The sequence below is a fragment of the Salmo salar genome, chromosome 24, assembly GCF_965601325.2.
Source record: "Salmo salar chromosome 24, fSalSal1, whole genome shotgun sequence".
Taxonomy (NCBI): Eukaryota; Metazoa; Chordata; class Actinopteri; order Salmoniformes; family Salmonidae; genus Salmo; species Salmo salar.
In genome coordinates, this window is record NC_138314.1 from 18,418,156 (window position 1) to 18,490,244 (window position 72,089).

General features: G+C 43.0%; 1 protein-coding gene across 3 annotated transcripts; it reads left to right on the forward strand.

Annotated features, from left to right (window-relative positions):
- Positions 1–1,660: 1,660 nt before the first annotated feature.
- Positions 1,661–53,590, forward strand: LOC106584973 (AP-1 complex subunit beta-1). Of its 3 annotated transcripts, none has more exons than XM_045707192.2 (23): positions 1,661–1,814; positions 3,687–3,747; positions 4,121–4,226; positions 4,441–4,576; positions 4,734–4,979; positions 5,963–6,153; positions 6,323–6,544; positions 7,021–7,141; positions 7,313–7,408; positions 9,264–9,379; positions 11,012–11,177; positions 13,735–13,833; positions 16,084–16,343; positions 16,881–17,091; positions 17,244–17,261; positions 19,250–19,279; positions 19,381–19,518; positions 21,614–21,759; positions 21,865–21,994; positions 41,315–41,399; positions 41,907–41,993; positions 44,563–44,717; positions 51,679–53,590. In XM_045707192.2, the coding sequence occupies exons 2-23, from the start codon at positions 3,711–3,713 to the stop codon at positions 51,751–51,753; spliced, it is 2,871 nt and encodes a 956-aa protein (XP_045563148.1). In that variant the 5' UTR covers positions 1,661–1,814; positions 3,687–3,710; the 3' UTR covers positions 51,754–53,590. The 3 variants fall into 3 exon arrangements, with proteins under 3 accessions (XP_045563148.1, XP_014026134.1, XP_014026135.1); XM_014170659.3 differs by lacking the exon at positions 1,661–1,814 and adding an exon at positions 1,843–2,084; XM_014170660.3 differs by lacking the exons at positions 1,661–1,814; positions 17,244–17,261 and adding an exon at positions 1,843–2,084.
- The last annotated feature ends 18,499 nt before the right edge of the window (positions 53,591–72,089 follow it).

Consider the following 72,089-nt stretch of genomic DNA (forward strand, 5'->3'; position numbering starts at 1 on the left):
GAGCGTCACTAGCTAGATGAAGCTAGCTGGCTGATTATAACGTTAGCTTTGGGTAACAGGGTTAAGTAGCTGGCTAGCTATTTATTTTCATGAATTGAAGTTCAATTGGCTACCTATCTAATACTTACTCACAATGATTCCTAAATCATTGCTAAGAATAATGAAAATGACTGCAGTTTCTACTGGTCATTGTTTTCAGTCTGGTTGTATTGGTGCTAGCTAACTTAACCCAGAAGTTGCCGTCGAACAAATAATGCTTTATTACCAACGCGGTAATGTAAATACATCGTTCATGGCCGGTGTCTGCTTGTTTGCAGACTTTTTTGTACATCTTTGAAGGTGCTGTTGATAGTAGTGGTGGCGCTTGGCTTGCTGACGTGTCAAATTATTTTGGACGTTGAAAATGCTTATTTCCTGGACGTTGAAAATATATATTTTTTCTTCCAGAAGATGAAAATACATATTTTATTGTCATTGATTCTATGGCCAAAATTCAACTGCACATGCATTGTCAATGAAGTAAGCATTATATCAAAATCATGTTTTTTTTTATCCATTTAATATAGGAACGCAATATGGTAATGGTACCAATTGAAGATTGCTACAGAAAATGTACAATCGCTCCCATCTGTCAAGTGCACTTATGTAAGCTTTTCCCAAAGCTTTTAAACTGGCAGCGAAGATGTTCAAAGTAGTCCAGCCTATAAAATAAACCAACACCACTTCAACTTCAATAACATTCTCAGTAACGGTTACAGAAATGTTTTTTGTTCTTGTTATGACTGTGATATGTTGTTTATACAGTGCATTCGGAAAGTATTCAGACCCCTTGACATGTTCCACATTTTATTACGTTACAGCCTTATTTTAAAATTGATTAAGAAAACATTTCATTTAATCAATCTATACACAATACCCCACCCATAATGACAGAGCAAAAACTGTTTAGAAATTTTTGCAAATGTATTACAAATAAAAAACAGAAATACCTTATTTACATATGTATTCAGAGGCTTTGCTATGGGCCTTCGAAATTGAGCTCAGGTGCATCCAATTTCCATTGACCATTTGTTCAGTGTATATCATGTGAAAATAGTGATCTGATATCCTAGTTAATTGAATAAATATATTATTCTCACCAAATGAGTCATGTTCATATAGATGGGTTGGTAGTTCGGCTACAAAACCAATGCATGCCCAACTATGGGGTTGTTATGGGTGTAAGATGGCACGTTGGCTTAAAATATAGTTTACATGTTGTCAACGATTTATCTCCAATGTTTATTGAAAACATGAATACATGTGCACAATGAGCACTTGTCTCTCAAATACATTGTTACAGCTCATGGTTAGCTAGCTAGTGAATTTTAGCCATATTAGAATAGACATGACATCAATCAAAACAAGACATGGTATCGTGTTGGAGTGGCAGGTAGCCTAGTGGTTAGAGCGTTGGCCCAGTAACCAGAAGGTTGCTAGATTGAATCCCTGAGCTGACAAGATAAAAATCTGTTCTTCCCCTGAACAAGGCAGTTAACCCACTGTTCCTAGGTGTCATTCTAAATAAGCATTGACTTGCCTAGTTAAAAAAGAACAAGATGAAACAAGCCACCTACGATTCCCCACATGATAGCTTATTGTAATTGTTGCTAGCTGTCTGGTCATCCAGAATCCCCAAAACACACGGACTTTTGCCCCATTGAAGCGTAATAACCTTATTACGGAAGTCGGAAGTAGAAAAACAACATATGATGGCGATTTTCAAGTGGGAGGGAACGAACGAAGCCAGGACAAATTAAAAACACTTCGCCACGGTAAGCTGTCTGTCGATTTTATGTTCCGTTTTACTCTGTGTCGTGTCTAATTTTAACTTCAGTAGGTACGTTAATTCTGTGGAGTTGGATTTGAAAATAGGTCGATAGATTAAGAGCTTAACTATCCCGGCAAATGCTTCCTTAAGCCCCTACATTAGAAGGTCATTTCTTTAGCCAGACTGCAGAGCATCAGCTAGCTAGCAAATTGTACAGTCGTTGAGCAGCAGGTTCATTCAGCAAACAAACATGGAGTGGGCTAATCAATTATGCGTGAGTGATCAATCCAAGTTAGAAAGATAACTATGTTTAAAATCTAATTTGTGCCATTCCATTTGTCTTGATACAAGTTAGCTTTTGAGGTGAATGAGAGCAGAGCCGAGGTAATGCTAACCATTCTGGCTAGCTAGCTAAATGTTGGCTAATGTTAGTTAGTAATCACAATGAGGAAGTGTGAAAATGTGTAACTAGTTAGTTATGATGATGATCAAATGTTGCCAGGGATTTTAACATTGCCTTATCCACATAAGTAGCTAATTTACAGGGTATTTCAATATGTTGTTATGGCCCCAGGTTAATTAAACTAGCATCTGTTGTAGCTAAGCAGCTAGCGTGCCATCTAGCTAACACTATTAGCAACCTAGCTAGTTAACAGTTAGGTAATAACAATCGGTCAAACGCTTGATTTTGACAGCTGTCGAATGGCTCCTGTTCGCTGTCAGATGCCACGCATTGTTTGTCAGTTTCAGCTCCTTTACTAAACCTTTGAAAACTAGTTGTTAAGAAATAGTGATTAATTTACAGCAACTTGTATCTTTGGTGAATAATTGACTTAATGCTAACGTTAGATGCAAAGACAGTCTGTGTTGAGGCAACATTTGCATTATGACAGCTGGCTGTTGACTGCCAGTTATTGCCATAACACAGCAATTAGGCCTAACTGTGAGCATACTCAGTTCATATATTTGTTTCCGAAGGGCCACAGATCTGGTGGTCATGATACAGTACTAATACAGTTCCTACACATTTGAATGTAGGTAACACATTTTATTCATGCACCTCAAACTATAACATTTTAGCTAACAATGCCTGTTGAGAGGCCCATCCAGACGGCCGCTCAACAGGCATTGTGCTCTCTGCATTATCACTGTGGGAGCAGGGTGTGATAACATGGTGGTAGTAGTGGCATTTTTAACATTTTTATTGTTCATGCAGTCAAACTTTACATTGACGTCTATAGAGCTACCTTGTGCAGAAAAAAAAGTATTAATACTGGGCGTTAATGATGATGGATGAAATGGTCAATGGAGTCAACACACTGACTGCTACAGCACCATTCATATTGCATCAACATGTGAGACACATTGCCAATACTCATCATATTGTTCTAAAGTTGGGGGGGTTCAGTGAAATAAGAGACAAATGCTTTTGTTTTCACAGCGTTGTTACTTTCAAAGCTTGCTACTTTCAGTGTTGCTTTTTAGTATAGAGTAGTGTTTTTGTGGGAAGACCTTTCGCATAAAGGATCAAGTGGAATTCAACAACAGGAAATGGATAGTGCTGTGCGCTGCAGGACAGCAGACTGAGATTCTGTAGACCCCAGAGGACACTACCAGTCAGGCTGGCTGATTGAGTATGTGCTGTTTTTTTAGTCAACCAATGTGTTTTTACACCTTGTCCATTGAGTTATCTCATAGAAAAACATCACAGCCAAGTGTCCAAGTGATGGAAGAAAGAACGTCCTCCTATTTTGCCTACACTTGCACTTTTACAGTTTCCTGTCTCCTTTGTGGATCCCTCTCCTTTTTAGAAAAAAAAATACTTCAGTGCTTGTTTTTCTCTTGTTCATTTTCTTTCTCTCTCGTTCCCTTGCAGGAGAACCGACAATTTGGATCCAAGATGACGGACTCCAAGTATTTCACCACTACAAAGAAAGGTCTTATTACTTTCCAAAGTGAATTTCAATTTGGCCTATTTATTGTTAACCTTTATTCAGAGCTCAGCTTTAGGCTACTCTTGTCATGAATCATGACTTGTTTTTAGGCACTAATCCAAATGTTGTGTAATCAGTCAGGGAGACCTAGAAAATATTATTGAAAAAAATGGCTCCCAACCACAAACTGTTTAAACAGTTTTATGTCAACCGGATCTCTATAATAATAAATGTGTTCATGTCGTGACTGGTTATATGCAGGGCACCCTACAGTGACTGGTTATATACACCAGTCTTGATCTGCCGCATTATGCATGACTACTCCACGTACACACACTTCTGCTATCTGTTTTGTTCTGTTTTCATGTGTGCGCAGGAGAGATCTTTGAGCTGAAAGCAGAGCTGAACAGTGATAAGAAGGAGAAGAAGAAGGAGGCTGTGAAGAAGGTCATTGCCTCCATGACCGTTGGGAAAGATGTCAGGTGAATCCTGTTAAACTGTCAGAAACTCATGGTGAAAAGATGCACTATAACATTGTCCATTGTCACCCTCAGATGGCACCGTGTCATCTCTGAACATGTGAGAATGCGGTCAATAGTTATGGCCCATTCTGACTCTGCTCCCACATAGAGATCCTATAATTCACTAGTAGCTGATTTCATAGACCCTCATGATCTATGGCTCCCCCTCCCCCAGTGCCCTGTTTCCAGATGTGGTGAACTGCATGCAGACTGACAACCTGGAGCTGAAGAAGCTAGTCTACCTGTACCTGATGAACTATGCCAAGAGCCAGCCCGACATGGCCATCATGGCTGTCAATACCTTCGTCAAGGTAAAGCACAAAACCAGGGCAGGTCTGACAAACATTACTGACCTATTGCTCTAAAAGGTCTGTTAAAGGTCTGTCTGTTAAGTTAGAGGACTGGTAGCGACATCTCAATACTCCTCAGTGTGTGTAAACTAACATAGAGGCTCTCCTCCCCCTTCAGGACTGTGAGGACCCTAACCCCCTGATCCGGGCCCTGGCTGTGCGCACTATGGGCTGCATCCGTGTGGACAAGATCACTGAGTACCTGTGTGAGCCTCTGAGGAAGTGTCTGAAGGACGAGGACCCCTACGTGAGGAAGACTGCAGCTGTGTGTGTGGCCAAACTCCATGACATCAACGCCCAGCTGGTGGAGGACCAGGGCTTCCTGGACACCCTCAAGGACCTTATCTCTGACTCCAACCCTATGGTGAGGCTCCCATGGCAGGGTGACCAGCCTGCTAGACTACCTGACCTGGGGTTACACTACTGGCTCTAGGGCTAAAGTCCTACTTTTCAAGAATGAGAGGTTACATTAAGTCATTCAGCATACGCTCTTATTCAGAACGACTTTCAGTAGCACTTAAAACACGGTTCATTTCGGTTCACAATTAACATTGTGAAGTTAGAGGGGACCATAAAAATTAAAGGAGTGTCTGTATAACTGCCCCTTTGTAGTAGAAAATGGTAAGCATTGCATATATTCATGCCACATATTCGAGTGAAATACAGATTGGTTACAAATGTAACACGGTGGACATGCAAAAAAGGGGTCGAGCGATAGTACACAGCGTTCGGCCAATCTGCTGTCCGCCAGCTCAAACTGGACCGACGTTAGTCTGGTGTCTCTCAAGCAAGTCTTTGATCTCCCCAATCCACCGCTGCTGTTCCTTGTTGAGAGTTGCCCGCAAGCTCTCTCAGCACTTTCTGTGGCAGGCCTCACAGGCAAGAAGGACCTCACCCTCTTCTGGTCTTCGCCCCACCAGGGCAAGGATTGTAATGAATTATGAGCTCCGTAAACAGCGTCTGGTCAATCCGCAGCTGCTTCCTGAGTTGCACGCCAGTTCTCTGGAATCAGCAGCTCAGAACTTTGAGGCCGGTCTTGGGGGCAGGAAGGACATTGCCCTCTTCTGCTGATCTTTGTCCTCACTGGTGCAAGGACAGAAGCCTGGGGTGCATACAAGAGGGGCCTAGTGTGGATCACAGGGGCCTGGGGTAGATCACCAGAGACTGCGCTGGAAGGATTCTGTAATGCTCTCTGTGACGTAAACAATGGTCAGATGTGGGGAAAGTGTCATGGCCGCCATTCGCTGTTTGGCAATGAATGACTTCTGTTATCTCATTGCAGCCCACTAGGGTATGTGCTCTTGCAGTCTAACTTGCCCACTTTCTGGCCCTCTCCTTCTCTTTCAGGTGGTTGCGAATGCTGTGGCAGCCCTGTCTGAGATTGCAGAGTCCCACCCCAACAGCAACCTGCTGGACCTGAACCCCCAGTCCATCAACAAGCTGCTGACGGCCCTCAACGAGTGCACCGAGTGGGGTCAGATCTTCATTCTGGACTGCCTGGCCAACTACACCCCTCGCGACGACCGCGAGTCCCAGAGGTCAGAAAGCACAGGATGCCTCCTAGTTTATTGCTTTATCTCACACACTGATTCTCCCTGTCTGTGTCCATGTCCATCTGCTGTATATGAAGTACATTTCCCCACTCTCTCCTCCCCTCTATCTGTCCTCGTCTCATCTCTGTCCTCCCCTCCCTCTCTCATTCTGTAGTATCTGTGAGCGGGTGACCCCCCGTCTGTCCCATGCCAACTCTGCGGTGGTGCTGTCGGCGGTCAAGGTGCTGATGAAGTTCATGGAGATGCTTCCTAAGGACCTGGACTACTATGGCACCCTGCTGAAGAAGCTGGCCCCGCCCCTGGTCACCCTGCTGTCTGCAGAGCCTGAGCTGCAGTACGTGGCCCTGAGGAACATCAACCTCATCGTACAGAAACGGTAGGAGGGACAGCGGGACTACCAACAGAAATGAGTGTCGCAGCTTAATATTCAGTGTGTGTGCTGTCCTAATAGCGCTTTCGTCCCTATATCAGGGCTCTCCAACCCTGTTCCTGGAGAGCTACCCTCCTGTAGGTTTTCACTCCAACCTCAGTTGTAACTAACCTGATTCTGCTTATCAACCAGCTATTAGAATCAGGTGTGCTAAATAAGGGTTGGAGTGAACCTACAGGACGGTAGCTCTCCAGGAACAGGGTTAGAGAACCCTGCCCTATATAGTGCACATATTTTGACCTGGGCCCTGGTCCAAAGTAGTGCACTATATATGGAATAGGGTGCCATTTGGGACGCTACCAGTGATTCCTCTGCACATTAAATGGTTTGGATGTGTTGGCTGTATTCTGCGAATTCCACCGTTATTGAAATGACAAATAAATGTTCTATTGATGGCAATCATACCTTTTTTCTCTGTGCAGCCCAGAGATTCTGAAGCATGAGATGAAGGTGTTCTTTGTGAAGTACAACGACCCCATCTACGTCAAGCTGGAGAAACTGGACATAATGATCCGCCTGGCATCTCAAGCTAACATCGCCCAGGTGACACACACACACACACACACACTACTGTTACAGTTAGAACCTTTAGAAGCCATGATTTTTTTGTGTAAAATAAGTAATAATTTGGGAAGTAACATGGACAAGCAGTAATGTGATTCCTAGACAAGATGAAAGCCAGTATCAGTGTCCCCATGCTGGTGTTTATTTTAGGTGCTGGCGGAGCTGAAGGAGTATGCCACTGAGGTGGATGTGGACTTTGTGCGGAAGGCAGTCCGAGCCATCGGCCGCTGTGCCATCAAAGTGGAGGTGAGAGAGGGAAAGGAGATGTAGCTGTACAGTCATGGCCAAAAGTTTTGAGAATTTCACAAATATTAATTTTGACAAAGTCTGCTGCCTCAGTTTGTATGATGGCAATTTGCATATACTCCAGAATGTTATGAAGAGTGATCAGATGAATTGCAATTAATTGCAAAGTCCCTCTTTGCCATGCAAATGAACTGAATCCCCCCCAAAAACATTTCCACTGCTTTTCAGCCTTGCCACAAAAGGACCAGCTGACAGCATGTCAGTGATTCTCTCGTTAACACAGGTGTGAGTGTTGACGAGGACAAGGCTGGAGATCACTCTGTCATGCTGATTGAGTTCGAATAAGCTTCAAAAGAAGCGTGGTGCTTGAAATCATTGTTCTTCCTCTGTCAAACATGGTTACCTGCAAGGAAACACATGCCGTCATTATTGCTTTGCACAAAAAAGGCTTCACAGGCAAGGATATTGCTGCCAGCAAGATTGCACCTAAATCAACCATTTATTGGGTCATCAAGAACTTCAAGGAGAGCGGTTCAATTGTTGTGAAGAAGGCTTAAGGGCGCCCAAGAAAGTCCAGCAAGCGCCAGGACCGTCTCCTAAAGTTGATTCAGCTGCGGGATCGGGGCACCACCAGTACAGCGCTTGCTCAGGAATGGCAGCAGGCAGGTGTGAGTGCATCTGCACGCACAGTGAGGCGAAGACTTTTGGAGGATGGCCTGGTGTCAACAAGGGCAGCTGAGAAGCCACTTCTCTCCAGGAAAAACATCAGGGACAGACTGATATTCTGCAAAAGGTACAGGGATTGGACTGCTGAGGACTGGGGTAAAGTCATTTTCTCTGATGAATCCCCTTTCCGATTGTTTGGAGCATCCGGAAAAAAGCTTGTCCGGAGAAGACAAGGTGAGCGCTACCATCAGTCCTGTGTCATGCCAACAGTAAAGCATCCTGAGACCATTCATGTGTGGGGTTGCTTCTCAGCCAAGGGAGTGGGCTCACTCACAATTTTGCCTAAGAACACAGCCATGAATTAAGAATGGTACCAACACATCCTCCGAGAGCAACTTCTCCCAACCATCCAGGAACAGTTTGGTGACAAACAATGCCTTTTCCAGCATGATGGAGCACCTTGCCATAAGGCAAAAGTGATAACTAAGTGGCTAGGAACAAAACATTGATATTTTGGGTCCATGGCCAGGAAACTCCCCAGACCTTAATCCCATTGAGAACTTGTGGTCAATCCTCAAGAGGCGGGTGGACAAACAAAAACCCACAAATTCTGACAAACTCCAAGCATAGATTATGTAATAATGGGCTGCCATCAGTCAGGATGTGGCCCAGAAGTTAATTGACAGCATGCCAGGGCGGATTGCAGAGGTATTGAAAAAGGGTCAACACTGCAAATATTGACTCTGCATCAACTTCATGTAATTGTCAATAAAAGCCTTTGACACTTATGAAATGCTTGTAATTATACTTCAGTATTCCATAGTAACATCTGACAAAAATATCTAAAGACACTGAAGCAGCCATCTTTGTGGAAATGAATATTTGTGTCATTCTCAAATCTTTTGGCCACGACTGTACCCAGGTCATATACATAGTGTTTTAAAGTCCTATACAGCAAACCCTCACGTTAACTGTACTGTTTTACTGCTAGCCTAATGAATGTGTGTCGTGAGTCTACTGTGCAGCATGTGCAGTATATATGTCTGTGAAATGTTGGGGCTTTTTCATGCTTGTGATGACCAAGCCAGGTGACTGTCACCATAAATATTGAAAGCCTGAATAATGCTGATTTGGTAGGGTCTCTCTGGCCTGCTCTGTGTTTGGCTGACAGCATCTGTCTGTCTGTCAGCAATCAGCGGAGCGCTGTGTGAGCACCCTGCTGGACCTCATCCAGACCAAGGTCAACTATGTGGTGCAGGAGGCCATCGTGGTCATCAAGGACATCTTCCGCAAGTACCCCAACAAGTAGGTCACCTGTTGATGGTTCTGTCAGGTCCAGGCCTGGTTATTACAGTGTTGCATCCCAAATGGCACCTAATTCACTATATAGTATGCTACTTTTGACCCGGGCCCATAGGGCTCGCAATCCTTATAACCCAGTTAGTGTTTGGTTTTCCTACGAATGGATCCTCAAATCGTTTCACAATTATAAGGCGAAATGAATGACTTTGATGGAAGAGGCACTGCGTAAATCACAACTGAGTTAATCAGTGAAGGAGCCTAACCAGGAAGCACTTACAGATGTAAGTAGGGTAGTGTTATTTTTCTGTGTGCAAGATGTTTACTGGGAAACCATTCCAATCATCAAGATAGATAGGCTGTTGAGATCTCGACAGGCAATCTCATTAGTGTTTAAGGCAACCAGAAGTATAGCGATGGACTAAACCAGCCATGGACAATTTTGAGGGAGATTGATATTCAATGAGTCATACAGAGGTTGTGTTACACCTCAGCAGAGATTGCCATGCTTCTTAAAATGCTCTATGGTCTCTCCTGTTGTCACTTAAGACAAGCATAGCGTACTAGTGCTAGCAAATGCATTTATACTCGCACATATCCGCACCCACACACACTGGAGCCCTGTCTGTTCCGGCTCACTGCCGCCCAGATTACATCTTGGCCTGAGAGGTAGGGAGAAGCTCATTACTCTGACAGTGGGTTTTCTGCTCGGCTTTCGACGTGAAAGGCATGAAAATGAGCTTTTGTGCCGAGTGAAGACTCCTCTAACCTCTCTCACTCATAGATCTGCAAGGTGTCAGTCCGCAGTGCGTGGCGCTGAATCCCTGCCCCTGACAACGCCCAGGCCCCAGTCAGAGGCGGCGAGAGCCTGACCTCTACTCTATCAAGGCTCAGTAGGCTGGATCCATATGCCACATAGACAGACAGAAACCTCCTACCCACTTGAAACGCAGTCCATGTCGCCCTGCACCTACTTAACTTACTGGACTGCTGTTTACTGAACATGACCTCACAACCACGAGTCACTCATTGAACCTGCATTACTCTGTAATTAAGTCTGTTAGCTGTTGCTGTATATTCCTACATTTTATTTATGCCAGGAAATGGATGATTGTGTACTGTTTAACTCTTTTCTTGGTCTTTTTAGGTGTTGGGTGGTGACATGTATTGTGAAAGACATGTTGTTCCATCTTTCTTAGTTTTCAGCAAAAAGTGATGCAGAAAGTAACAGTTTATCCAGCATGAAGTTTAGTAATTGTGCTCGCAAGAAAGCCCACAAAATATTTTATTATGTGCAGTCATGTAAATACAGGGGCACAGAGTAAAACCCCCAAAAAGTCCTATAATTTAGTGAAGTGAAGGTTCAGAGGCTGTGAAATGTTTCTTTGTCTATGCAACAGCATGAACAGATTCTATTGCCTTGCCCTTGGCTCGCATTACTGCTCCAGCACATCCTGTTCAGATGCTCTGTTGGCATTTATGCTAATACCATTCTCAAGGAATGCTGCAGAGTCGATAACAGTTGATAAATATATTAAAACGAGAAAAAATATACAAAATGACTGCAAACCGATTTTTCTGTGTGTGGACAATGACTTTGTATTGAGTCATTAGTTCCTAACCATGGTCTGTTCCCAGGTATGAGAGTGTGATCGCCACGCTGTGTGAGAACCTGGACTCCCTGGATGAGCCGGAGGCGCGGGCAGCCATGATCTGGATCGTAGGAGAGTATGCTGAGAGGATCGACAACGCTGACGAACTGCTGGAGAGCTTCCTGGAGGGCTTCCACGACGAGAGCACCCAGGTCTGACTCACTCACACATGGGTCCCGTCCCAAATGGCACCTTATTCCCTATATAGTGCACTATTAGCCCTGGTCCAAAGTAGTGCACTACATAGGAAATAGGGTGTCATTTGGGACGCTGACAATATGCCGTTTACTGCTCACTCTAAACAGGCTTCAATGGAACCATTCTGTGCATACTGGGAGATATTGGGGGTGGGGGGGGACTGCATTTAGTAGCCTATAGCAAGAGAGAGTAGGCCTATACTTGACTGGCTGCTGTAGACTCACAGGATAACTGCTGTTTTAGCTCTCAAGAGGCAACAACAGCAGCTCTATGAAGATGCTGACTGGTTGGTTATGGCACGCTTAAAGGCACTGCTTGTGAAAGAGCATTGATTTACTTTAAGAATAAATAGGAAAAACTGTAGACTCGTGGAGAGACATTTTAAGTACCTAGTCTTTGTTTCCTATAAACGTCATCTTCTAACCAGTCTCTCGATGATAATAATGGAAAAACATGACATTTTAATGGGAACACTTCAGTAGAAATTGAAGTCTGTAGTGTTTCATCCTTGAAGCGGTTGGTATTATATCCTCTGTGGATCCATGTATACAGAGTAGTCTAGAGTATTCTGCGGATGTTTTGTTTCGGGATTAGCTCTGCTTGTTTGGAAACCACAGGCTAAGCCATAGATTAATTAATTCTGCTCCATTTCAGTAGTAAAGATTTAGACATAGTATTGCTGCATTGGAGAGAGATTTTTGTTAAGGCTATTGAGTTGTAATTTTTTCAGTATAAAACACTACATGCCGAACTCTTTGTAGAGTACGTGTTTAGTTGGAAGTGTTGTGCAAATGTTGTTTAGCACATACTGCTTTTTTGTACGGGGGTGTATGGTATGTATGTATGTATGTATGTATGTATGTATACTCAGCAAAAAAAGAAACGTCCTCTCACTGTCAACTGCGTTTATTTTCAGCAAACTTAACATGCGTAAATATTTGAATAAAAATAAGATTCAACAACTGAGACATAAACTGAACAAGTTCCACAGACATGTGACTAACAGAAATTGAATAATGTGTCCCTTAACAAATCAAAAGTAACAGTCAGTATCTGGTGTGGCTACCAGCTGCATTAAGTACTGCTGTGCATCTCCTCTCCTCCTCCTCCTCCTCCATAATTTTAGTCAATTGGAGGTGTACTTGTGGATGTATTTTAAGGCCTACCTTCAAACTCGGTGCCTCTTTGCTTGACATCATGGTTAAATCAAAAGAAATCAGCCAAGACCTCAGAAAATAAAATGTAGACCTCCACAAGTCTGGTTCATCCTTGGGAGAAATTTCCAAACGCCTGAACGTACCACGTTCATCTGTACAAACAATAGTACGCAGGTATAAACACCATGGGACCACGCAGCCGTCACACCGCTCAGGAAGCTCTGTCTCCTAGAGATCAATGTACTTTGGTGCGAGAAATGCAAATCAATCCCAGAACAACAGCAAAGGACCTTGTGAAGATGCTGGAGGAAACGGGTACAAAAGTATCTCTATCCACAGTAAAACGAGTCCTATATCGACATAACCTGAATGGCCGCTCACCAAGGAAGAAGCCACTGCTCCAAAACCACCATAAAAAAGCCAGACTACGGTTTGCAACTGTACATGGGACAAATATTGTACGTTTTGGAGAAATGTCCTCTGGTCTGATAAAATAGAAGTGTTTGGCCATAATGACCATCGTTATGTTTTGGAGGAAAAGGGAGAGGCTTGCAAGCCAAAGAACACCATCCCAACCGTGAAGAACGGGTGTGGCAGCATCATGTTATGTGGGGTGCTTTGCTGCAGGAGGGACTGGTGCACTTCACAAAATAAATGGTGTCATGAGGAAGGAAAATTCTGTGGATATATTGAAGCAACATCTCAAGACATCAGTCAGGAAGTTAAAGCTTGGTCGCAAATGGGTCTTCCAAATGGACAATGACCCCAAACATACTTCCAAAATTGTGGCAGAATCGCTTAAGGACTAAAAATTTAAAGGTATTGGAATGGCCATCACAAAGCCCTGACCTCAGTCCTATAGAAAATTTGTTGGCAGAACTGTAAAAGCGTGTGCGAGCAAGGAGGCCTACAAACCTGACTCAGTTACACCTGCTCTGTCAGGAGGAATGGGCCAAAATTCACCCAACTTATTGTGGGAAGTGTGTGGAAGGCTACCCAAAACGTTTGACCCAAGTTAAACAATGTAAAGGCAATGCTACCAAATACTAATTGAGTGTATGTAAACTTCTGACCGACCTGGGAATGTGTTGAAAGAAATAAATCCTGAAATAAATCTTTCTCTCTACTATAATTCTGACATTTCACATTCTTAAAATGAAGTGGTGATCCTAACTGACCTAAGACAGGGAATTTTTACTAGGATTAAATGTCAGGAATTGTGGAACTGCGTTTTTAAATGTATTTGGCTAAGGTGTATGTAAACTTCTGACTTCAACTGTAGCTATAAGCTGAGTTGGTGTGAGTAGTATGTATGAGTGAGTTATAGCTGGTCTCGTCTGCTCTGGCTTCCCAGGTGCAACTGCAGCTGCTGACAGCCATAGTGAAGCTGTTCCTGAAGAAACCCACTGAGACCCAGGAGCTGGTGCAGCAGGTGCTGAGCCTGGCCACACAGGTGAGTGTCCCGGGGTGTGTGTACACACACACGGTCAACAGCAGGGATCTAATCAGCCACAGTCTCACACCAACACTTCTTATGCCAGGGCCTTCAGGCCGTGTCAGTTGTTACTCAAATTGCCCAATAGAAGAACAGAAACCAGAATGTCTTGACTTTGAATTCCCAAAAGTAAATTGGAAAGATGGGAGATGTATAGTCCTGTCTTTCAACAACTAGGCATCCCTTTTCTCCAGAAAGTCTGGAACACCTTCAAGTGTTATCCTAAATATGCCAATCAGTCAAGCAACACACCAGGAAAAAGGGAAGGTCAAACATAAGGACATAATGATTGATTGTGTTCTGCTCAAATGCTGATGGGAACAACCCAGTTTAAAAGATGGGAACAACCCAGTTTAACCTCTCTAGGGGGTGTGGGACGCTACCATCCCACCTGGCCAACATCCAGTGAAATTGCAGATCGCCAAATTTAAAAACAGAAATACTCATTATAAAAATTAATTAAACATACAAGTGTTATACATCGGTTTAAAGATTAACTTCTTGTTAATCCATCCGCTGTGTCAGATTTCAAAAAGACTTTACGGCGAAAGCAAACCATTCGATTATCTGAGAACAGCGCCCAGCAGACAAATCATTACAAACAGTAACCAGCCAAGTAGAGGAGTAACAAAAGTCAGAAATAGCGATAAAATGTATCACTTACCTTTGCTCTTCATATGGTTTCACTCCCAAGACCCAAGATTCATTTGTTGGTGCGTTTTGTTCAGTAATCTATTGGAACAAAGCGCGGTCACAGCAGGCAGACCAAAGATCAAAAAAGTACCATAAAAGTTCGTAGAAACATGTCAAACGATGTTTATAATCAATCCTCAGGTTGTTTTTGTCATAAATAATCGATCATATTTCAACCGGACAATAGCTTCGTCAATAGAAAAGGAAAAACAAGAGAGGCACGCTTCCGGTCACGCGCAGGACTCATGTCTGGAAATTTCCACTGTCCTCTCATTGAAAGTGGTGTTTCTCCCTAATTTTTCAGAGTAAAAGCCTGAAACAATGCCTAAAGACTGGCCACATGTAGTGGAAGCCATAGGGATCGTGAACTGGGTCTTAAGTCTTTTGTATGTCGGATAGGCTTTCAATGGAAAAACAGCTATTTCAAAATAATAGCACTTCCTGGATGGATTTTCCTCAGGTTTTCACCTGCCATATCAGTTTTGTTATACTCACAGATATTATTTTAACAGTTTTGGAAACTTTAGAGTGTTTTCTATCCAAATCTACCAATTATATGCATATCCTAGCTTCTGGGCCTGAGTAGCAGGCAGTTTACTTTGGGCACGCTTTTCATCCAAAATTCCAAATGCTGCCCCCTACCCTAGTGAGGTTAAAAGATGGGAACAACCCAGTTTAAAACTGGGCTGTGATCTTGGTGGGGTAGTCTAAATGCTTGTAGCTCTTTTATTGGTCTAATTACTATGGGATGTCCTTGACTAACCTGACAACAAGGGCACAATTTTATTTACTGTTCTTCCTGAGGCTGTCACTAACGTCCTTCACTCCATAAATAACTAGCTTGCTGGGAAGCTATTGAAATGGCTGCTTTTATTCGTGATTCTCCCCCTCCCACAAATGGAATGACGCATTCACGTGTGGCGTCTGCCTGACGATGGGGCCTAGATATTCCAGCACTGCTGAAGCAACATGAAAAGTGGGATACTCATTGAAATGTGTCAAGTTGACAGCCAGTGTGAAGACGTCACCATAAACGCTACCCTACTATTTCTGATGAGACAGTGTGTCCTTGAGTTTGAGTGTTGCATTAGATGAAAATCTTTTTTTGTGTTGGGTGTTATTAGTGTGTTTTTATGAGTAGTTAATCTCACTCCTCAGACTGTGGGAGTTGTCATTAACTTTGGAGGTTAGTGCCAGGGGAGTTTCAACACTGCCAGGAAGCTGCCAGGACCAAAAATATATTCCCGACGTTCTAGTTTTTATGTCCTTGTACCGCGTGTCTTACTTCTAAGCCTTGCTGATGCTGTTCAAATCTTCCCTTGGATTTTCTTATTATTGACTGAGTAGATTATTCTAGCTATACCCCGCAGGGAATCGAACCTAACATACTCTTAGATTATTTGCTTAGTACCTGACATGACATAAGTGAGAAGAACAGCCAGAGAGCGGAGTCTGTGAAGCTGTTACTATTTATTATGCACCACATCAGTCATCCTGTCTATCTGTTGTCTGCAGGACTCTGACAACCCGGACCTGCGAGACCGTGGCTACATCTACTGGCGTCTGCTCTCCACTGACCCTGTGGCTGCCAAGGAGGTGGTGCTGGCCGAGAAGCCTCTGATCTCGGAGGAGACGGACCTGATTGAGCCCACCCTGCTGGAGGAGCTCATCTGCCACATCGGCACGCTGGCGTCCGTCTACCACAAGCCTCCCAGCGCCTTCGTGGAGGGCAGCCGCGGTGTGATGCACAAAAGGCTCCCCGCCCGCACTGGATCGTGAGTCTCTCTCACACACTCTTTTAGGGCCCGCTTGAGTTTCCCTGACTAAACACCTTATTTGCACCCGAGTAATTCCTCTAAATAGTGTTATTTACCCCTAAAGTAAACCCAGTCTTTACTTTGTGTAAAGCATACCTTACTTTATACTGGCTTAAGCCACGTTCGATGAGTCAGAGAAGTCCAAAAGATCTCACATGAGGCTGTGTTCCCAGCAGACATGAAGTACAGCACAGGGCTGATCTTAAATTCAATCTTAATGCCGTTTAATTGTTATTTTCATTGCATTTAAGATGAGCCAATGGTGTTCCCTTAAATAACCTTAGGACCAATTTTAAGCAGGGTTGGTTTATTGAAATAAGAGTTCCAGATAATTTAGCTTGGCTGAGACTAGGCTTTTACATTTTTAGCTCAAAACATTGCGTTTAGGAATTCAAACCAGCTTAAACAAGTGAAGTTCTTAAATACCCCCTTTTATTGTGGCGAATGTTTGCAGTTGTCTCTAACTCCCTCTGTCCTGGTCTCTCCATCCCCCAGAGGAGAGGGTACGGAGAGCCCAGACGTGGGCAATGCTGCTGGGGGCTCTGCCGCTGAAGCTGCCCCCTCTATCATCCCCTCCCAGGGAGACCTCCTGGGGGACCTTCTCAACCTGGACCTGGCACCCCCCACCACCACTGGCCCCCCACCCCCCACCTCCGGCATGCAGATGGGGGGCATGGATCTCCTTGGTGGAGGTCTGGACAGCCTGGTAGGTACCTCACTGTAGACCGCTGTGCTGCTACCCCTGGGCAGCCAGTGAACATAGTCATTTAACATTTTTTTTGCTTCTCTTTCTTTTTGACTGAGTGTTTTCCTCTTCTTTTTTTTTCTTCTTTTTTTATTTTTATGCCACACCTGCAGATGGATGAGTCTGAACCGGTAACTAAAGTACATGGAGGGAGAGGACATAGCTATAGTCACACCTCACATTACATCATCATTAGTTAGATGTAGTAGCTAGGCTTGGGCGGTATCCAGACTTTTATATTGTCATACTGTCCTTCTCTCATACCTGGATTTACGGTAATACCGGCATAGCACACAAGGGAGCGCTAAAAACGCAAGGAAAGACCATTGGGTCTCTATTACAGAATGCTAACAAAATTTGCACAAACTAATAGTGAAATCACATAGACGTTGTTAGCTAAATGCTACTGAGCGAAAACAAACAAACTAATTGCAAATTCAGCACAAAATGATACACGCATAGCTAGTAGCTACAGAACGTCATTTTCGGTGAGTGGACATTTACATTTGCAAAATTGTGATGAATGTTTTTCTGAAGGAAGAGCAGCATGTATACACGGAGCAGATGGGAGAAGAATGGCAGGGGGGGGGGAACGATCGTAGGAAGCACTGGGAATAAATGGCAGCTGTACAGAACTCATCCAGAGTACTTTGACTTCTGGCAGAAAGCCCTCATAAGATATCTGATGGCAAACATTTAGTAGTGAATTGCATACAAGTGTAACGTCATCACTTCATGTGCGCTGCACAACAGAGACTCGCTGATAGCTATAAAATGCTATGTACTCCCCAGCTCGCTTTCTCCCGTTGTGCTGTTTACAAACACATGACTGGCTCAAATGTTCTGGGGAACTACGGTAAGTTTCATCATTTAAAATAATGTGACGGGAGAAATGAAGAATGCAATTTCTTATGGTATTGCACAAGTTGACTGCAGGTAATCGCATAAAACGTAGCTGCAAATATATACATTTATTGGAAAAACGACAAATACATTATTTTTGTATTTATTTATTGGAAAAACCATCCTGTGGTTTTTCCAAATACCCTGCTATACTGCCCAAGCCTAGTAGTAGGGCATTATCATTGCTGTATCTACAAGTGTGTGTGTGTATATATACACTGTGTGCTGTATTCACCTCTTCAATATTCTTTCTCTGTGCTTGATGCATCCTGATTGTTCCATGTCAATGAATTCATCTAACTTGACAACCCTACTGTATTCATCCTGCCATCAGCCACACGTTCCCCCGCGGACGGACCCTCCACAGTCTCCGTCACCTCAGCCCCCGTCGCCAGTGTACACCCACACTGACTACACCTACACTGACTACAGTCACACTGACAGCCCCCCTGACCACAGCTCTACTGAGCACAGCCCCCCTGCTGAGGTTGGTTGAGGGGCATCAGTAGAGGCTCCTGAACAGACTAGACTGGAGTCCCCCTATGGTACCCTGTGCTGTACTGTGACCTCTCACCACCTCTAGCTGCAGTGTCACTGTCTGTTGTAGATCAGAGATGTTTCCTATCGTCTCAATATGTTTCTTTAATTGCTTTTTAAGTTTATTTTAGGCCTCTGAGACCTTTTGTAGGTCTTGTTGTTGTGTTTGTTGTTCCAAAAGCCCTTACCTACTGTAGCTAGCTGTATTTGTTATGATTTTAACACGCTACTCTAGATGTTTAGGCCCTATTCATTTCTGGTTTCCATTCACACTGATCTCTTCATCATTTTAAAATTTTTTGAGTGTGATGTATTTCATTACTGAATTCTCTTTGTAACCAACTGACTGACCACTGTGCTGGCAAACAGTTGGCATTTACAGTTTCAGAAGTATCTGAATGAAAACCTGAACACATTATGTTCGTCCTGCGCTCTTCGACCTCCGTATGACCCTCCAGTAGCTCTCATCATAGATATAGAACACTGTTCTGTATGCTCTCATCTCACCTTCCCCAGTCTAAACCATGCTTTTCATGTGTCATGTTTATCTTAGCATCCCCTCATCACACACCCACCTCCCTCCCTCAGTCTTCCTCTAGCATCTCCCGCAACCTGCTGGAAATAAGGTGTAACATTCTAATAATGTATAAACTGAACTCCTCTCTCTCTCTTCCCTCAGCTTGGAGGAGATATTGGTGGGAGTCCTGCGGTAAGCCTGCTTGCCTGGTTGTTTAAACATTAATTTAAAAAAAGTATATTTAGGTGCAGTTTTTTGATGTTCAGCTCTTTAACATGGTCTTTCATCCAAAGATGGGGTCTGGTTTTGGCGCGGCTCCCGCTGTGATGCCAGCCTCTCTAAACGCTCCTGTGGGAGGCGGCCTTGGAGACCTCTTTGACTTTGGAGGGGGGGTTGGCATGCCGATGGGAGCATACATTCCGCCCAAGACAGTGAGTGTCTATAGATGATGGTAGTACTCTTAATATGATAGTATTGATACTATTTTGTTACGTTACAGCCTTATTCTAAAATGGATTAAATAAAGAAATGTCCTCATCAATCTACCCACAGTACTCCATAATGGCAAAGTGAAAACAGGTTTTATAAATTGTATTAAAAATGTAAGTATTCAGACCCTTTTGCTATGATACTTGAAATTGAGCTCAGGGGCATCCTGTTTCCATTGATCATCCTTGATGTTTCTACAACTTGATTGGAATCCACCTGTGGTAAATTCAATTTATTGGACATGATTTGGAAAGGCACACACCTGTCTGTATAAGGGCTCACAGTTGATAATGCATGTCAGAATAATTGTCCGTAGAGCTCAGAGACAGGATTGTGTCGAGGCACAGATCTGGGAAAGGGTACCAAAAATGTCAGTATTGAAGGTCCCCAAGAAGACAGTGGCCTCCTTCATTCTTAAATGGAAGAAGTTTGGAACCACCAAGATTCTACCTAGAGCTGGCTGCCTGGGCAAACAGAGCAATCGGGGGAGAAGGGACTTGGTAAGGAAGGTGACCAAGAACCCAATGGTCACTCTGACAGATCTGCAGCACTCCACCAATTAGGCCTTTTATGGTAGAGTGGCCAGACGGAAGCCACTCTTCAGTAAAAGGTATGCGACAGCCTGCTTGAAGTTTGCCAAAAGGCACCTAAAGGACTCTGACCATGAGAAACAAGATTCTCTGGTCTGATGAAACCAAGATTGAACTATTTGGCCTGAATGCCAAGTGTCGCATCTGGAGGAAACCTGGCTCCATCCCTGCGATGAAGCATGGTGGTGGCAGCATCATGCTGTGGGGATGTTTTTCAGCAGCGGGGACTGGGAGACGAGTCAGGATCGAGGGAAAGATGAACAGAGTAAAGTACAGCGAGATCCTTGATGAAAACCTGCTCAGGACCTCAGACTGGGGTGAAGGTTCACTTTCCAACAGGACAACAACCCTAAGCACACAGCTAAGACAACGCAGGAGTGGCTTCGGGACAAGTCTCTGAATGTCCTTGAGTGTCCCAGCCAGAGCCTGGACATGAAACCGATTGAACATCTCTGGAGAGACCTGAAAATAGCTGTGCAGCGACGCTCCCCATCCAACCTGACAGAGCTTGAGAGGATCTGCAGAGAGGAATGGGGCGAAACTCCCCAAATACAGGTGTGCCAAGCTTGTAGTGTCATATCCAAGAAGACTCAAGGCTGTAATCGTTGTCTAAGATGCTTCAACAAAGTACTCAGTAAAGAGTCTGAATACTTATGTAAATGTAATATTTCATTTTTTTTTTTATATATACATTTACAAAAATGCCTAAACAGTTTTTGCTTTGTTATTGTGTGTAGATTGAGCAGAAAAAACAATTGAATGCATTTTAGAATAAAGCTGTAACATAACAATGTGGAAAAAGTCAAGGGGTCTGAATACTTTCCAAATGCACTGTAACTACTAGGCCTATATGTTCCTAGATGATCATGCTGAAGACACTCCTCCTCGCTCTCCACAACCTGGTACCCACCTACCTCTCTGATGTTCTCCCAGTCTATGCCCCCTTCCGCTCCTCCTCTGGTGGTCTCCTTGTCACCGGCCCCCCATTCCGCATCTCCAACATGGATGCCCGAGCATTCAGTTGCTCGGCACCCAGGCTCTGGAATGCTCTCCCCCCCCCATACATACAACATGCAGATAGCCATCTCATTAAAAAACCTTCTGAAAACACACCTCTCTAAGGATGCCTATGGTCTATGATTGACTCTGTCCTACCCCCCTTAGGTGCTCTCCCAGTATCCCTATGTGTGTCCCCCCCCCAACATAAACCTTACCCTAAACCATGTTTTGATCCTCTACCCAACCCTTCCCTCTTTTTACCTGTCCTGTTTCGTGTTGTCCTTTTGATTTTAAATTGCACTTTGATGCTCTTGATTTTCTGATGTATGGATTCTACTGTTAATGTGAGATTTCTTTGAATGCCCTGAAAGGTGTCCGCCAAATAAATTGAATTATTTTTTATTACAAGCTGTGGAGACGTTTCTCTTATGGTATCTTCTATCCTCAGGTGTGGCTCCCAGCCATGAAGGCTAAAGGTCTGGAGATCTCTGGGACCTTCGCCCGGCGTGCTGGAGTCATCCAGATGGAGCTGGTCCTCACCAACAAGGCCATGAGCGTCATGACTGACTTCGCCATCCAATTCAACAGGAACAGGTGAGAGGAACATCCGTCACAGTCTATATGACTGTCATAAGGAAACCATCTCTGCTGTGAATGTGATTTTAATTTTTTTCTGACTTGGGACTCTTTTCTCTCTAGTTTTGGACTGGCCCCTGCCGGCCCACTCCAGGTCCTCACCCCTCTCGGCCCAAACCAGACCATTGAAGTCAGCCTCCCCCTCAGCACTGTTGGGCCAGTCATGAAGATGGACCCTCTCAACAACCTGCAGGTAACTTTCCCACAACGTTAGTTGTACAGGATGTTTCAGGAGACTAGGCTGCTTCAGACTAGGGTTGAATAGTGGGAACCGGGTTATCGAGATATCCAGCCCAAACCTACTCCCTTTTCCCAGGATAAATAACTGCAAGAAACTGGTATATTTATAATAAATAATTTATTTGAACAGCATGATGTGAAATGGCACTGTTAAATTATATGTGATGTCTAAATCTGGCTTCTCAACGGCCTACTCTCTGCTATCTGCATGACCAATCATCGACGCTCATGGTGGGGACACTGCTTCTCACTACGGAGTGTAGTTCACAATGTGTTTATCATCTCATCATGGTAACTTTTTGTCTTGTGAAAGGAAAGACTACATTTGCTGCAGCTACAGTAATATAATGACAATACATGTCTAATTTACGCTTCTCCATCTTGCTTTCACCTTATTCTTTCATTGTAGAGTTTTAAAACAGCCTGTCACTCAAATATCGTTTCCGCAGTCTCTCTCTCTCTCGATCAATTCCATTCAAATTGCATCCAAAATAGATCGGCCTAATCCTGGTCAAGATTGAGATGCACTGAGTGTACAAAACATCCTGCTCTTTCCATGACTAAAGCCCTATTCACACGGGACTAGTATTACTGTAGAATGTAGGTGATGTAATTACTACCCCAGCATGTCTGTTTTTCCGGTGGACGATTCGGATGGGATTAGCTTTACCCAACTGCCCCGTAATAATTGTTTTCCTCATTCAAAATGGATAATTATGACGGAAGCCTGGCGGCTTTTCTAGTTGGGAAGATGTTTTAAATATCTAGGGATGGCCAAATATTGGCCTTCAGTTCGAAGAAAGTCAAAATGGTAAGACATATCAATAACAACCATGAACTGTAACCTATGCACAAATTGAATTAACTGACATATTTGGTGAAAGAGGAATAGGCACTTGAAAAGTTGATATGTGACAAAACCGATCCATTTGTAGACTACATGCATAGCACTTTGGTTTTAGGCATTCATTTGTTCCCATGTTCTTACCCAAACTGGGTGCAGCACCTGTTAAACTCAGTAATATCCTTCAATATACAGGGATGAAGATTCGCATGGGATAAGTGTTATCAGAGGACGTGAGAGTTTGCCCGAAAAACTGTAGGTTTTTAAGGATGGGATAATAACCTTCCTGCCAAGTAAAAATGACTTACATGGCAGATTCGGACGGGACTAAAATTATGGATGTGGTGATTTGTGCTCGTGCACATAATTACATTACCTGAGCTCCCCCAGTAAAACCTATCCCGTCCGAATAGACTGACCAGGTGAATCCAGATGAAAGCTATGATCTCTTATTGATGTCACTTGTTAAATCCACTTCAAATCAGTGTAGATCGGTTAAAGAAGGATTTTTAAGCCTTGAGACATGGGTTGTGTATGTGTGACATTCAGAGGGTGAATGGGCAAGACAAAATATTTAAGTGCCTTTGAACGGGGTATGGCAGTAGGTGCCAGATGAACCAGTGTGAGTGTGTAAAGAACTGCAACGCTGCTGGGTTTTTCCACACTCAACAGTTACCCTTGTGTATCAAGAATGGTCTACCACCCAAAGGGCATCCAGCCAACTTGACATAACTGTGGGAAGCATTGGAGTCAACATGGGCCATCATCCCTGTGGAACACTTGTAGAGGCCATGCCCTGATGAATTGAGGCTGTTCTGAGGGAAAAAGGGGGTACAACTTAATATTAGGAAGGTGTTACTAATGTTTTGTACTATGTATGTATGTATGTATGTATGTGTTGTCCTAGCCTACCTCTTTCAGGTAATACATTCAATGCAGTATTAGCCTTATATTTAGCTAATGAATGATGGGTTATGCATAAGCTTCTAAATGATAGCCTCTGTCTCTTGCACAATACGCACCTCTGCTCTGTTGCCGTGTCTACTTAAAAAAATGCTACTTAGCTCTTAGAGTCCCAGGAAAAGCTAGACTAGAATAGCTTGCTGGATATTTTTTCTTTTAGCATTTCTATACTAATGGACTGTTCGAAGAGAAATTCAAGCTCTTGTTTGCTGAATGTTAAATACAGCAGCCATTAGAACTTTAAAGAGAACACGCAATGGCAGTTATTTACTCAGAATAGAGCTGTCCCCGACAAAACAAAATCTTGGTCGACCAAGAGTCATCTGTTCTTTCGATTGGTCGACGTTTTTAAACATGTATTTTTCCATATAGACACATCCTATGTGTTTTAATCAAATCAACTATATGCACTGAGCTTGTCTGATGCTTTAAGTGAACTGTTTGTTGAAATAATTAAGACGCACAAATGACTAGAGGGAGTCCAGCCACAATTGATTTGATTGTGCTTGTCCTGGCTCAGACTTGCTGTGTTAAAAAAAACAGCTAACAACTGTGTGATTAGCACACGTTGTCTCTCCTCCCTACTGCAGCGACCACCACAGAACATCAACAGTGTGATTTTTGGTATTTTATTAGGATCCCCATTAGCTGTTGCAAAAGTCAAAATCTCATATGCCGATAACAATGCATCACGAAATGGCACATTTTCTGTAAATTCAATGAATAAATAGTTTATATAAAATGACCATGAAAAGGCCTATTTCTTATTACATTTTGAATTCTACTCAACAAATAAAAGGTACTTCCTCATATTTGATTATTTCTCCTTTTATTTAGAACCTTTGTGAAAATGTTCAATTAAGCATGTAACAACATATTAATATCTCTAAAAAGGATAATAGAAAACACTTCAACTATAGTTGAAAACAAAATAAATATAGGCCTAAAATATATTTTTGGGGGCTTGCCTGTTTTGCATGTTATTTTGGCATTAATACGTGTCACATATCAGTTTGCATTTGGTACCTTGGGTCGAGTGTTGGCACCAACTCACGAAACCCCTGTTTCTCGACTGTGTAAATTGGGGCCACGTCTTTGCAGATATAAGTTGTAACGGCAGCTGTTATCTCCTTCCATCTTCGTGATTCTTTGCCATATGGTGTGCCGCGGGCAAAAGCCTCTTGCAACGTCTGAGTCAGGGTTTGTTTTGAGCACTTGACTGTACTTTTTTGGGTCTCATCCGTAGACTCTCTCCGTACTGTTTCACATGATTCTTGCGTAGGTGGTAAAAGAGGTTAGTGGTGTTTGAGCCTGTTGTCGGGACCGGCCTGTGGCATATTTTGCAGAGGACGGTTTTCTGGTCCGTGTCAGACTTTTCATACCCAAACCACGTCCATGCGACCGAAGTAGCCCCTCTCTCTTAGGTACGACCTCCATGTCTCCGTGCTCTGTGTCACGTTCACTCTCCTCCATATTTGTTTGTGTTGCAGCCGTGTGGAAGAACGCAAAGCGTCGTCCAATTGACAAAAAATATTGCTGTAACGAGTGTGATTTGCGACACAACGAAATAAACGATAGAACGTAATATGAAACGATAGAAAAACGTCTATCGTCACACGATATATATCGTCATATCGCCCAGCCCTACGGCTGGACGATAATCAAGATTGGACCAAACTAGAGCCTGTAGAACTTGCTTTTTGGAGTGTGGTGTCAAAAAAGCAGAGCAACTCTTAATTACGGCTAGACCTCTCCCCATCTTTACAACCATTGAATCTATATGTTTTGACCATGACCGTTTACAATCTAAGGTAATGCCAAGTAATTTAGTCTCCTCTACAGCCACACCATTCATTACAAGATTTAGCTGAGGTCTAGCACTTAAGGAATGATTTGTACCAAATACAATGCTGTTAGTTTTAGAGATGTTCAGGACCAGTTTATTACTGGCCACCCATTCCAAAACAGACTGCAGCTCTTTAAGGGTTTCAGTGACTTCATTAGCTGTGGTTGCTGATGCGTATATGTTTGAATCATCAGCATACATGGACACACATGCTTTGTTTAATGCCAGTGGCAGGTTATTGGTAAAAATAGAAAAGAGTAGAGGGCCTAGAGAGCTACCCTGCGGTACACCACACTTTACGTGTTTGACATCAGAGAAGATTCCATTAAAGAAAACCCTTTGAGTTCTATTAGATAGATGGCTCTGAATCCACATTATGGCAGAGGTTGAAAAGCCATAGCACATAATTATTTTTTTTCAACAGGTAATGGTCAATAATATCAAAGGCATCATCAGTCATTTGTGTCAGTGCAGTACATGTTGAGAGCCCTTCTCTATAAGCATGCTGAAAGTCTGTTGTTAACCTCTCTGGGCTAGGTGGCACCAAATCGTCCCACCTACGTAACAGCCAGTGCAATCCCGTGGCGCGTTATTCAAAAACCTTAGAAATGCAAAACCTTCAATTTTTCAAACATATGACTATTTTACACCATTTTAAAGATAAGACTCTCGTTAATCTAACCACACTGTCCGATTTCAAAAAGGCTTTACAACGAAAGCAAAACATTAGATTATGTCAGCAGAGTACCCAGCCAGAAATAATCAGACACCCATTTTTCAAGCTAGCATATAATGTCACATAAACCCAAACCACAGCTAAATGTAGCACTAACCTTTGATGATCGTCATCAGATGACAACCCTAGGACATTATGTTATACAATACATGCATGTTTTGTTCAATCAAGTTCATATTTATATCAAAAACCAGCTTTTTACATTAGCATGTGACTAGCATTCCAACCGAACACTGCCGGTGAATTTACTAAATTACTCACGATAAACGTTCACAAAAAGCATAACAATTATTTTAAGAATTATAGATACAGAACTCCTCTATGCACTCGATATGTCCGATTTTAAAATAGCTTTTCGGTGAAAGCACATTTTGCAATATTCTCAGTAGATAGCCTGGCATCACAGGGCTAGCTATTTAGACACCCAGCAAGTTTAGCACTCATCAAAGTCAGATTTACTATAAGAATAATGTTATTACCTTTGCTGTCTTCGTCAGAATGCACTCCCAGGACTTCTACTTCAATAACAAATGTTGGTTTGGTCCAAAATAATCCATCGTTATATCCAAACAGCGGCGTTTTGTTCGTGCGTTCAAGACACCATCCGAAAGGGTAAATAAGGGTTACGAGCATGGCGCAATTCGTGACAAAAAAATTCTAAATATTCCATTACCGTACTTCGAAGCATGTCAACCGCTGTTTAAAATCCATTTTCATGCCATTTTTCTCGTAAAAAAGCGATAATATTCCGACCGGGAATCTGCATTTAGGTAAACAGACGAAAAAAAATAAAGCATTCGGTCGACTCGGGCACACGCGTAAGCCCACAGTACTCTGAGCGGCCACTTGCCAAACGCGATAAAGTGTTTCAGCCAGAGCCTGCCTCGATATCGTTCAGCTTTTTCCCGGGCTCTGAGAGCCTATGGGAGCCGTAAGAAGTGTCACGTTAGAGCAAAGATCCTAAATCTTCAATAAAAACAGCCTAGATTAAACACATCTTGTCAGACAGGCCACTTCCTGCATGGAATCTTCTCAGGTTTTGGCCTGCCATATGAGTTCTGTTATACTCACAGACACCATTCAAACAGTTTTAGAAACTTTAGGGTGTTTTCTATCCAAAGCCAATAATTATATGCATATTCTAGTTACTGGGCAGGAGTAGTAACCAGATTAAATCGGGTACGTTTTTTATCCGGCTGTGTCAATACTGCCCCCTAGCCCTAACAGGTTAATTTGTTGACAGGGAAATACAATGCTATTTGGTGAAACACAATTTTTTCCAACAGTTTGCTAAGAACTGGCAGGAAGCTTAAAGGTCTGCTGTTAGAACCAGAAAATGCTGCTTTACCACTGGCGGAATTACTTTGACTTCCCTCCAGGCCTGTTGACAAAGACTTTCCTCTAGGCTCAGATTATAGCCACTCCTATCCGTCATATTGTTAGTCAGCTACCATCATCAGTAGCTTTCAATGCCAGGAGGTTTGTCGTTATTGATCGATAACAATAATTTTCCATCTCTCCTACACTGACTTTACAAAATTCAAACTTGCAATGCTTTTCTTTCATTATTTGTATTTTTATGCATGAATACAATTGCTCACTGTTCATTGTTGGCATATCCTGCCTAAGTTTGTCCACTTTATTTAATTGGCAGCCATTAAAATAATTTGCAACATCAAATGGTTTTGTGATGAATAAGCCATCTGATTCGATGGAAGATGGAGTTCAATTTGTCTTTCTGCCCATAATTTCATTTAAAGTACTCCAAAGTTTTTTTTCTTCCATCATTCTTTATATCATTGATCTTGGCTTCATAATAAAGTTTCTTCTTCTTTTTGTAGTTTAGTCACATAATTTCTCAATTTGCAGTAAGTAAGCCAGTCAGATGTGCAGCCAGACTTATTAGCCACTCCTTTTGCCTCATCTCTTTCAACCATACAGTTTTTCAATTCCTCATCAATCCATGGAGCCTTAACAGTTCTAACAGCCAGTATTATCCTGTCTGTGTTTCTGAAGCTGCAACATAATAACAGCCATTTCTGACTGAAAAGTAATGTTACTGAAATCCCTCATTTGTTTAGGAATTACCTCAACCCTTACTGTTTTTACGTGACACATATGCATCGCATGCATGTGACCAATAGGGCCTGACCTGTAGTATATCATAATTGCATCTATTAAATAGGTTATAACAAACTCTGAACACGTGACAGCAAAATGTATGCAGAGGATGTGACAAACTCGAAACAGGGGAATGTTTACTGGTTCCTCAGGAGGTAAAGGGGAAGTTGGATGTGTGGAATAAATTTGACTAGTGGAAAATACTGGAGATCAAGAAAAAGAATGTAAGGAGCAAGCGCTACGTGCATATGTGTGCCAAACAGGTGCTGTTACATTACAATATACACTACCGTTCAAAAGTTTGGGGCAACTTAGAAATGTCCTTGTTTTCCATGAAAACATACATGAAATGAGATGCCAAATGAATAGGAAATATAGTCAAGATGTTGACAAGGTTATAAATAAAGATATATATTTTTTAAATTTAAATAATTGTAGACTTCAAACTTTTGCTTTTGTCAAAGAATCCTCCATTTGCAGCAATTACAGCCTTGCTGACCTTTGGCATTCTAGTTGTCAATTTGTTGAGGTAGTCCGAAGAGATTTCACCCCATGCTTCCTGAAGCACCTCCCACAAGTTGGATTGACTTGATGGGCACTTCTTACGTACCGTACGGTCAAGCTGCTCCCACAACAGCTCAATAGAGTTGAGATCCGGAGACTGTGCTGGCCACTCCATTATAGACAGAATACCAGCTGACTGCTTCTTCCCTAAATAGTTATTGCATAGTTTGGAGCTGTGCTTTGGGTCATTGTCCTGTTGTAGGAGGAAATTGGCTCCAATTAAGCGCCGTCCACAGGGTATGGCGTTGCAAAATGGAGTGATAGCCTTCCTCCTTCAAGATCCCTTTTACCCTGTACAAGTCTCCCACTTTACCACCACCAATGCACCCCTAGACCATCACATTGCCTCCACCATGCTTGTCAGATGGCATCAAGCACTCCTCCAGCATCTTCATTTTTTTCTGCGTCTCACGAATGTTGTTTGTGATCCAAACACCTCAAACTTAGATTTGTCTGTCCATAACACATTTTTCCGATCTTCTGTCCAGTGTCTGTTCTTTTGCCCTTCTTAATTTTTTATTTTCATTGGCCAGTCTGAAATATCAATCAACTGTATTTATAAAGCCATTTTTACATCAGCCGATGTCACAAAGTGCTATATAGAAACCCAGCCTAAATCCACAAACGGCAAGCAATGCAGATGTAGAAGCACGGTGGCTAGGAAAAACTCCTTAGAAAGGCAGGAACCTAGAGAGGAACCAGGTTCTGAGGGGTGGCCAGTCCTCTTCTGGCTGTGCCGGGTGGAGATTATAACAGCACATGGCCAAGATGTTCATAGATGACCAGCAGGGTCAAATAATAATAATCAGTGGTTGTAGAGGGTGCAACAGGTCAGCACCTCAGGAGTAAATGTCAGTTGGCTTTTCATAGCCGATCATTGAGTGAGTTAGAGTGAGAGTTAGTGAGTGAGTACACAGCAGGTCCGGGACAAGGTAGCACATCCGGTGAACAGGTCAGTGTTCATAGCTGCAGGCAGAACAGTTGAAACTGGAGCAGCAGCATGACCAGGTGGACTGGGGACCGCAAGGAGTCATCAGGCCAGGTAATCCTGAGGCATGGTCCTAGGGCTCAGGTCCTCCGAGGGAAAGAGAAGGACACCTCGCAAGTCCTCAACTGCCATCTTCATTAAATAGTACCCGCAAAACACCAGTCTCAACGTCAACACTCTACTAATGATATGGCTTTTTCTTTGCAACTCTGCCTAGAAGGCCTGCATCCTGGAGTCGCCTCTTCACTGTTGACATTGAGACTGGTGTTTTGCGGGTACTATTTAATGAACCTGCCAGTTGAGGACTTGCGAGGCGTCTGTTTCTCAAACTAGACACTAATGTACTTGTCCTCTTGCTCAGTTGTGCACCGGGGCATCCCACTCTTTCTATTCTGGTTAGCGCCAGTTTGCGCTGTTCTATGAAGGGAGTAGGACACAGTGTTGTACGAGATCTTCAGTTTCTAGCCAATTTCTCACATGGAATAGCCTTCATTTCTCAGAACAAGAATAGACTGATGGGTTTCAGAAGAAAGTGCTTTGTTTCTGGCCATTTTGAGCCTGTAATCGAACCCACAAATGCTGATACTCCAGATACTCAACTAGTCTAAAGAAGGCCAGTTTTATTGCTTCTTTAATCAGAACAACAGTTTTCAGCTGTGCTAACATAATTGCAAAAGGGTTTTCTAATGATCAATTAGCCTTTTTTAAAATGATAAACTTGAATTAGCTAACACAACGTGCCATTGGAAAACAGGAGTGATGGGTGCTGATAATGGGCCTATGTAGATATTCCATACAAATTCAGCCGTTTCCAGCTACAATAGTAATTTACAACATTAACAATGTCTACGCTGTATTTCTGATCAATTTGATGTTATTTTAATGGATGAAAAATTAGCTTTTCTTTCAAAAACAAGGACATTTCTAAGTGACCCTAAACTTCTGGTTTTCTGACCATTTGGAACAATGTAAACAACAATTATAAGCGTACCAGAGTCTGTTGTAATGTTTTTTTTTCCTAAAGCCTTTATTACAGCAAAGACTAAAAACCAGTCGCCTTCATTTGTGATTGCAATTTCAGAAATGGAACTGTTTATATAGGCCTATTTATTGTTTTCGCTAATTATGCAGTGGTTGCTTTATTACATTTTAAAACTAAAATGCTTGATTGCATTTGAAATCATGAATGACTCCTATGCTGTGTGATGACATTAACAAATAAATGATTGATACAGTAGCCTACATAACTATTGAAATATAGACCTAAGTAAGTTACTGTATTAAGGCTAAACAGTATGATCTCTTAGACCTACAGCTCGATGGTGGTTATACAAGGCTGCTATACTATGCCTACTAATGATAATGACGTTACTTATTATACTGAACAAAAATATAAATGCAACAATTTCAAAGGTTTTGTTGAGTTACAGTTCATGTAAGTAAATCAGTCAATTGAAACAAATTCATTAGGTCCTAATCTATGGATTTCATATGACTGGGCAGGGGTACAGCCATGGGTGGATACTGGCTGACCCACTGGGGAGCCAGGCCCAGCCAATCAGAATGAGTTTTTCCTCACAAAAGGGCTTTATTACAGACCAAAATACTCCTCAGTTTCATCAACTGTCCGGGTGGCTGGTCTCAGATTATTCCACAGGTGAAGAAGCTGTATGTGGAGGTCCTGGGCTGGTGTGGTTAAATGTGGTCTTAGGTTGTGAGGCCAGTTGTATGTACTGCCAAATTCTCTAAAAGGACGTTGGAGGTGGCTTATGGTAGAGAAATTAATATTAAATTATCTGGCAACAGCTCTGGTGAACATTCCTGCAGTCCGCATGCCAATTGCACGCTCCCTCAACTTGAGACATCTGTGGCATTGTGTTTTGTGACAACTGCACGTTTTAGTGGCCTTTTATTTTCCCCAGCACAAGCTGCACCTGTGTAATGATCATGCTTCTTGATATGCCACACACGTCAGGTGGATGAATTATCTTGACAAAGGATAAAATGCTCACTAACATGGATGTAAACAAATTTGTGCTCAATTTGAGAGCGATAATATTTTTGTGCGTATGGTACCTTTTTTTCTGGGATGTTTTTTTCAGCTCATTAAACATGGGAACAGCACTTTACATGTTGAGTTTATATTTTTGTTCAGTGTATTATAATGATGGTCATAATAACAATAAGAAGATCAAGGAAAAAGTAGGATGATTATAATAAATGAAAAAAAAATGACAATTTGGAACAGTGTAAACAGCACTAAATTATAAATAATACCAGAGGTGTAATGAAAATAAAGTGTAAAGCCTTTATTACAGCATAGCAAAGATTAAAAAGACACATTTTTGATTGTTTATTTGACATGTGGTTGCCTGAGGCTTCGTGCTCACAGAATCAGTAGGCTATTAAACAAACATTCAAACAGGCAACAGAAGCAAGATCTGTCTTATTTCTGTAGATATTGTGATTTCTAAAGCCAGGCACATTTAACAGTTAGGCTGTTGGTTATAGACAGATTTTATGTTGGGGTTTCCACTCTCCTCACTTTTCTTAGACAATTAAGGCAAGAGCTGTTTTCTTGTCTCCTAACTCCGCCACTGCATCCGCCGCATTGTTCTAAACACCTATATGCTGGTTAACTTTGCAATTATGCACATAGCAACATGGTCTAGGACAATGCCTTTGGGGGTACACCAATTAAAAATGTAATTCGCATTTAAAAAAAATTGTAATTACTTTATTTTCTCTTCTAATTTTCAACAGTACATTTATATTTTCCAACGGGGCTAAACAGTTGAAGTTGGAAGTTTACATACACCTTAGCCAAATACATTTCAACTCAGTTTTTCACAATTTCTGACATTTAATCCTAGTAAAAATTCCCTGTCTTAGGTCAGTTAGGATCACCACTTTATTTTAAGAATGTGAAATGTCAGAATAGTAGTAGAGATTTGTTTCAGCTTTTATTTATTTCTTCACATTCCCAATGGGTCATAAGTTTACATACACTAAACTAGTATTTGGTAGCATTGCCTTTAAATTATTTAACTTGGGTCAAACGTTTCGGGTAGCCTGGTGGTCAAGATGTGTTGGTATCTGTACTGATGGAAGCAGTTGCTTCTGACGCCACTTGGGTACGCTGCAGCATCCACCGAGAGGCTCTTGTTGCCAAGGGAATGCCTGTCAGCTTGAAAGACGTTTTGGACACTACAGTGAAAATGGTTAACTTTGTTAAAGCAATGCCCCTGAACTCTCGTGTATTTTCTGCACTATGCAATGATATGGGCAGCGCCATTTAACGCTTTTACAACACAGAAGTGCGCTGGTTATCAAGGGGTGAAGTATTGACACGTTTCTTTAAAATTGTGAGACGAGCTTAGCTTTCTTTACTGACCATAATTTTAACTTGTCATCATGCAAGCGGTCTGACGAATTTCTCACATGACTGGCCTATTTGGGTGATGTTTTTTTCTCCTGAATGATCTGAATCTAGGATTACAGGGACAAAATTGAGGCTATGATTAAGAAGTTGGAGCTCTTTTCTGTCTGCACTAACAAGGACAACACATGTCTTTCCATCGTTGTATGATTTTGTGTGTGCAAAGAACTCAAGCTTACGGACAATGTCAAATGTGATATAGCAAAGCACCTGAAGTAGCTGGGTACACAGGTACTTTCCGGAAACGGACGACACAAACTGGATTTGTTATCCCTTTCATGCCCTGCCTCCAGTCCTCTTACCAATATCTGAACAAGAGAGCCTCATTGAAATTGCAACAAGCGGTTCTGGGAAAATAACATTTCATCAGAAGCCACTGCCAGATTTCTGGATAGGGCTGCGCTCAGTTTCTTCCCTTGGCAAATCGCGCTGTTAAGACACTGATGACCTTTGCAACCACGTACCTATGTGAGAGTGGATTCTCAGCCCTCGATGGCATGAAAACTAAATAGAGGAACATCAGTGCACTGTTGAATTTATGTATTTTCTGTGTGTGGAAAAATGATTAAAGACTGAGACTCTCTCCAATACAACCCAACATTGCGGCGTATGTGCATCCTTTCAAGCACACCCTTCTCATTAACCTGTGGTGAGTTATTCACAATTTCTGATGAACAAATAAGGTTTTATATGTAAGATGGCTAAATAAAGAGCAAAATTATTAATTCTTATTTGTGCCCTGGTCCTATAAGAGCTCTTTGTCACTTCCCACGGGCTGGGTTGTGACAACTCACACTCTTATGTTTAATAAATGTATTGTGTGGGGGGGGGGGGGGGGGGGGGGGGCGCAGGCTTACAAGGATGGCAAAAAAACTACATTTGAGAGTGCACTGACCCTGGTGCTAGAGGGGGTACGCAGCTGGAGGTTGAATGTTTTGAAGGAGTACGGGACTCCTAAAAACTTTGGGAACCACTGGTCTAGGAAAATGCATCAATTCAGCAGCGCACTGCTGTTACAGAACCGCGCACAGTGACCACTATCCAATGCAAAATAATGATTTTTATTTGTGTTGCACCATTGTTCTTACATAATATAACCATATATCATTTCAGTAGCAATTGTCACTCTGATGGACTGTGCCGTCTCCTCCACCTCCACAATGGATCAGTCCACTCGGACAGACGCGAATCATACAGGTGTCTTCTACACCTTTATTGAAAACATTTTTGCTACTGCTCGACTGGAATCTGTCGACCAACAGCCTATCAACCAGTCGACTAAATGGGGTCAGCCCTAATTCAGACTCATATAACCATTCAATGTTCATGAAGAGAAGTGATGCCCCCGCTGCATCTTATTCTACTCCTATATTATTCAAGCATGTCATTACAATGATGACTATAAGGACAATGGAACTTATATACATTTAATTGTTGAAAGAGATGAAGGAAGCAAGAGAGAAAGAGGAGGTTGGCTATAATACGCACGTCGCACAACAGTAGAGGAAATATTTATGAAAGGTAGGCCTATATATGCGTCAGCCTACGAATGATAAAATGTCAAATTTAAAATCACATTCACTAGCCTATAATTGTAACTTTGTAGGCCGCATGTCCTGCACCAGCATCACATGTTCTCCCCCAGCTTCATGATTTGAACGAGGTGAGTAATTCCAGTCCATATCATACAGTACAGTAATGCAGTCCACAGTCAAAGATTAGACTACTGGAACTTGTTTAACTTATTTATCCAAGAGCGAGCGGCTACATCTATGGGCTTTTATGTTTTTCTGTCCTGCTTAGGCTGTGTGATAGGCTACGTATTGGATAACGGCACAATCATTTGGGCTTTTTTGGGCTTGGGCTTATAAAATATCTTTAATGTATGTCTCATCAGGCTCAGTTAGAATCAGACTTGAATTTTCATGCTGATCGAAGCTGTAATCAAATCCAGACATTTATATGCTTTAGAATGACACTTCCGGTTTTGGTGGGAAATACCTGTTTACCCAGGAGAAAGGTGATTTTATTCTCGGGATGGAACATTTGTAAAATACAGGGAAAATATTCAACCCTACTGCAGACACATGCTTGTTTTAACTGTCAGGTTGACAATTGTTACCACATGGGATGGCAGCTTTGGCCTTTACATATGCTTTGTTAATTATAAAACACAGCCCCCAGTTGAATTTGTTCAGCCTCATTGTCTTAGCCATGTCTTGGCTTCACCTCAAATCATGTTCAAGTACTGCCAGGTTATTATTTAAATTCCTGAGCTATAGAAACAGGATGAAATATGACATGACAGAGCCTCTGGAACTTTAGTTATTAGTTGAGAAACAGAACTGAGAGAGACGGGGCCTCTAGATCAGAGCAGCCCTCTGATGACTTGGGGGGATGGAACATTGTGCAGCTGGTAAGAGAAAATAAGGGGTTCCAGGAGAGATGAGAGGTGGGGATGGTTATTAGCGGTCACCTCACACTGTGCTGCTCTAGTCTACGCCACAGCTCTGTTCTGTTTCCCCTGACCCCAGCACTCCTCCTCCCAGCCAGCTGTATTCCTACAGGAGGAGGAGTCAGTGGTGGAAAAAGTACCCAATTTTCATACTTGAGTAAAAGTAAAGATGCGTTCAAAGAAAATGACTCTAGTAAAAGTGAGTCACCCAGCAAAATACTACTTGAGTAAAAGTATTTGGTTTTAAGTAACCTTTATTGCTTTATTGTTATTGCTCAAATAACAAACAACAGTAACGGAACCCCCATCAGAAGCTAGCCAGCTAACTAGCTAGTAGTCAGTTAGCCACTGTAAGCGGTCATCACCGTTAACTCGGACATCAGCCAGCCTCAGCCCGGTCAATTCCTGCCAGTCTGCACAGCGCGATATCAACCCAGAGCATAGCAGACTGCTTTTTCTCTACCACATCTCCAGATTCCTACCGCAAGCTCTGAACCTTTACACTGGATCATCGCAGCTAGCTAGCTGCTATCCGAGTGGCTACTCCTGGCTAACGTCTCCAGTTAGCCTGGAGCTAGCCTCGAGCTAGGCCCATCTCCCAGCTAGACGAAGAGATCCATCAGACAATTCCTGGGCTTCAATACCTCTTTTGCCAATTGGCCTGGACCCTTTGCTGCCGACACGGAGCCCCGCCGATCCATCATGACTGGTCTGCCGACGTAACCGTCCGAGGGGGTTTCAACAGGCTCTTCCGTCACGACGTCCCCCTGAGGCCCATTTGCTAGCCTGCTAGCCCCGGCCTGCTAGCGGTCTGAATCGCCATGTCTCCAGCTCGCCTAGCTACTCACTGGACCCTATGATCACTCGGCTACACATGCCTCTCCCTAATGTCAATATGCCTTGTCTATTGCTGTTTTGGTTAGTGATTATTGTCTTATTTTACTGTGGAGCCTCCAGCCCTGCAAAATATGCCTTAGCTAGCCCTTTTGTTCCACCCCCCACACATGCGGTGACCTCCCCTGGCTTAAATGGTGCCTCTAGAGACAAAACCTCTCATCGTCACTCAATGCCTAGGTTTACCTCCACTGTACTCGCATCCTACCATACCCTTGTCTATACATTATGCCTTGAATCTATTCTTCCGCGCCCAGAAATCTGCTCCTTTTACTCTCTGTTCCGAACGCACTAGACCAGTTCTTATAGCCTTTAGCCATACCCTTATCCTACTCCTCCTCTGGTGATGTAGAGGTTAACCCAGGCCCTGCAGCCCCCAGCATCACTCCCATTCCCCAGGCGCTCTCATTTGTTGACTTCTGTAAAAGCCTTGGTTTCATGCATGTTAACATTAGAAGCCTCCTCCCTAAGCTTGTTTTATTCACTGCTTTAGCACACTTCGCCAACCCGGATGTCCTAGCCGTGTCTGAATCCTGGCTTAGGAAGGCCACCAAAAATCCATACATTTCCATCCCTAACTATAACATTTTCCGACAAGAAAGAACTGCCAAAGGGAGCGGAGTAAGCCTGCAGAGTTCTGTCATACTATCCAGGTCTGTGCCCAAACAATTCTAGCTTCTACATTTAAAAATCCACCTTTCCAGAAACAAGTCTGTCACCGTTGCCGCTTGTTATAGACCACCTTCAGCCCCCAGCTGTGCCCTGGACACCATATGTGAAATGATTGCCCCCCATTTATCTTCAGAGTTCGTACTGTTAGGTGACCTAACTGGGACATGCTTACCACCCCAGCCGTCCTACAATCTAAGCTAGATGCCCTCAATATCACACAAATTATCAAGGGAACCTACCAGATACAACCATAAATCTGTAACCATGGGCACCCTCTTAGATATCATCCTGACCAACTTGCCCTCTAAATACCTCTGCTGTCTTCAACCAGGATCTCAGCGATCACTGCCTCATTGCCTGCGTGCGTCCGCGGTCAAACGACTACCCCTCATCACTGTCAAACACTCCCTAAAACACTTCAGCAAGCAGGCCTTTCTAATCGACCTGGCCCGGGTATCCTGGAAGGATGTTGACCTCATCCCATCAGTAGAGGATGCCTGGTTGCTCTTCAAAAGTGCTTTCCTCTTAAATAAGCATGCCCCGTTCAAAAAATGTAGAACTAAGAACAGATACAGCCCTTGATTCACCCCAGACTTGACTGCCCTTGACCAGCACAAAAACATCCAATGGCGTTCTGCATTAGCATCGAATAGCCCCGCAATATGCAACTTTTCAGGGAAGTCAGGAACCAATATACTCAGTAAGGCTAGCTTTTTCAAACAGAAATGTGCTTCCTGTAGCACTAATTACAAAAAGTTTTGGGACACTGTAAAGTTCATGGAGAATAAGAGCAGCTGCCCACTGCACTGAGGATAGGAAACACTCGCCACCGATAATTCTACGATAATCGATCATTTCAATAAGCATTTTTCTACGGCTGGCCATGCTTACCACCTGGCTACCCCATACCCCGGCCAACATCTCAGCACCCCCTGCAGCAACTTACCTAAGGCCCCCCCCCCCCCCCCCCCCCCCCCCCCTCGCCTCTCCTTCACCCAAATCCAGACAGCTGACATTCTGAAAGAGCTGCAAAATCTGGATCCCTACAAATCAGCTGGGCTAGACAATCTGGACCCTCTTTCTAAAATTATCTGCCGAAATTGTTGCAACCTCTATTACTAGCCTATCCAACCTCTCTCTCGTATCGTCTGAAATCCCCAAAGATTGGAACGCTGCCGCGGTCATCCCCCTCTTCAAAGAGGGTGACACTCTAGACCCTAACCGTTATAGATCTATATCCATCCTGCCCTGCCTTTTCTAAAATCTTCGAAAGCCAAGTTAACAGATCACCGACTATTTTGAATCCCACCGTACCTTCTCCACTATACAATCTGGTTTCCGAGCTGGTCATGGGTGCACCTCAGCCACGCTCAAGGTCCTAAACGATATCATAACCGCCATCGATAAAAGACAGTACTGTGCAGCCATCTTCATCGACCTGGCCAAGGCTTTCGACTCTGTCAATCACCGCATTCTTATCGGCAGACTCCATAACCTTGGCATCTCAAATGACTGCCTCGCCTGGTTCACCAACTACTTCTCTGATAGAGTTCAATGTGTCAAATTGGAGGGCCTGTTGTCCGGGCCTCTGGCAGTCTCTATGGGTGTGCCACAGGGTTCAATTCTTGGGCTGACTCTTTTCTCTGTATATATCAATGATGTCGCTCTTGCTGTTGGTGACCCTCTGATCCACCTCTACGCAGACGACACCACCTCCTTCAATCATGCTGCCAAACATACTCTCGTAAAACTGACGATCCTTTACTTCGGTGATGTCATTTACAAAATAGCCTCCAACACTCTACTCAGCAAACTGGATGTTGTCTGTCACCAAAGCCCCATATACTACCCACCACTGCGACCTGTATGCTCTCGTTGGCTGGCCCTCACTACATATTCGTCTCAGTTCACTGGTCACCATAGCAACACCCACCCATAGCACGCACTCCAGCAGGTGTATTTCACTGGTCATCTCCAAAGCCAACACTTCCTTTGACCGCCTTTCCTTCCAGTTTTCTGCTGCCGATGACTGGAACGAATTGCAAAAATCACTGAAGCTGGAGTCTTATATCTCCCTCTAACTTTAAGCATCAGTTGTCAGAGCAGCTTACCGATGGCTGTGTACAGGTATAGTCAATCTGTAAATAGCACACCAACTACCTCATCCCCATATTATTGCTTACCCTCTTGCTCTTTTGCACCCAGTATCTCTACTTGCACATCTATCACTCCAGTGTTAATGCTAAATTGTAATTATTTCGCCTCTGGCCTATATTTTGCCTACCTTCCTACTCTTCTACATTTGCACACACTGTACATAGATTTTTTTCTATTGTGTTATTGACTGTACATTTGTTTAACTCTTGTTTTTGTCGCACTGCTTTGCTTTATCTTGGCCAGGTCGTAGTGGTAAATGAGAACTTGTTCTCAACTGGCCTACCTTGTTAAATAAGGTGAAATGAAACAATGTATACTCAAGTAAAATAATATATTTCAAATTCCTTATATTTAGCAAACCAGACGGCACAATTGTCTTGTTTTTATTTTATTTGCGGATAGCCAGTACACTCACTCATAATTTACAGACAAAGCATTCGTGTTTAGTGAGTTCGCCAGATCAGAGGCAGTAGGGATGACCAGGGATGTTCTCTTGATAAGTGTGTGAATTGGACCATTTTCCTGTCCTGCTAAGCATTCAAAAGGTAATGAGTACTTTGGGGGTCAGGGGAAATGTAAAGTAAAAGTTGTCAAAAATATCAATCGTAAAGTACAGATACCCTTTAAAAACTACTAAAGTAGTACTTTACACCACTGCTGACTGTTATTTAGCCAACAGTCACTTTCTCACTTTACCTGATGGAAATGTTGTACTCATCACTGCTTAACTATTTGTTCCATACAGGCCCAAGACCTGTATGATGGTACTGTAGGCTACAAACACATAGTTTAGCAGCAGTGATGTGTTTCTATTAGGCAATGTACTTTTATGATCCAGAAGTTGTGTGAAGGTTAGAGAGAGACGTAGGGAGGCCCAGCTATACAGTGTACCCCCACTGCAGTACAGACAGCCTGGCAGGCAGGCAGGCGCTGCGTCAACAGAGCACCAATATTCCCTCATAAATTATTCAGAGAATTTCTCTTGTCATCCCCTCCACCCCACAGGCTTAACTCAACCTCATTGTCCTCATCACTCTTCTATAGAGCAGTCAGATCGGTACGGTGACCGCTCCACAAAGTTCTTAGAGTATACTGTGTCTGCGTCCCAAATCGCACCCTATTCCCTATATAGTGCCCCTATGGGCCCTGGTCAAAGGTATTGCACTATAAAGGGAATAGGGTGCCATTTGGGATGCATTCTATGTTAGGTTTCAATGACGATGTAGTCAAATTGCCTTTTTAGGCATCATCTGGTCTAAGGACAAATAAAATCATTTGTAGCATGGTATCTTTATTCTCTAGTTACCAGAGAAAACAGAAGGGATGGAACTGAGGGAAGAATAAGAGATGTTGCCTTAAACAGGCCTGACAGATCGAGAAAGGGAGGGAGAGAGCATCTCCTTGTGTAGTAGAATGTGGAGTGCAGCGTATGCTATCGTGTGTGTCATATCCACAGGACAATAACATCTCTTGTTCAATAACCCCACACATGCCCTGCAGTGTCTATCCTTTCAGACTACTTGAAAACAATGAGTCATTGATTGCCCCTTCATCTCTCCATCCCCCCCTCCCCTCTATGTAATCACTCTAACAGGTGGCTGTGAAGAACAACATTGATGTCTTCTACTTCAGCTGCCAATACCCCATCAGCATGCTGTTTGTGGAAGATGGAAAGATGGGTGAGTGTACCTGAATAGACTACTCAGTGAATCATGGTTTTGCGGTCTCCTTTTCCATAGCTTCAAACCAGGCCGACGCCAGCCCGTGACTATTACGTCAATCTCAGGAAAGCCTTTTTTTGTGTGTGTATGTGTGTTTTCTGCACATGGAACTATCTAGTCATGCATTTGCTCTCAGATCACACATCTGTGACATTGGTTCCAATTTCCCCTGTTGTGTTCCTACTCTGGTTGATTCAGTCTGGGGGAATGTGGTGGTGTTTGTCCCCCTGTGGAGGCTCCAGATGGGGCGAGCAGTAGGAACGCTGCTGGAGGCTGGGAGCTAATGCTCCGGATCCTAAAAGCACAGCAGGACCGGCATTGTTCAGCACAACAACAAACTGTTTACCGTTCATTAGTTTCTTATTTCCGTTCTCATTCTGCGCTCTCCCTCCTTTCTTTCTTTCTTTTTTCCTCTGTTTCTCATTCCTTCCCACCGTCTTAATTCTTCTTTGTATCTCTCCCCAGAGCGACAGGTGTTCCTGGCCACATGGAAAGACATTCCTAACGACAACGAGTCTCAGTTCCAGATCCAAGACTGTCATCTCAACTCAGGTGAGACAGACCGAGACAAAGAAGGGATTGGAGGGATAAAAGGAGAGGAGAGAGGAGGAGAATGTGCACCACCTGCTTTGTGTTGAGACAGCTTGGCATGTAACCTAAAATGTTGCACTGTGGAAACAGACTGGAGCTCTGACAGTGCTTGTTTCTATCTACAGTGCCTTCAGAAAGTATTCATACCCCTTGACTTATTCCACATTGTGTTACGTTACAGCCTGACTTCAAAACTTTCTCCCCCATCTATTCACAATACCCCATAATGACAAAGGGAAGACATGTTTTAGATATTTTTGCAAATGTATTGAAAATGAACTACAAAAATAGCAATGTACATAAGAATTCACACCCCTGAGTCAATACATGTTCGAATCATCTTTGGCAATGATTACAGCTGTAAGTCTCTTAAGAGCTGTGCACACCTGGATTGTACAATATTTGCCCGTTTAAGAAAAAAGAATACATTCAAGAAATGTCATGTTGGTTGCTGATCATTTCTTGACAGCCATTTTCAAGTCTTGACCTAGATTTTCAAGCCAATTTAAGTCCACACTAACTAGGCCACTCAGGAACATTTCAACGTTGTCTAGATAAGCAATTCCAGTGTATTTGGTTTTGTATTTTAGGTTCTTGTTTTGCTAAAAGGTGGATTTGTCTTCGTGTCTGTTGGAAAGCAGACTGAACCAGGTTTTCCTCTAGGATGTTGCCTGTGCTTAGCTCTATTCCGTTTCTTTTATCCTAAAATAAAAACTCCCTAGTACTTGCTGATGACCAGCATACCCATAACATGATGCAGCCTCCACCATACTTGAAAATATTAAGTGGTACTCTGATGTGATGTGTTGGATTTTCCCCAAATGCTTTGTGTTCAGGACATGAAGTTAATTTATTTGCCACATTTCTTGCAGTTTTACTTTAGTGCCTTATTGCAAACAGGATGCATGTTTTGGAATATTTTCTTATTCTATACAGGCTTCCTACTTTTCACTATAGTTACTCCACAATACTAACCTAAATGACAATGTTGTTGATCTAGCTTCAGTTTTCTCCTATCACAGCCATTAAACTCCATAACTGTTTTAAAGTCACCATTGCCTCATGGTGAAATCCCTGAGTCCCTGTGTTGAATGACACCTGTATTTTCGTAGTGACTGGGTGTATTGATACACCATCCAAAGTGTAATTAATAACTTAACCATGCTCAAAGGAATATTCAATGTATGCGGATTTATTTTTTACCCATCTATCAATAGGTGCCCTTCATTGCGAGGCATTAGAAAACCTCCCTGGTCCTTGTGGTTGAATCTGTGTTTGAAATTCACTGCTCGACTGAGGGACCTTACAATTATCTGTATGTGTGGGGTGCAGAGATGAGGTAGTCATTCAAAAATATGTTAAACACCATTATTGTACACAGAGTGAGTCCATGCAGCTTATTATGTGACTTGTTTAGCACAGTTTTACTCCTGAATTTATTTAGGCTTGCCATAACAAAGGGGTTGGATATTTAATGACTCAAGACATTTTCGATTTTCATTTTTAATGAATTTGTAAGAAGTTCTAAACATAATTCCACTTTGACATCTTGGGGTATTGTGTGTGTGTGTGTGTGTGTGTGTGTGTTGGCCACTGACAAACATCTCAATTTTAATACACTTTAAATTGAGGCTGTAACCACAAAATGTGTAAAGGTCTAGGGATGTGAATACTTTCTGACAGCACTGTATCTAATGCATATATTTAGTTAACTTTTAGCCTGCTGGCCTTATTTACATGTGATAATCTGGTTTTACACAACCATGAAAACCGCTATGTCTAAGCTAAATGACTAATGACGGCTCATAGTATATTACCCCGAATAGATAGAATTTCCTTTTTAAGGTGAAAATGTATGATTGAGACGTTACCGTAGCGTGACAGTGAGACGCACCGTGGGCAAGTTAATTAAGGAGTATATCTTTGCCATGCAGGTAGTTTGAAACAGTCACCGTTACTGAAAATATAGTTACCATTTTGAATTCAAGGGCTTAGGCTATGGCAGTGTTTCATCAGTGCTCTCTGCAGATGAGTAAAGTCACAGCCCATGAAAAGAGAATTGTGTTTCAGAAAGACAGAGTGAATTCTGAGAGAAATAGAGCTAGGACAGTTTCTAGAGTATGAACTGCGAAAGGACCCAGACTTTAGTCTACTACCTGCCTTCCCAGAGCCGATGATTAATGACCGCAGCCTGGTTTTCATTATGGTCCTGATTGCAATGCAGTCCCCAAGCCCCTTCCCATTAAAGCTGAACAGTAGTATGGCTGAAGGTCCAGGTTCAGCTCTCTACATGGTGCCATCATATTGCACCGGTCTGATCCCCTCAGGTACAGTTGACAGCTTGTAACACAAGCCTACCGAACACTCCGAGGCTAATTATCATCACTTGTAGAACACTGTTTCCACATCATCTGCAGATGGAGATGAACCGTTGTTTGCCTGGGAGTTTTAAAATGTTAACGGGGTATTTCAAGTTTGAGAAGAAGTGACCATTGTGATTTAAGGGCTATTCTCTTGTCCCCCTAAACAGATGCGGCCAGCAACAAGCTGCAGGGCAGTAACATCTTCACCATAGCCAAGCGCACGGTGGAGGGCCAGGATATGCTTTACATGTCCATCAAACTGTCCAACGGCATCTGGGTGCTGGCTGAGCTGAAGGTGCAGGCTGGAAACCCCAACTACACGGTGAGTTCAGGGACAAGGAGGGACGGATAACAACATTACTAATGGAAAGAGAAATCTACGAAAGAGAGGAGTGGGCAGTGTTGTAGTTTCCCAAGCTACTAAAGCTACCCTTAAGAATAGTATAGTTTACTTAACTACTTTCTCAAAGTAACGGCACAGCCAGAAGAGGACTGGCCACCCCTCATAGCCTGGTTCCTCTCTGGGTTTCTTCCTAGGTTCTGGCCTTTCTAGAGTTGTTCCTAGCCACTGTGCTTCTATACCTACATTGCTTGCTGTTTGGTGTTTTAGGCTGGGTTTCTGTACAGCACTTTGAGATATCAGCTGATGTAAGAAGGGCTTTATAAATAAATTTGATTGATTGATGTTAACTACACCACCATTCAAAAGTTTGTGGTTGCTTAGAAATCTCCATGTTTTCCATGAAAACATACACTACCGGTCAAAGGTTTTAGAGCACCTACTCATTCAAGGGTTTTTCTTTATTTTTTACTATTTCTACATTGTAGAATAATAGTGAAGACATCAAAACTATGAAATAACACGCATGGAATCATGTAGTAACCAAAAAAGTGTTAAACAAATCAAAATATATTTCATATTTGAGATTCTTCCAATAGCCACCCTTTGCCTTGATCACAACTTTGCACACTCTTGACATTCTCTCAACCAGCTTCGTAGTCACCTGGAATGCATTTCAATTAACAGGTGTGTCTTGTTAATTTGTGGAATTTCTTTCCTTAATGCGTTTGAGCCAATCAGTTGTGTTGTGACAAGGTAGTAGGGGTGGGTATACAGAAGATAGCCCTATTTGGTAGAAGACCAAGTCCACATTATGGTACGAACAGCTCAAATAAGCAAAGAGAAATGACAGTCCATCATTACTTTAAGACATGAAGGTCAGTCAATCCGGAAAACCATCAAGCGCTATGATGAAACTGGCTCTCATGAGGACCGCCACAGGAATGGAAGAGCCAGAGTTACCTCTGCTGCAGAGGACAAGTTCAGTAGAGTTACCAGCCTCAGAAATTGCAGCCTAAATAATTGCTTCAGAGTTCAAGTAACAGACACATCTCAACATCAACTGTTCAGAGGAGACTGTGGGAATTAGGCCTTCATGGTCGAGTTGCTGCAAAGAAACCACTACTAAAGGACACCCAATAAGAAGAAGAGAATTGCTTGGGCCAAGAAACACGTGCAATGGACATTAGACTGGTGGAAATTTGTCCTTTGGTCTGGAGTCCAAATTGGACATTTTTGGTTCCAACCGCCGTGTCTTTGTGAGACACGGTGTGGGTGAACGGACAATCTCCACATATGTATTTCCCACCGTAAAGCATGGAGGGGGAGGTGTTATGGTGCGGGGTGCTTTGCTGGTGACACTGTCTGTGATTTATTTAGAATTCAAGGCACACTTAACCAGAATGGTTACCACAGCATTCTGCAGCGATACGCCATCCCATCTCTGTGTGCTTTCGGGACCTTTAACAGAATGTGTCTGGCGGAACGGGTGTTGTATGTGGAGGATGAGGGCTGCAGTAGATATCTCAGATAGGGGGGAGTGAGGCCTAAGAAGGTTTTATAAATAAGCATCAACCAGTGGGTCTTGCGACGGGTATACAGTGAAAGAAGCGCTACTACGATAGAGGAAACCAAGTCTAGATTTAACTTTAGCCTGCAGCTTTGATATGTTTTCTCGAAGGGCAGTGTACCATCTAGCCATACTCCCAAGTACTTGTATGAGGTGACTACCTCAAGCTCTAAACCCTGATAGGTAGTAATCACACTGTTTGGGAGAGGTGCATTCTTCTTACCAAACCACATGACCTTTGTTTTGGAGGTGTTCAGAACAAGGTTAAGGGCAGGGAAAGCTTGTTGGACACTAAGAAAGTTTTGTTGTAGAGTGTTTAACACAAACTCCGGGGAGGGGGCAGCTGAGTATAAGACTATTATCTGCATATAAATGGATGAGAGAGCTTCTTACAGCCTGAGCTATGTTGTTGATGTAAATTGAGAAGAGTGTGGGGCCTAGGATTGATCTTTAGGGTACTCCCTTGGTGACAGGCAGTGGCTGAGACAGCAGATTTTCTGACTTTATACACTGCACTCTTTGAGAGAGGTAGTTAGCAAACCAGGCCAAAGACCCCTCAGAGACACCAATACTCCTTAGTCGGCCCGCAAGAATGAAATCAAATCAAATCAAATCAAATTTATTTTTATATAGCCCTTCGTACATCAGCTGATATTCTCAAAGTGCTGTACAGAAACCCAGCCTAAAACCCCAAACAGCAAGCAAAGCATGTGAAAGAAGCACGGTGGCTAGGAAAAACTCCCTAGGAAAAACTCCCTAGAAAGGCCAAAAACCTAGGAAGAAACCTAGAGAGGAACCAGGCTATGAGGGGTGGCCAGTCCTCTTCTGGCTGTGCAGGGTGGATATTATAACAGAACATGGTCAAAATGTTAAAATGTTAAAATGTTCATAAATGACCAGCATGGTCAAATAATAATAATCATAGTAGTTGTCGAGGGTGCAACAAGCACGTCCGGTGAACAGGTCAGGGTTCCATAGCCGCAGGCAGAACAGTTGAAACTGGAGCAGCAGCACGGCCAGGTGGACTGGCCGAAATGGTCTACCGTATCAAAATCTTTGCCTAAGTCAATAAAAATAGCAGCACAACATTGCTTAGAATGTGTTATTTTGCCCATCTTAATATTTAATTTTTATTGGCCAGTCTGGGTTATGGCTTTTTCTTTGCAACTCTTCCTAGAAGGCCAGCATCCCCGAGTCGCCTCTTCACTGTTGACGTTGAGACTGGTGTTTTGCGGGTACTATTTAATGAAGCTGCCAGTTGAGGACTTGTGAGGCGTCGGTTTCTCAAACTAGACACTCTAATGTACTTGTCCTCTTGCTCAGTTGTGCACCACTCCTCTTTCTATTCTGGTTAGAGACAGTTTGCGCTGTTCTGTGAAGGGAGTAGTTCACAGCGTTGTACGATATCTTCAGTTTCTTGGCAATTTCTCTCATGGAATAGCCTTCATTTCCCAGAACAAGAATAGACTGATTGGTTTCAGAAGGAAGGTCTTTGTTTCTGGCCATTTTGAGTCTATAATCGAACCCACAAAAGCTGATGCTCCAGATACTTAACTAGTCTAAAGGCCAGTTTTATTGCTTCTTTAACCAGGACAACAGTTTTCAGCTGTGCTAACATAATTGATAAAGGATTTTTCTAATGATCAATTAGCCATTGATAATGATAAACCTGGATTAGCTAACACAACGTGCCATTGGAACACAGGAGTGATGGTTGCTGATAATGGGCCTCTGTATGCCTATGTAGATATTCCATTAAAAATCATCTTTGTAGCCGTTTCCAGCTACGGTTGGTCATTTACAACATTAACAATGTCTACCCTATATTTCTGATCAATTTGATGTTATTTTAATGGACAAAAATGTGCTTTTCTTTCAAAGAAAATTCTAAGTGACCCCCAAACTTTTGAACGGTAGTGTACATGATAATTTATCATATCTTAATCTGAAATGTCAGACTACAAATTGCAAGAACAGATCACTCAGGTGTCAGATGTTAGTTTCTGTGTAAATTACACATTCTGTTATGTTTCAAGTGAGAATCAGGCAGGTCTGATGCCAAACAAGAAAGGAATTATTTCATACATCACTCATATTTTCTTTTTGTCTGTGCAAATAAAGTAGTGTGTAGTTCTAGTAGTTAGCTACACCGCTACATGGCAGAAAAGTAATGAACTACTGAAAACACGACCTAGATTAGAATTTAGTTCAACTACTACCAAGCTGCTGCAAAATGGACATAGTTACATTTACATTTGAGTAATTTAGCAGAGGCTTCTATCCAGAGCATACATTTTCCTACTTTTCCATACTGGTCTCCCATGGGGCATATATGTAGCTCACTACTCCTGAACACTGGGAGTGAATAAGAATAACTTCAATGAATGGGAAAAAGGTAGAGTAGAATGAAAGATACGGGAACATGTGAGTTGAACTTGAGTTAAGGGGGTTAAGACATGAACTAATGAGAAGGGTGAAGTGTGATGAGGAGATAATGATTGACAGCAGAGTGACAGGGGCACGTATGAGTGTGTTTCTGGTTGGTGATTCATCATCATTACCATCTCTGTTCTTCATTACGTCTCTATGCTAGGTCTGTTTCTCCTGAGGAGTCTCTTTCTGTGTGTGTATGTTTCTGTGGTGATGCGTGTGTGTGTGTGTGTCAGTATAACGTTGTCTGCTCACTGGTTTTAATAGCTGTAGCCCAGATTATTGTGCCTGACTAGTCCATAACAGTGACCTTGATGTGACCCCTCAGTCTCATGTTTTTATTCATGAGGAGAAAGCGTTTACTGTCCTTTTTGTTTCCCCCAGTCCAGATGACTCCATTTATGTCATTCAATCTGTCTTAGTCTCTCTGTTTTAAATTGAAATCCTCCACCGTTCGTTATTGGGGATTCGGCTTGACTCATCCGTCAGTGGTTTAAGCCTCTGGATTTGGCTATTTTGGTATTTTATTTTCATTCAGGAGATACAAGGCTTTTCAGTCAGACATGAAATGACTCGAGTGAGGTGTTTGATCAATCCCTGACTGTTTGTCTTGGTCTGTTGTCATTTTTGTTGTACGTTTTTGATTTAGTCTGTTTTTGTTTTTCTGTCTCTGATGGTGATTGGTTTAGTTTCTTTCGTGTCACACTCAGCCTGAACTATCTGGATTCACCCTCTTTCTGTCAGTTGCCTTCTTCCATCTGTCTGTCTGTCTTTCCTCTGGTCTGTCGGTCCGCTGGCCTGGGGCCCATAAGACTCTCTTCCTCCCTACAGATGGTCACCATCAGAAGCTCTGTATCCAACACCAAAGATGCTACATCTGCCTGTGTGCAGCATGCATGCTCTCTCTCCTCCCTGTGCTGCTGCATGGATCTGATGCACTCTCCGTACGACGTGTGAATATCAACCTGACGCACCCTTGTGTTGAGCGGCTATTTTTAGCCTGTGAAAATAACACTTTTTGGATTTTACTCAGCCTGTGGGAAGATTCCACAGCTTCCTTTAGAAAGGCAGTAAAGCTAAGAGCTATGCCAGGGATCATTATGGTGATGATGACCCTAACTCTATACTAACTTGGTCTACTCTAACCTAATGTTGCTCAGCCCAAGGTTCCTCCAGCACCCTACCTAATTGGTCCCAGTTGTCCCCTGATACCCAGGTACTTAGCTCTACCTTTTGAAGTGGAGCGGAAGACCCTCGCCTCCTGTCCCCGTGGCAATGGCATGACCAATTGCAGTGGTGTGGGAGAATGCTGAATGCTTCTCTGGCACAGCCACCATCATGACCGTGCCATCTTTCATCGCTCCTTTCTTCTCCCTCTTCTCTCTGGTCCCCTTATGGTGCAGCAATCTGAGCATCTTTACGTTTTCCTATGTCTCCTGCACACCTCCAACTGTTCCCCATCCACTACCCACTTGTCATGTTTCTACCAATCCCTATTCTCCAACGCTGATTCTCATATTGACTCAGCAGCATTTACAAAGCCTTAAGCAGAATGCCCACCATGTAACCTTGCTGATCAGAGCTTTTCTACAAACTGTCTTAATATGCTGATCCAAACACCTGCCAGCATAGCCTTGTTTAGAGAGAGATTCTGACTAATCACACCAGCAGCGCTATGCATTAGTGCAGAGCCAGTCCCGGAGGGGGGGGTCTAGAGCAGAGCTGTGGAATGTACCAACACAGTGCTGGGGGAACTGCCATTGCCTATGGCGCATCAGTGTGATCACCTGTCATATTGGTCAGAGAAGGACCAGGTCCGAGCCCCTGTCCGATGGGACTTCAAATGCCTCTGGCCAGTTTTTTAATGATGACTGTTAATAGAACTGGTAAGTACGAGCCAACCGGAACTCTCTAGATCACCACACAATCCCTGGCACCTCAAACACACAGCTGCAGTAGTACTGCATCAAACACATGACTACAGTACTGCCAGCATGTGCTCCCTTTCAAAACACTGCGCTGGGAATATTAGTTTTCCTGTGTGAGCTCTGATGAAAAGGAAACCGCCTCCTACAGCCGTATCAGATCCTGCAGCAACAGACTCACTAAACATCACAAGCCGAAGGGGTGAGAGAAAAGAGGGGAAGGGGGGGGGGGGGGTTGAGAGGGAATGAGGGAGTTATTTATTTTTCTTCTCTTTTTCCGCTCCAAGCTGATAAGATGTAATAAAAGGCAGCATTTATAATGCTAATGAATTCTCCCCTGCAAATAAAATGAAATGCCTCTGCTAAAATCGGGGGAGTAAGTTATTCACCCTTTTTTCTCCCCTTCACACATGAGTAGGTGAAGCTGCTGAAATAATTACAGCGCTTGTTAAACAGGCAGTGCTTAAACTCCAGCCATTACAGTTGCAAGGGACTAGCTGACTAGACGAGCATATCAAAAGGAGCTTTTCTTGAAGGTATGAAAGAGTGGCCAGGGGCATTAGCCTTTATCCCGTCTATACAGCTTTCATCATCCCTGAAACGGCTCTCGCTGTTAAAAGGATGTTTGGTCGCGTAATCACCAGGAAAAGTGTGATTCTGTTTTATTTCACTCGACTATAGTTTGTCTCTCAAAGCACTTGACTCCTGAGCAAGACGAGGGCAGCAGTTGCTCCACCAGGAGGAGGAGGAGGATGATGATGATGATGATGATGATTAGCTGGTTTTGTTGGTTTTGTTATTAGATAGAAAATGTATATTGTTTACTGTGTGCCTAGCTTTTCTGTCTTTCTAAAAGAAAATGAATCGTTTGTTCTCTGGCATGTCAAAGTGTTTGCTTTGGATGAATATCTGAACTAGTCTTATTGACTAGAGGTCCTCTCAACCCCTGGCTAACAGAAACAGACTGGCATTTCCTTGTCCAGCCAGACCATGTGGTAACTGTCTCTTCTCTCCTCAGATCTCTCTGAAGTGCAGAGCCCCAGAGGTTTCCCAGTGTGTGTTCCAGTGCTACGAGGCAGTGCTGAAGAACTGAACCCCTGACAGGGCTGAAGTAGGGGGGAATCCTGAGGCATGGGGACTGGCCCTGACTGGAGGGAGCTCCTGGACCCCCCCCGACCCTCTCCTCCTGACCGTCAGAAGGCCCTTTTCTTTGTAGAATCTCCAACCCTGCTGGCTGTGTGCCCTCCCTGGGGACCCTGGTTTCTGTTTGTTCTCTCTGTCACCCAAGCATTTACCCTCCTCCACTCTACAAGTCCTTATCTGATTCAAACTATGTCCATTTTTAAAACTGCTGAGGTCTCTGGCCCACATGATCCCAAAGCTTTCTATAGACCCATTTTTTTCCACTCAGGTCAATAGTTTGCACTGGCCTTTGACTTCACCTTCACCTGTAGTTGTATATGGGTGGGTGTTTCCCATATCCCACCCAGTCTAGTCTGTTTTCAATGAGACATCACCACCCAGTCAGATCTCCCCTTATATGATGGCTTAACCCCAGTTCAACCCCTGCTGCTCTGATCCAGTCCACCCTCCTCCAATGAGCCTCTAGTCTGAGGGACACCTGGGAGATGTGTTCAGACCGTGCTGTTAGAGGAGGAGGCTGTGATGCGATTCTTGCTCGTTGTGACTGTTTCTCCGTATCTCCCCCCGATGCCTCTTCTCATGATTATCTCGCCTCGCATCTCTGCAAATTAGTACCTATATTTAGTGTGTGTGTAATTAGCAGTTCAATCTCCACTGTCAGCATACCTCAGTGCTTCACATTAAAATGTGACAGTACAGACTGTTTTTCCACATCTCGGCGCTGTGAAACACCTGCTGGGTTGCTTTTCTGTCACCTCACAACTTCCTCTCAATGTCTCCACACACATGCTCTCTCAGACACGTTCCTCCTTTTTGTTTTAAAGGGAATTTCATGTCCCAGCTAGTAAAAGACACTAAATGGTCCACGTGTGTTTAGTTTGTTGTTGGCTCATGCCGTTGGTGTGCCCACTGGGGTTGGCTTTTTTTGTTGTTGTACAGAACCTCTGCTGTTTCTCGCTCTCTCACTATCATGTGTGTGTACATGTATTTGTGTGTTGGGGTGCCTGTGTGCTATTTGTTATTTCCGAGGGTTGGAGCAATGTATAATCATCACTACTATATACAATACCTGTCTCTCCTTATTCCATGATCTATTCCTGGCTTTGTTTGTAGTGTAATTAGATGTTTAACTCTGGGTAGGCTAGCGAGGGCCACAGAGGTTTGGGGATGTTCCTGCGTTGTGCTCTGTCAATCAGTGTTCTATGGGCTCTGCCACTTTGTTGCCTTCTCCCTTCTTAGCTGGTCATGTACCTCTGCCACCTGTCATAAAGTGGCTTCAAACCACCTGTATGTTCTGTACTTTACCTGTATAGGAAACTAACTGTATAGGTAGCACACATCATGAAGTCTTTTTTGAATGAAGAAAATCAGAACAACTCAACTTCACCATTTCTTGTTTTTACCTAGTATCTCTTTGGGGAAATAATTGGATATTTAAACTTTTGAGTAATTCAATCAGAACCCTCTGGACCAGCTCCAAAGAGGGAACTCACTATTTTACTGCATGGAGATTAGTGGATTTACATCTGTCTGTGTCTGTCTCTGTGTCTGTCTCTGTGTCTGTCTGTCTCTGTGTCTGTCTGTCTGTCTGTCTCTGTGTCTGTCTGTGTGTGTGTGTGTATGTGTATATGTGTGTGTGTGTGTGTGTGTGTGTGTGTGTGTGTGTGTGTGTGGCAAAAAGCTGACGTGTGTGTGATAAGCTGTAAAATAGCTGAGAAATCAATGTTTTTTTGATTGACTGTACATCATTTGAAACAGAACTATTAAAAATCAGATATATTCACAAATGCTTCAATTGCGATCTTTTCTGAATTCACTTGAGTCATCTATCAAGAGTGGTATACCACATTGTTAAATAACCGTTATGTAGGATGTATTATATTGTAAGAGTAAGGACTAAGCTGATCACAACAGTGGTTAGTATTGTACTAGTGGAATTTACACTATGATGAGCAACTCTCCACATTTTGTCACCTATGCAGACAGTGCTTGGACTGGCAGTACAGGACAGATTTAAGTCTTAAAGGGGAAGACAAACAGAAGTTGTTTATAAATTGTATTTTATGTACATGATTCCAGCATAACTGGGTTCATGTGCATTCTAGGCATTTTACCATGACCTTCGAAAGGTACAGGACTGTCCACACTTGGTTGAGTAAGCTCTCTCTATTTTTACAGCATCGTTGGTCACCCTTCAAAGGAACAGCTTTGCATACTAATCCGATGCTCCTTCTACTCTCATCCATGCGGCCATGAGTCCAGAGTGACGCTTTATCTGGAGCTCAGTGCATTATTTATCCCCATGACGGACTGGGAGCTAGAAGATGGTGAGGTTTTGAAGTGAAATGCAACAATTTCAACGATTTTACTGAGTTACAGGTCATATAATGAAATCAGTCAATTTAAGTCAATTCATTAGTCCCTAATCTATAGATTTCACATGTCTGGGAATACAGATATGCATCTGTTGGTCACAAATACCTTAAGTAGGAGCGTGGATCAGAAAGCCAGTGTCTGTGACCACCACTTGCTTCATGCAGCGTGACATCTCCTTCGCATAAAGTTGATCAGGCTGTTGATTGTGGAATGTTGTCCCACTCCTCTTCAGTGGCTGTGCAAAGTTGCTGGATATTGGCGGGAACTGGAACACGCTGTTGTACACGTCGATCAAGAGCATCCCAAACATTGTCAATGGGTGACATGTCTGGGCAGTATGCAGGCCATGGAAGAACTGGGACATTTTCAGCTTCCAGGAATTGTGTACAGATCCTTGCGACGTGGGGCCGTGCATTATCATGCTGAAACATGAGGTGATGGTGGCAGATGAATGGCAGGACAATGAGCCGCAGGATCTCGTCATTGTATCTCTGTGCATTCAAATTGCCATCGCTTAAAATTCAATTGTGTTTGTTGTCTGTGCCCATTCCATAACCCCAAAGCCACCATGGGGCACTCTGTTCACAATGTTGACATCAGTAAATCGCTCGCCCACATGACGCCATTCACGTGGTCTGCGGTAGTGAGGCCAGTAGGAGCTACTGCCTATATCTCTAAAACGATGGTGGCTTATGGTAGGGAAATTAACATTATATGCTCTGGTGGACATTTCTGCAGTCAATATGCCAATCGCATGCTCCCTCAACTTGAGGCATCTGTGGCATTGTGTTGTGTGACACAACTGCACATTTTAGAGTGGCCTTTTATTGTCCCCAGCACAAGGTGCACCTGTGTAATGATCATGCTGTCATGCTTCTTGATATGCCACACCTGTCTGGTAGATGGATTATATTGTCAAAGTAAAAGTACTCACTAACAAGGACGTAAACAAATTTGTGCACAACATTTGAGTGAAAAAAGCTTTTGGTGCGTATGGAACATTTCTTGGATCTTTTATTTCAGCTCATGAAATGTGGGACCAACACATTATCTCTGAGCTGAACCAACTAAATCTATAAGCTGCCTAGAGTGACTGGGGAGGGTGGATAAGCTAAACCACTTAATTCTATGGTTGGTTTGTCGACTGGAACCCAAATCTTGTTTGCAGTGCTGTGCTCAGTCTTACCAGCATTGGGTTGAAAAACGTAGATACATTCATATTCCTCATACCACGCACACAGTATAGGCGAATACATTGAGCAGCCGGTGAAGGAAGGCATGATAATGTCTTCTCTGAGAATCTTCAGGATTTGTTATTTGGTATTGAGGTTTCATTTCTGTGAGTGATAAAGAACTATCTTCATATTGTTGACACTGAAATGTTATTACCATAATTATAATTATTGGACCCTTGCAAACTTACTTTGCCACTACCAGTGTGTATGATATTGATCAGGCTGTAATAATGAATGTCTCACACAAGGAGCTGGCCAGCGATGCTGTGTTATCAGAGCAGTGCAGCTGGGGCTGGAGTGATAATTACCAGCGGATCCGGAGTCAGTGCTGATCAGTGTTTCATTCTTTCTCTCCACACTGCAGCTGGCTGTGGACATTATCACTGATATTGACTTCATCCTCACTGTGGTGTCTCTTACCTGTGAGAGTGAGAGTGGGGGTGTTGTATGAAGTAAGGTTTATAAAACACATTCTGTTGCTGTTCAGTGCCTGAACTAAGCTACAGGACTGTTTCTCTAGCACAGACTGGAATATGTTCCGGAATTCATCCGTTGTCATTGAGGAATTTACCACATCAGTCACTGGCTTAATTAATAAGTGCATCGTCGACGTCCTCCCCACAGTGACTGTATGTACATACATATCCCAACCAGAAGCCATGGACTACAGGCAACATCCGCACTGAGATAAAGGCTAGCGCTGCCGCTTTTAAGGAGCGGGACACTAATCCAGACACTTATAAGAAATCCCGTCAATACAGGACCAAGATCGAATCCACTACATCGGCTCTGACGCACGTCGGATGTGGCAGGGCTTGCAAACTATTACGGACTACAAAGGGAAACCCAGCCGCAAGATGTTCAGTGACGCGAGACTACCAGACAAGCTAAATATTTTCTATGCTCACTTTGAGGCTAGCAACACTGAATGATGCATAAGAGCACCAGCTGTTCCAGATGACCGTGTGTTCACGGTAACCGATGTGAGTAATACCTTTAAACAGGTTAACCTTCACAAGGCCGCAGGGCCAGACGGATTACCAGGATGAGTACCCAGAGCATGCACTGATCAGCTGGCAAGTATCTTCACTGACATTTTCAACCTCTCCCTGACCCAGTATGTAATACCTACATGTTTCAAGCAGGCCACCCAGCTAGCAATGAGGAATCGGCCCAGAAGTGGCCCTCTTTTGGAGGGCCGGAACTGATTGAATCGGCCCGGAATTGGATGTCGGACTCGGCCTGGAATTAAAATGAATGACTTCCCAGAATCGGCCCAAGTACATCGGGCCGTTAACGTATACCGGAATTCAGCCGACTTTGCCAGCATCTTACCAGAATCCCAAATTTAAATAAATGTATAAAGAATTACCTGAATTAGTCATTTTAAGTATGACTATATTATACATACAAATTATACCCATCCACAAAAAAAAAACATTTTGTGTCGGAGGAAACCACATACACCTGGTGACCGTGTCAGCATGCATGCACCTGGCCTGCCACAGGAGTCGCTACAGCGCAATGGGACAATGACATCCCAGCCGGCCAAACCCTCCCCTAACTTGGACGACGCTGGGCCAATTGTGCGTCGCCTCATGGGTCTCGAACCAGCATTTGTAGCAACGCAGTTTGCATTGCAACACGGTGTCTTAGACCACTGCACCACTGGGGAGGCTCCAGCCAAAAAGTTTTTAATGCTTATCAAGTATGAAAATACAAAAATACTACGCAGGATTCTTAAATTTTTTTATTTAAAAGTTAATTGTATTTTTTTATCACAAACAATGAGAAAATATGGAAAAATGAATAATGAAATGTTAATTATATAAAGCAGCCCGTGTAATCATCTGCCAGAGAGTAGCCCCAATCGGCCCGAGCCCCAAATAATAAATTTGGGCCAGATAACTGACACTGGAATCGGCCCGAGCTCAATCCCCACATCCTAGCCATAAGTAATACTGCTGAAAGCGGCCCAGACTCGGGCCACATGACGTCGGCCGAGTCTAACTCTCAGCCGAGTGCCCCGACTCTCTGACGGAAACGGCCCAGATCCACTGTGCTAGCTGGGCACCATAGACCCTGTGCCCAAGAATGCCAAGGTAACCTGTCTAAATGACTACTGCCTTGTAGCACTCACATCTGTAGCCATGAAATGCTTTGAAAGGCTGGTCATGGTTCACATCAACACCATTATCACAGACACCCTGGACCTACTCCAATTCGCATACCGCCCCAACAGATCCACAGATGACGCAATCTCTATTGCACTCCACACTGCCCTTTCCCACCTGGACAAAAGGAACACCTACAGTACGTGAGAATGCTGTTCATTGACTACAGCTCAGCGTTCAACACCATCTTGCCATCCAAGCTCATCACTAAGGACCCTGGGATTAAGCACATCCCTCTGCATCTGGATCCTGGACTTCCTGTCGGGCCGCCCCCAGGTGATGAGGGTAGGCAACAACACATCTGCCATGTTAACCTTCAACATGGGGCCCCTCAGGGGTGCATGCTTATTCCCCTCTTGTACTCCCTGTTCACCCAGACTGTGTAGCCACACACAACTCCAACACCGTCATTAAGTTTGCAGGGGACATGAAGGTGGTGGGCCTGATCACCAATGACGATGAGACAACCTACATAGAGGAGGTCAGAGACCTGGCAGTGTGGTGCCAGGACAACAACTTCTCCCTCAACAGCTCTGTGCTGCTCTGCAATGCAAAGAAGTATGAATTGCATATTACCGTAAATACTGCAAGGCTAATGCAGATGGCAGATTGACCATGCAGCGCCTTTAATTGTCTGGCTGGCACCAAACTCCTTCACTGTGTACCACATGAGTCGCGTCATCCAGGCTAGCTGCATAAAGGCCTGTACCTAGAACGCTTTAATGGAAATAAATGAAATTAATACATTCAGTTAACTGTCACTATTTTAGGACTTTGGCAAATCTAATGATTTTACAGAAAAATAAAGACATTGATGCCATGAACTTTGAAATAAGTGTTTGCAGCATGTATTTCAAGTGATTCGCTGATTCTGTTGGACACATTTCCTACTGATAATTGTGAAGAACTGTTTTGGCATGACCATTTTCTGTGTAGGTTGGTCGATATACTTTTACTGATTTAATTGACTTTGACATCATTGAGCTTTACATTAACCTCACTGAATCTATATTGTAAAATATAGTCTATTTTAATCCCCTAAACAGCCCAAAATATGGAATTTTTTCGTTTTTAAGAATGAGGTGACTTAAAATTGGTCGATGCGACAAGAACACACTGTGCTCACCTGGATCAGTTTATTGAGTGTCTCTCTCTGCATCCATCACTGACATGGCAGCACGTTATTGTCAACCTCCCTCCCCGCTTGTTTCTGTGAATTCATACAGACAAATGGTGATGACGCAGTGTTTAATTTGAGGCTAAATATTAATGCAAGGGAATCATACATTTTATGACCACTGTTGCTTTAGGAGCAAGCATACGGGATGTACCTCATATTAGTGGTGTAGTATAATAAATCATGTGTGACACTTTAATTGCCACCCAAGGTATTGCTATTGATAGGTACCCATGTTTCATCCATCCCTTAGCTTTAGGCCCCCCATCAATCAATTGTGCGTCAGCCTTACGCTCAATGGAAGTGTAAATGCAACATGCTGCCTCTTCATTGGAACCTCCTTTGAGGAAAAACATTGAAATATACATTTGGTCGACACGTCACCGTCCATCATTCGTGCTTCAATTGGAAGTACTAGCCCTCTAAATGATTTGCTCGTTACACAAGATCTAAGCGCGACTGTCATGGTTATTGGTAACACGCTCATAAATACATGTTAAAGATTACAAAAAGTGTACACATTAAATCACGCACCTACGCACGCACACACATATACACACAAGGCACGCGCCCACCTAGCAGACACACCAGTGCGCAGGGGAAATGCATTTATTTCATGCCCATACAGCAGCGGGTCGTCTGTCTCTGTTTTTGGATTGTTTTTCCCCTAAATTATTAACTCTGTCTTCTGTCATCGTGAAGAACAGATTATGCTCATTCATTCCAGAGCACGTGGGAATATATCCGTAGCTACGGGGCTGGTGAATTATAGCGTGCCTCTCCAATTGGCTTTGGTGAGCGCAAGGATTCAGTTGTATTGGTGCATCTGCTGGAGAAGAGTGAGAGATGCGAAGAGAATGATTGTACAGACTGAAGAACCGCAAGAAAAGCATTAATGGCCTAGTTAATATTGAGACGAGTCATACAGTGAGTGGGGTTTTGTACCTGTGGAAATTACGAGGACGGATTTTGCGCCCCCTCGTAGTGGAAGAGGCTGCGGGAGGTTGTTCCCCAAAGTTGCGAACAGTTTTTTTCCTCTCCCTATGGAATAAGTAGATGCGTAATATATCTAGTTTCAGGTGACTGTTATGTTTTTACTCTAAATTGGTTTCAACGGGGAAATATTATACACTCACGGCTAAGGGACCGTCTTAAAAGTGCAATCAGCAGAACCTAGTGTTTACAGGAAAACCTCATGTTTGTCTCAATTAAATGATCAGTTTTTTCCCAAAACAATTACATTTTGAAAAAGTTATAAAGCATGAATAGGCCTATGATCTTCAGTGTTTCCCCTAGGATTTTTTTTCTGCAGTGGTGGCAAGGGTAGGGGTGGGGGAGTTCTTGACTGGGGGAGTTTGGGTGGGGGTTTAATAGAATGACTATGACAATGTCACTTCTGGTGACTTACAAAAATACATTCTACTTCAATATTCAATTATGTTGACACCATCTGAAATATAACTGATGTGAGCCACTGCACTGTAGGGAGATGATGAGAAGCAAGCTGTGGCTGTACGCTCATGGCTCTCATTCAAACCACTGCTCGCTCTGTTACAAATATATATGTTGTAACTTGTCATTGTTTTATTAAGTTAAGTCTAACTTTCAATACGTTCCTATCCATATGAGCTACAGACCTACCAACAAGTGTGGTGGTTTCCTATACCTCTCGTATGAAAGGCTTGTTGCAGATAAAATGCTGTGTGTGATGACGTAGTGCACATAATAAGAACTTTTGCGGCTAAATTCCTGTGTACCGAATAAAAAATAAAAGTTAAATGGGTTTCCATCGCATTTTCAACTCTACTGATGGTTTTGTTACAAAATGTTGCATTATATAGCGAATGTGTCCACTCTGGCGCTTTAGTCAACAGCTCGCAGGCACAGTGTGGGTATAGGCTACATGATGAGATTATTATGGACAAAATAGCAACATTATATTTATTTGTCAAACGGCAGCCAAGCATCAATCATCATGTCACCAGAACAAGACCCTTGATAGTTATTAGAAAGGAGCATCAAGCTCATCACCGTGCAATTTCACCACCCTGTGAAGTTCATCATAACTTACTGTATTTCATCTGTAGCATAATAAATGGCATGCTTTCCCAAGTCGTAGTGGGAGGACCACGCAACATATCATCATATGACTCCAAGTTTATTTCGATATGATGGTTATTATAGAAATATTTGCAGGTAAAAGCATTTCCACTGCCATTTCTCACATAATTCATTTTTCAGACACAAAAAGGTCCAACTTTGTCTAGCATAGTTTGTTTTGTCAACATTTGGAAAGTTTACCGAGAAATTACAATAGCTGTTTCCATCAGGCCTGTCATGACTTTTATTTATTTGACATGTACTTTGCATAAAAAGGTTGAATGGAAACCTGGTTAGTGTTGTGATGAAGGCCACTGATGAAGGACAAGACGTCAATCATTTATTAGCTGTTCAAATAAAAATCTGATTTTTTTTAAGGCAATTTTTTGTGGCCAACACATAAGGAAAGTGTTAGTTACATAGGGCGGAGAGTGGATTAATGAGCTATAATTACTGCCAGGAGCCAGGCAGACAGTCTCCATCACCCTGGCCAGGCTCATGCAGCTGGGCAACTGGGTGCACTCTGGAACAGTATGGTAGAGTGCCTAAATTGGGAATTTAGCCAGGACACCGGGGTAAGAACCTATTCTCTTACGAGAAGTAGGCCTACCATGTTAAGCTATTCAATAACCAGAGAGTCAAGACACATTTTAATGCCCCTTCCGAAAGACGGCATCCTCCACAGGGCAATGTCGTAGGCACAATACCCAATCAACCCCTAGAACCCATGCCCTATGCACTTGTAGAGATTAAAGCTTGTGAAGATTGATATACAGATGTAGGATCTGAATTTGAGCCAGTTTACTACAGCAGGAAAATAATCTTGCAGCAACAGGTAATGTGAATTATTATGTGTATTATAATTACTAGATGTTTTTTGTAGGGGTTGATACATTTTTCATTAGGGCAAATCAAGCCTGACATTTTAAAGTGGAAATTACACATTTTAGAAGCCTTTTTAAACTTTGAATACACTACACGTTTGCATTTCCTGCAGTGCAGGAAAATTGTTAGCCACAAAAGAGTGATCAAATTAAGATCTACATCTGTAAGCAGTATGTTTAAACATCCACTTAGCCTATAAGAGGGCAAGTTGGAGCTATTTCCATATTGCTTACACCTGTCAAATCCACTCAGATCTCCACAAGTGCATAGGGTGTATGGGATTTAGGATTGGGCTGTATACCACTTACAGGAACATTTGGTGTGTAATACCACATTTCTAACCATATAGGATAGGCGACACAGTTCATTTCATGCAGAGGCAAGCCAGCATTTGGGGTGAAGGGATTTAATATTGCAGAGTGGTAATCAAGTTATCTTGAATTTAGAAGTGTTAGTTTTCAAATGTGGAAAGAAGTGAAAGGCGCTCAACCAATGTGAGTAAAGGTGCAAAACAATTTTTAGATCAGCATAGAAAACTAAAGGCGCAACGCTTGCTCACAAAAAAAAAAATGTATTTCGGGCTTCATCAATAGCTTTCATCAAAACAATGACACAGATGGAATGGGCATGTACATACAAGTACAAAGTGTGACCAATTTGGGTTTTATTTTGGGAGTGCTGTGCGAAAAAAAATCCAATAAAAAATGACATGCGTAACAACAATATTTTGCTGCAACACTCTTCTCTAAACGGCTCAAACAAGATAGGCTGAAACCTCACCCGTCACTCAACAGGCCGGCAGCACAAGGACAGTTTCTACACACTGTGCCTGTTTCTCTCAGCATGCACTCAACAGATTCTTCCAAAACAGCAACGATACTGCTTTCCATGTTGCATCTAAATATGAATCCACATGTTTTCTCTATGATAATATTAGTTTATTTATCTTGATCTTTGCAAAATGAAAGTTAGTTAGTCTAAGGAAGCTGGTAAGTGCCTAAAGCTAATGCTAATCGCTAACTATCTATCTGGCTAGCTAAATACACTTTAGCTAAATGCACTAGCTAAGGCAAAGCAAACGTTAGCTCTTGTACAGGTTGCTACCAGTGGTGGTCTATATCAGCATGTTGTTTGTGCAACGACATGTTCTGAATCAGATAGCTTATTCTAAAATCTTTGTCTAAATGTAACATCTATGCATCTATTCAAATGCTATTAGGGTCCCCTGAGAAACAATGATCAGCACTTTGATTCCTCCCCTGTCATTACTCCTACCTGTTCATTTGTTGTCATGCCACACAAAACCAACCTTAGAATTAGAATAATAATTATATTTCTATGATTCCAGCAGTTCACCCAAGTGTTTTGATCTATATCGCAAGTCAAATTGCAATATATTGTTGAAAAATCGTAATTACATTTTTTTGCCCATATTGCCTAACAACCTGGTTACTTTACCATTATGCAAACATTTGGTGGCACAGAAAGAAAGGAAAAATGATATATTCTTCAGATGTGCTTCAAAAGCAAGTAGGATTCATATAGGCCCAATGTAGGCTATATCTCAATCAATTCAAAATATATATTTGTCTGGTGCTCCTAAAATGTTTATGTTAGGAGCACCAGTGCTACCAATGAACATTAATTTCGAGCCATAAAAACATAGGTCATTGGGATAAGGGAAGACAATGAGCAAGGAAACTATTCAACCAGCAGTGCCAATGAGAGGTGTGGCTGTCAATACAAGTAGGTCCACAGGGTAAGAGGTGGTCAATGGCTCCACCTAGTGGAATATATGTTAAATATGCGCAATATTGAAAATAATTTAAACCATCTGGATATAGAGCTACAGAAAAATTATCTGTATGTGAACAAATAACCCCAACTGTAATAGCATAAATATTTGAAAAAAAACAACGGTAGGAAGTTGGAAAAAATGAAAGGTGTACCTTTTCATAAGAGCGCTAAATGAACCCACCACACTTTTTTGTAGAGCTTTAGCTCATATGGATAGTGAGTTATTGAAAATAAAACCCATAACTGGAAATACACATATATATAATCAGTGCAATGGAAAATGGAAATTCTAATGGGTGGACTATGGATGAGGGAGGTCTGTGACCAAACATCAAGTGGTTTTACAGGTATATGTAATCTGGATAATAAACTACTGAAAATTAGATCTGTACTTGAACAAATAACCACAGCTGTAATAGGATAAATATTTGTAGAAAATCAAAGGGGAGGAATGTAGAAAAAAATCAAAGGTGTACCTTTCATAAAAGAGGCAAAGGAACCCAATGCCCTTGTCTGTAGTTCTGTAGATCATATGGATAGGAAGGTTTTGAAATTTAGACCTGTAAGTTCATATGGATAGGAAGGTATTGAAATTTAGACCTGTAACAAGAAATATGCCTATAAAATGAGAGAAGTGGTGATCTGGAAATATTATTAATATAGTATGGATGAGGGGGTCAGTGACTTCACATGGATAGGAAGCTTCAAATATAGAATCCTTAGTAAGAGAGGTAACTAATTAAATGGTGCCTTCAGCGACTGGAGGCCCTATGCAGTGTGTGTAATCTTTATATAGGTCTAACCCTCCTGAATGGGAACGCAAACCCTTTTTTTTTGTTGCTTAAACACAATCACAATTATTGCACTTTTGTGACGGTCCCTAAACCACGGAGCGCAAGAAAACAGTATATTGCCTCCTTTTTGGCTCTGTAAGGGAAGATTTCGACTACCGGTAAAAACAAAAGATGTACCTTGCTCGCTACCATAATCTGATTCTAGATATATCACTCTCATCATCCTAGGACCTGTCGGAGAGCTATTGACGAGCAAACTCTGAATAAAACAAATGTACTGCTGTCTATTGAAGACGGAGGACTGTTTCGACCTTTCTTTTCCCAAATAATGTTTAACTAATACTTCAAAAATACTTAAAAAAAAATAGTGTTTACTTAGAGTTAAAAGAACTGTGGACTTTGACCCGTGTCAGAACAGCAGCAGCAACATTCACAGGAAACAAAACAGCTGCGAGGACAATCTTTGTGGAGTTGCAAATTGGTTTGTTGTCGCTGTCCATGGTGCTGATGTTCCAGGAATGGTGGAGACGCTAAGTATCGCCGTTATCGGAGCTCCCGGAGTCGGGAAAACTTCCATAATCCGTCAATTTATTTATAATGACTTCTCAGAGGTTTACACTCCAACCAGAGACAGGTATGTGTACAGACCCTCTGTCATTTTGAACGGTAACATGTACGACCTGAAGATTTTGGATGTCCCGCCAATTTCATCGTTCCCCTCCAGCTCGAGCCAGGTAAGATAGAAAGTAACCTTCCATTTGGGTTTCAATTTTTTTATTTAGTAAAGGGAATAGCATTCTCTAAGGGTTAGCGTCATTGTCTTTGATTTACCCTTGGTCAGAACGATTCCTATAGGTTTTCACAAACAGTTCTCAAAACTAAAACTAAATGTGGGCGTCAAGTCCCTCGAAAATAGTTAGAGCGCAGAGACATTAGGTTACCATCCATAAATGCACTGACAGCTCGCGCGGTTCTTCAAAGTAAACACATCCTTTTGATTTTTTTTCATAATCCGATGCCACTTAGAGCAGTAGTTGCTATGGAAACTTGATTTATGACTTCAGTGGCAAGCCTAGGCTATAGGCTACATTATGTATTTGGTGTTTTAAAACAAACACACACACACACACACACACACACACACACACACACACACACACACACACACACACTCTCTCTCTCTCTCTCTCTCTCTCTCTAGACTCTCCACTACATGACATTGCCTTTACCACCCTCAGGCATAAGGAAGGACATTTATGTAATATTGCATGTATCCATATGTTCTGCTTCTATGACTTCATAAGTACGTCCTTATTGGCTATTTGCTCCTAGACCCCTGACCAGAGTGCACCCAGCTGCCCAGCCTCAGGGCACGTGAGCCTGGCCAGGATGATGGAGACTGTCTGCCTGGCTCCTGGCAGGCCTGAGGGGAGTGATGTGTGCTCTTATCAGAGGATGGAACTGGAAGCACAAGTGCTTTGACTTTGTTAGATCTGGCAGACAGATTCACAGCCCATCACAGCCCATAAGTGCTACAATTCCACATTGAATCATCAACTCTGAATAGATGGCAAATGGTTTAACTTACTGCTGCTAAAAACAGCATGCTTCAACATAATCACCAATGTATTAAGTGAGAAAAAGCAGACTTGGAGCTTCACTTAGTGACCTTATAAGCTATATACCTCCATAAATATGCTCCTGGCAATAGCAGGGAATGTCAGATGAAACACCATAGTTTAAATTAAGCACTTTTTTCATTGACTGCCAGTGGTTTGATCAACATATTTTCTCAAAGCTGTTCTGCTTTCAGACATGACATGCACCAGTTTCCTGCTCTCTGTATCTCCTTGTCCTCTCCTCACCTTAGATGAGTGACATCAGCTCCAAATACAATAAGAGTACATCTCAATCAGATCCTTGTGTCCGTTCTGTTCTGGCCCTGTTCCAGAGCGCTAGATGAGTGACATACACATGCATATACTAAAAAAGAGTGTGTGTATGTACATGATTGTATGCATGCTTAAGGGTGTTGCTGAATGTCTAATGAAATAGCTCTCTTGACCTCCTCACTGGTCCTCAGGAAGCCTGTCTGTTTTTCCCTCCCTGGTGCTGCCTGCTGGGGCTCTAAATGGGATCTCCAAGGTTACTACGGAGCTGGCTGAGAGTGGCGTGAAGCACTGATCTTACTGATAGTTGCTATTTGTTATTTACTGAGGGAACGCATCGCGGCCATCGCCTCCACAGCAAGAACTGTATTTTTCTACACAGGGGAGCTGCCACTGAGAAAATGAGATCAGGCCATGGAGGAGCTGGTGCAGCCGACCAGAAAGCCCCCTGAAGTGGGCATGCACTGTGTTTCCTGTAAACATAGTCTAAGATCCTACACACTGAGGAGCAAACAGCCTCAACCCAGCCAGGCACAGCCAGGCAGAGCCAGCAGGAGAGCAGGCGAGAATTCAGGATTCTTGCAGTGTCTAGGAGAGAGAAAGCAAAGAGGAGATTATGACAACGATCTCTTAGTATGTGTTAAGAGGTCTGCAGTGCACTTTATTTTCTCCAATCCACGGAGCGCAGCAACACAAGCAATCTGATTTAGTTTGCTCTTTCTTTAGCTAAATGGCGCTTAACCCCTATTAGAGCACACATTCTGGCAAGTGCAAACAGCAGGGAGAAGACAGGATGGATCACATTATAGAGGCTGGGAGGTTGCGTGTGTGTGTGTGTGTGTGTGTGTGTGTGTGTGTGTGTGTGTGTGTGTGTGTGTGTGTGTGCCCGTGTTAGATAATGAATCCCCCCAGGCCCTCGTCACATAAAAACATGAAACGTCCACATCTGTTCTCTGACTCCTATGGTGTACGTAATGCTGCATGAGCATTGTTGCTCCATTTCACACATTACAGCAACAGGATTCATTACGTCTGCCTATAGATTAGTCATATCAGTCAACAGTTTTATACTTACATATAGAATATCTCAGTTGAAATGGTAGGAATTGAGATACTTACATTACAGCTTCAACTTCTTCAGAGAGTCTAGTTTAAGACATCTGTATACAGTTTTTAACCAACACAGACAGAGACAGCTCTACCAGTACTTTGTCTTAGGTATAGCCAGGGAAAATCATTCGTTGAGTGCAACAAGAGCACTGCTATCAAGCAGATTGATGGTCAATTTCCTCAGGAATGGCTCTGAGAGCAGCAGTCTTACCATCTCCCCTTCTGTCCTCTGTGTTCTGTTCTATATTCCAGCCTCCGCCCCTCACTGGCTAGTCATTCTTTACTGACTGTGACGGGGTGGTGAGGCATTCCCGCTCTCCTCTCCTTTTTTCCTTCCATATTTAATGAGCCAGCAGCTGGCCCATGGTGGGCTTCAGAGGGGAGGCTGGCTGGGTCAGGGTCACAGGACAGAGTGCTCTGGAACAGGGCCAGAACAGAACAGACACAAGGACCTGATTGAGATGTACTCTTATTGTATTTGGAGCTGATTGGATTAAAGCACAGTGCCCTGCTGAAGGACTAGAGGGAGTAAAGAGACTAATAGAGACAAGAGCGGAGCTGCTGCAGTAGAGTCTAATGGCCACCATAGAAAGCCAGATTCACTAAATGAGTTTCCTCTTCCCCTACATGGTACCTGGGTGGGGAGGAAGATGATAAAGTCAGTACTCCTCCATGCTTATGCAACGTGGCCAGGTTTCTGTTAGGTAATTGCGTGTTGTAAAGAATGTACTACTGTACTTGTACTTTGGCTCTGGTCCATCATTTAGACTGAGGATGTGCTTATTTAGGTCTCTTTAGGCAGCAAGGGCAGACGCCACTACATTATTTACCTTGGGGGACTCTGGTGGTAAAAAAAATAATATGTGCAGGCGGGGCTGGTGTCTGTCTTAATGTGTTGCTGTTTGCATTCTCAGAGCATCTGTCACAGTTTGTCGATAGGATTTGATGACAAGATGGACTTAACGTAAGCCTGATAGTGACAGTGGTTCCAATACCTATTTTTCCCCGTTCTTTTTTTCCATCTTCTCATAGTGTATCATATCACCATGACTTCCTCCCACACATGTTCTCTCTCTCTCTCTTTCTGTGTGTCTCTGTGTCTCTGTCTTTGTCTTTGTCTGCTCTCTGTTTCCATTTGTTTATCTCTCCCCTACATATATGGAATAAAATGGATCACTTTTACTGTTCATTGCATCAGATGAATCAAACATTTAGTCTTTTTTCTGCATACGCTCTCTTGGCCCTTTGTCAGCCTCTGCAGAAAGGCTCTGTCACACACACTGGCAGAGCTGTCAGAGATGTGTGTGTGTGTGTGTGTGTTAAAAAGGCCGGGCGCTATCATCAGGCAGCTGGAGGAAACGACAGATCAATGCCCAGTGGAACCCCAATGTTAATAATAAACCCTGTAAACACTCACAGGTGTAATGTGGCTCTCCCTTCTGTACAGCACATCAATAAGTAACGAGAAGCTCAATCCCAAAGGGACAGAGGATGTTTTATTAACATTTCAACAGTGTCTGAGGTATGTCTCCAGTTATCATCCATTCGCATTCATGACCATGTTCTCTACTCTCTGGTGTAAAAGTATTCATCTGACACCATTACCCTGCTATCATTGGGAGCAGTGGGATGTCAGCTCTATCGGGGCCTGGTAAAAAGTGACCAAGGACTTGGGTTGTCAGGCACTTGAAGGGAACGGGCTGAGCTGCTGTCTTTTTGCAGAGGTTTTAAAGGACCAACTGGAGAAAGCAGTATACCAGAGCTCTCCAACCCCGTTCCTGGAGAGCTACCCTCCTGTAGGTTTTCGCTACAACCCCAGTTGTAACTAACCTGATTCAGCTTTTCAACCAGCTAATTATTACAATCAGGCGTGTTGCACTACACACACACACACACACACACACACACACACACACACACACACACACACACACACACACACACACACACACACACACACACACACACACACACACACACACACACACACACACACACACACACACACACACACAGTTTTCGTGTATTTACTTTATATCACTCCAGTCTTGAAGCTCCTTTCCACTGCCTCTTTTCTGTCGCTCTCTCTAGTGTTATCCTACTATTTTTAGCCTAGTGAATATGGGGGTGCATTTAAAGCACCTAGATAGGGAGGGATGTGATCATGTAGCATTATACTGCATATTGTCTATGTGGTACTTCTACTACTACTATGGTCAAATCTTGCGTTTAGGATGACTAAGTCGTTCAGTTAAGAATTATGTAAGAAGAAGCAGGAGAGGAACACAGATATCAGCATGGGCTTTAAACTAATACATAATTAGCAGTAGATAAACATAGGTATATACAGTATAATATGTGTGACTGAATGTATGATAAAGTATAATGAAGGATATTTATTATTTATTAAAGAGATTGAACGGGATCTAGAGCACTTACAAATTCGTAACATATTGTACGAATTGGAATTCGTAACATATACAGTTGAAGTCAGAAGTTTACATACACCTTAGCCAAATACATTTAAACTCAGTTTTTCACAATTCCTGACATTTAATCCTGGTAGAAATGTCCTTTCTTAGGTCAGTTTGGATTACCACTTTATTTTAAGAATGTGAACAGCCAGAATAATAGTCGAGAGAATTATTTATTTCAGCTTTTATTTATTTCTTCACATTCCCAGTGGGTCAGAAGTTTACATACACTCAATTAGTATTTGGTAGCATTGCCTATAAATTGTTCAACTTGGGTCAAACGTTTCGGGTAGCCTTCCACAAGCTTCCCACAATAAGTTGGGTGAATTTTGGTCCATTCCTCCTGACAGAGCTGGTGTAACTGAGTCAGGTTTGGAGGCCTCCTTGCTCGTACAAGCTTTTTCAGTTCTGCCCACAAAGTTTCTATAGGATTGAGGTCAGGGCTTTGTGATGGCCACTCCAATACCTTAACTTTTTTGTCCTTAAGCCATTTTGCCACAATTTTGGAAGTATGCTTGGGGGCATTGTCCAAGACCCATTTACGACCAAGCTTTAACTTCCTGACTGATGTCTTGAGATGTTGTTTCAATATATCCACATAATATTCCTTCCTCATGATGTCGTCTATTCGGTGAAGTGCACCAGTCCCTCCTGCAGCAAAGTACCCCCACAACATGATGCTGCCACTCCCGTGCTTCACGGTTGGGATGATGTTCTTCGGCTTGCAAGCCTCCTGTCAAGGGTACTCAAGGAAGCAGGAGGGGTGAAGTCAGGCACAGGAGACTAATGTCCCTGAACACACATTTAATAGGCACAATTGTAACAGGTGTCGTAATGATCAGACCAAAACGCAGCGGGAACGTGTATACTCATCTTCTTTTTAATGTTGAAGAAGGAAAACAAACAAATCACATATACAAAAAAACAATAAACGACACTAACAGTCCTGTCAGGTGCTCAGACACTAAACAATTACCCACCAATCCCATAGAAAAAACACCCCTCTTAAATAAGACCTTCAATTAGAAGCAACTACGAGCAGCTGCTTCCAATTGAAGGTCAACCCCATTAACTAAACATAGAACTAGACATACTAGATAAACATAGAAATATACTAACATAGAACATAGCCCAACAAACCCCGAAACACTCTAAACAAACACCCCTCTTACGTAATAACATAACCCAACAAACCCCAAACCACATAAAACAAACACCCCCTGCCATGTCCTGACCAAACTACAATAACAAATAACCCCTTTACTGGTCAGAACGTGACAACAATCCACAACTGCCAAAAACAGGTAAGGCAGGGCAACAATACAAATAACGGAACAAGCCTGAAAACAGAGTAGGGGCGCAGCCCAAAACTCGCAGCCTTACAAACACAAAGGCAGAGGAAAAAACACCTAACCCTAGCCTAACAAACATGACGAAAACAATCACGCACAAACCCAAACCTAAACAGAAAGACTAAATAACCCTCCCACTAATGAACTAACACAATACAGGTGTAAACCTAAACAAGACCTAACCAAAAGAAAATGAACAGAGGATCGGTGGCAGCTAGTAGGCCGGTGACGACGACCGCCGAGCGCCGCCTGAACGAGGAGAGGCGACACCTTCAGTTGACATTGTGACAGTACCCCCCCCACCTGACGCGCGGCTCCCGCAGCGTGCAGACGCCAGCCTCGAGGATGACCCGGAGGGCGAGGCGCAGGGCGATCCGGATGGAGGCTGTGGAACTCCCGCATCAGTGATAGGTCCAAGATGTCCTCCACCGGTACCCAGCACCTCTCCTCCGGACCGTACCCCTCCCAGTCCACGAGGTACTGCAAGCCCCCTACGAGGCGCCTGGAGTCCAAGATGGACCGGACTGTGTACGCCGGGGCCCCCCCGATGTCCAGGGGGTGCGGAGGGACCTCCTGTACCTCAGCGTCCTGCAGTGGACCAGCTACCACCGGCCTGAGGAGAGACACATGAAATGAGGGGTTAATACGATAATAAGAGGGAAGCTGTAACCTGTAACACACCTCGTTTATTCTCCTCAGGACTTTAAATGGCCCCACAAACCGCGGACCCAGTTTCCGGCAGGGCAGGTTCCGGGTTGAGAGCCAGACTCTCTCCCCCGGGGTAAACACAGGGGCCTCACTGCGGCGGCGGTCAGCGCTCTCCTGTTGTCGTCCCCTGGCCCGTTCAAGGGATTCCTGAACGGCGTTCCAGGTCTCCTTAGAGCGCTGGACCCAGTCCTCCACCGCAGGGGCCTCCGTCTGGC

Bases quoted from the DNA above. Each gene is read 5' to 3' on its own strand.
- LOC106584973 (XM_014170659.3), top strand. From the start codon at position 2,061: ATGGAGTGGGCTAATCAATTATGC. The intron at 4,227-4,440 runs GTGAATCCTGTT...CCCCTCCCCCAG, and splicing joins ACCGTTGGGAAAGATGTCAG to TGCCCTGTTTCCAGATGTGG. The intron at 7,409-9,263 runs GTGAGAGAGGGA...TCTGTCTGTCAG, and splicing joins GCTGTGCCATCAAAGTGGAG to CAATCAGCGGAGCGCTGTGT.